Source organism: Eucalyptus grandis, chromosome 10 (assembly GCF_016545825.1).
Source record: "Eucalyptus grandis isolate ANBG69807.140 chromosome 10, ASM1654582v1, whole genome shotgun sequence".
NCBI lineage: Eukaryota > Viridiplantae > Streptophyta > Magnoliopsida > Myrtales > Myrtaceae > Eucalyptus > Eucalyptus grandis.
Window position 1 is genome coordinate 12,659,906 of NC_052621.1, and position 72,089 is coordinate 12,731,994.

The window sequence follows — 72,089 nt, forward strand, 5'->3', positions numbered from 1 at the left end:
AGCAGAGGGAAGGGGCTGATCGGGTTGCTGAAGGCTCTGGGATTGGGCCACCGCCGTCGCGCCGATGCGTTCGTGAAGGCCTCGTTAGGCTGCGTCGCGCGCGCGCGACAGGGTGGCCAGGATTGAATCTGTAGTTGGCACACGTGCGAGAGACAGAGAGATTGAGTTGGAGATATAGAGAGAGAGTAGATTACCAAAGGCGATGTATGTAATGGATGGATTTTTGCAGAAATAGTAGAGTTCATTTTACCTCAAAGCAGTTTGCATAACATCGCATGCCCGATTGACAAGATGCTGTTAGCGAGTTAACGGAAGAAATGGTCCAATGACTATACATACACTTCTGTTGAATTTATGATTTTGACATGTGTAGATGGTCATCAATTAGTACGCAATTGATGTGATTTGTCCAATTGACATTTAATTCTTGAACTTCCAACCAATCATGCTAATCTTAGGATTGTCCGCAATATTGGGCTTCACAAGAAATTTGTATTCAATATTACACTTCAGTACAATTTAGTCTTATATTGCAGCTAATGTCAATAAAGAACATTAATAGGAAGCAAGGGAAGTTTCTAATCGCGCAATAAAATTTAAATAAAAGAGGAAAAACCAAAAGAACATACCTCACCTTTTACCAAGTGCCACCAACATATCTCTATTTTTGAAAATACCAAATAAATACATGGGTTTTACCGCTGAGAGACCAAATTTGCACCTTCACATGATCACATCTATTGCCATTTAAACCCTATCCCAAAATCTAAAATCTCAAACTCACTAAAAACACCCAAATTCAAATAAAACCAATTCACCAGAAACCATAGGCAAGATGATAATAAAATGAGTTTGTAAAGAAGGACAATTTGGTCTTTTCAATATGAACTTTCGTTTGGAGGAATACCGACGATATTTGTAAAAATAAAAGTATGTAAGTGGTCATTAAGTCAAAATTGATATTTTTGCTCAAAAAATAATATAGAAATTTTATTGTTAACAGCCGATTAAGCATGATTGTGGAAGCCATTACATTATACTTTAGTTGGGATGTGGGTTTTTCCTTTTCTCCTAAGTGAAATAGAGGGAGCATTGTATCGAACAAAGAATCCACACCCTTTGAAGATGAGTATCTTTTTCCATAATGTACTTTCTTTGATTTGTAGATAAAAATTCATTTCATAAATCAATAATTAAGATTTACTGAGGTATTGAAAAAGCATTACAGAAGCGGAGAATTCTCGTCCATACCTAAACATCCAAGGAAGGAAGGAAGGAAGGAAGATATCTTCTCCTTCTATTTTCCCTCTTATTTTTGCAATCCTCCGTTGACAAACATTTCATGGACTAAATAGTCTTAACAAGACCCCAATAGGTTTTATATGCTTGGAGACCAAGGTCCGAAATTAATTGGCTATTCCAGGTACAATTGATAAATTGGAATTATCTCATAAATGAGGAATTCATAAAAATATGAAAAATGTTTCACTCTAAATTATAATATATTTAAATTATGAATTGAAATTTCTAATTATTAAGCTGTTGAAATGTTTAGTAGAATATGGCGCTGTCTACTTCATAAATAAATATATCATGCTCTTGGATATGAGAATAAACTATTTACCTCATCGCGGAGTATACGATGCTTCTAGAATATGAGCATAAACTATGAGAAAAAAAATGCTTACTTATGATCCATTTGTTCGAAGGAATACTGTTTTAGAAAAAGTTATTTTCCGATTTTCCAGTATTTTGTGACAGAAAATTAATCAATCTACATAAAATGCTTTCCATGGATTGAAATCCATAAGATTAGGTTGGAGGAAAACGACTTCCCTTTTAGCAAGAATGAATTTTCTTAACAAATTGAATAAATGAAAACTAACAATTTTTGTTTAAATTAATTTCCAAGGAATTTTTTTTTTTTATCATGAAATTTTCAGTGAAACAAACGCATTTGTCTGCATCAAAATTCCCTGACACGAATTTGAAGTGCTTAATGTTGAGAACTCCTTGACATGTGTATAAATGGCTTGCAACAGGACTGCTTGGCACAAATTTAAAAGATCTCAAATTCAAATCAAGTTTCAGTACCCCTAGGTTCGGCCAACAATCATTTATGCCAGTAGCTTGCGCTTTAGGGGACAAAAATACGGATCATCCATCTCATCCTTAACCGAGATCTAGCGAGGTTGCTATCCAATGGCCAAAATCCGTCAACTAGCTCACTTTTTTTTTTTTTTTTTATAAATATAAGGAGTATAATCTGTATGTATAAAATGTACTTGCGGAAACCTGTGGAAACAAGGAAAATGCAAACAACTTTACAGAAGGGAGAGAAAAAATTAAAATAAGGATGCTCTTTCCTGGTACCCACTCGCCTGCCCTTCTGGAAGACCAAGGAAAAAAGGACTACACTTCCTTTTCCGTCCTTAACTTGTTCAACTTCTCGTTTTTTGACTCTGTTTTATATTTTTCTTCTCGATACTTCATCTAGAAGGCCACTGACGAAGCTAAAAACGACCCGCTTCAGCAGAAAGCCCTCTCTCTCTCTCTCGCTTTTATATAAATCTATTCGGCCCTGAGCTCGTCATCTTCTCCAACAGAGCGGAACTCCTCTTACTTCTCTGCCCCCCACCAATTTCCTCTGAAAAATCCACCATGACGACTGCCGCCGATTTGGTTCAAGCACCGCCACGGAAGGAAGAGCTCGTCGACGCCGATTCAGCGCAAGTTCCCAATAACTATGACGACGGCGATGACGACGCTCTCTCGCTCTGCAACCTCTCTTTGCACTGCGACGCAGCCGATCACCCCTTCGCCGACCACGTCCCCTCCACGTCGTCCTGCTCCTCCTCCTCCTCCTCCACCACCTCCTCCTCGGATCATGATGACTTCTTCGAGTTCTCATTGAATGGGGACTCCGGTTCTTCCTCTGACCTCTGCTCCGATGATCGGAGCATCGTCTTTTGCGGGAAGTTCATCCCTCGCCGAGGATCGCCCCCTCGTCCTACTCCTCCTCCTCCTCCTACTGCTCCGGAGAAGAAGAGATCGTCGCTCCAGACCGGCGGCGGAAGCCAAAAGAGCACGAGCAGGAGGACCCGGTCGCCGACGGTCAGGAGGAGGAAGTGCCGGTGGTACCTGATGGCGTTCGGATTGGCTAGGTTCCCGACGGAGATGGCGCTGGGCGAGATGAGGACGAGGCAGAGTCGCAACGTCGAGAAGAGGAAATCGTGCAATGGCGGCAGCGAGATCGTGAGGAATGGCGATTGCGGTGACGAGACCAGAGGGAGAGGATTGTTCGGACTGTTGAAGGCTCTTGGATCGGGCCGCCGTCGTCGCGCCGATGCTTTGGTGAAGGCCTCGTTGGGCTGCGTCCCGCGCGTGTCAGGTTTTGGCCAGGATTGACGCTGTACTTTGCACACGTGTGTGTGTGAGTGAGAGATAGCGTAGATTGGCAAAGACGATGTATATATTCGAGAGTTTTGATTTTTACAAGTATTGATTTTGCATATTTCACAAAATGAAGAGTTTGTGCATCGGTTCTTACTACATTTCTTATGAGATTGCCTATACATTCCGTAATGTTCTCTCACGGATGCATAGAGGAAGACCCATTCAGTTGATCACACATTATAGATCTGATGCATGGGAAAGACTCATTAACTATCGCTATCGAATTCATTTGTGTAAATTTGACAGATAATGAATAATGTTATGAGTGATGATGTATCGATTTAACAGAATCCCATCTTTATGGATACAAACTTGTTGCGAAACATGCAATCTTCTTATTCGAGAATTTGATTGATTTCAAGCCTCCTTATTGCGGAATAATAATATAACCAATGGATAGGATAGTGTATATATTATGAAATGTTGTATGTAGACTGTGATATCATTCAAGTATTAAATTTTGTGTTCATCTAACAATTTAAATTTTTAGAATAGTCCCACAATATCTCATGAGTATTAGAATAGGAAATCCCAAGTTCTAATATTTTCAAACCCCAATTTATTTCATTTATTTACACTTCAATCCTAGATCAAAATCCGATTTCATCTATTAGTTTAAACTTGTAGATAGTTGGTAATAGTTCTATAAAATCTCACAAACAGAGCATAGTCGCACAAAGGAATTTATTTTATTTCTTGGTGTCAAGCTTCTTTGTATAATAAGTAAGCTGTAATTTTCATGCATTTCATGACATTTGAATATATGACCTTCGATTTTCAAGTTGAATTTCCTAACATTCCAATGTTCTATACCAACCCTGAGGTGCTGTCCTCCCTATTAGGCTTCACAAGAAATTTGTATTCAATTATATTCTTCAGTACAAGAATACATGCACAATTCTTCCTCCTTCCCTCAAGGTTCCCTCCTCTCTCTCTCTCTCTCTCTCTCTCTCTCTCTCTCTCTCTCTCTCTCTCTCTCTCTATGGTGTTGGGATGTCAAACCTTGTTGCATATCGTCAAAAGTAAAGCCGTAACAATAAATGAAGATCTTGGTATATGTTCATTACCGAAGATGCATTTTGTGATTGATCACCTACTTTGGTTTGAAGAAGTTGCAGATCTGTTTTTTGAGCGTATGACCCATAATCTTATTCTAATGATTTATCTCATTATCTAAAACTTGTTTTGTTTTGAAATTGTCTAGCACTGTCTTAGTTTATTGTTGGACTACGAGGTTTCTTTCTTGTATTTCTGTGAAAATGGATGAAATATTATTTTGACAATATATTTACACACTTTAGTACAAATTTCGCAATGTTGTTAGAAAACATATATAGACAAAACGTCAAAATGAGGCGAGAGGATTTTCTAATTACATAATAAAAAATTTAATAGATGGAAAACACCAAAGAACATACCTCACTTCATACTCGATGACTACTTGCATAATTTTATTTTTGAAAATATCATTGAGGTCTACCACTAGAGACTATTTTGAACATTCACATCAATTCTCCTTGTATCCCTATTTTTGATAATGTCAATTTTTTTTTCCCAAAAATAACCCCTTTGGATGTTAAAATCTTGAACTCACCCAAAATACTCAAAACCAATTGAGAACCAAACCACCCAAACCCTATGCAAGATACTAATAAAATGAGTTTGCAAGAGGGCAGTTTAATCTCTTTAATGTCGAGATTTGCTTAGAGGTACATGAATGGTATTTGCAAAATAGGGCATGTATATAGTTATTAGGTAAAAAATGAGATATGTTTTTGATATTTTCCCTTAAATAGATAACATAGAAAGTTTATGGTGTCAAACACATCAAGCTGGATAGTCGCAGCCACCTCATACTTGTTTCAAATCAATTGGGATGTGGGTTTTTCTTTTTTCTTAGAGGTGTCAAAATAGGTCAGAACCCATTTTTCGATTTATATATCTGGTGGATTGTAAATGCGTTGTTAGGCATTTGAAGATTGGGTGAAAATCGATTTAAAATATTGAAATTCTATCGGAGTGAGTTATAAATGGGTCTCTAGATCCATTTGAAAGTATTGAACTCGTCTTAACCGTCACCTTCGTCGACCGCAAGCCCCTCCTTGATTACCTCCAGGGCAAGATCTCCTCCTCCGACGCCATCCAGCTCTTCCCTCTCCTCTTCCACCATCCCCTCCAATGTCGCCATGCCCGACACCACCACTGATCTCGGAGAGTTTTCCTCCTTTTTCCTCTTCTTTCTATCTCTCTCCCTCCAAAGAGACTCCCACTTCTCACGTGCTTCCTCGTCCTTTAATCATCGAATACCCCACGAGCTTGAAGGAGCTCGACAAAGAACAGGCCAAGTTGCAGCGCGATAGCTGGAGTGTTGGAATTTTGTTTGTTAAAATAAAATGAGTGTTTTTTACTTTGTCCCACATAGAAAATGTGGGAGCAGGTAGGTCAGTTTAAAAATGTGAAATTTCCCTGGGCTAGACCCCACCATACCCGCGTGCGGGTGCGCGCCCGTGATTTAATTAGCATTAATCCCTTGCTATTTATTTATTTATTTATTATTTTATTTTATATTTTTAGTTCATAGGTTGCCTTTTAATTTGAGAATTTCGGAAATGAAATATAAATGAAAATTCGAAATTCTATTTTAAAAAAAATTATTCCGAATTTTATTTGTGTCTTTTCAAGACAACTTTTGAAAAATTACTTATTCGGTTTTAATTTTTCCGAAGGATTGCAATTGTTCGTTTTTCGACTTCTTCCGAAAAGTCGCATTTCTTTATCCGAACAATTTTCTAAAGACGTGTTTGTTCGCAATTTTCATGAAGAGTTGCAAGACTGTTTTATATATATACTTGTCATTTTTCGGAAAGAAAAGTGTGGTCATTTTTCGAGTCTTCTTTCTGAAAAACTGCAGCCAATTTTTCGATTGTTTTCCTAGAGAGACCTTGGAGAAATACTAGAATTGCTATTTAGTATTCTCATCCGAGACTTTGTTGTATCCTGGATGATTTTTGCCGGTGATCATTAGTAACATTGTGGGGCAAATAAATCCTTAAAGAAAGTGATATCACGCCTCAAAGTCCGAGTTGTTTTACTCGATCCGATTTCATTGTACTACCCAATTTCGAAGCATATTTTCACAACATGGAGATCCACCGGAATGTGCGGATCATGTGAGGGACCACTTGATGGGCAAAGCGTGCAGCTCGATCTCGTTAACGTGTCGCATGAGGCTGAATCTATGCGGGCAGCGCGGAATTGAGCGGGGACGGGAAGGATGCGTGGTTTTTCGATGTTGACTCGACTCTCCTCTCCAAGTGGGTATGACAAGGCGAAGGCACCGGTGATGCAGCCGAGTCTGAATCTCTATGAGCAAGTGTTGGGCTCGAATTTCAAGGTCTTCTTCCTAAAGCAAAGGAGTATGTCACTGTTAAAAACCAGATCGATGCTGGGTTTAAGAACTGGGACAAGCTCATGTAAAGAGGATGACTGTTTTTCTTTAGCTTAATCCTCATCTCTCATGAATACTTTTGAATGCTTTAGTTTTCTGAATGTAGTTAGCCAGTGTTGATTTACAAGAGGATGCGACGCAGGCTAATGCGATGGCCTTGATCGGGGTAGTCAAGCGGCCGCTGACTCGGAGGATCGCCACGCATGGTGAAGTTGCGAAGGGCAGAGAGAGATTGTCCACTGCCCCCATCCATAACTCGATCCTTGAGATTCCTCGCTAACTCAATAAGCTAGTCCATATGACAATATTGTTAGAAGATGCCCTAAAGCTGCTAAGGATTATGTTATTTTAATTAATAATTTATCCATTTAATTAATTAATTAAAGCTTCATGCATGTGCACGAAGCGTAATGGTCAGCGGTTGCTGACCATTATGCACGGCATGGATGGTCGCAACCGCCGACCATCATGCCAAGATCGTGCATGAGCGGTTGCTCATGCACGATGGTCGTGCATGAGCAACCGCTCATGCACGATCGTATAATATGGATGATCAGCAACGGTTGCTGATCGTCCATCGATTAGCAACCGTTGCTGGTCATTTTTAATATAAAAAGACAATTGAGGATGAGAGAAAGTGGTGCTGTTGAAAAACAGAGAAAAAGTTAGTGTGGTTTTGGTTTTGTTCGAGAGAAACACAAGCGAGATATCAATGATGCTGCTGAAAAATTGGAAAAGTGTGCGTGTGTTCTTGTGTCTTTGAGACACGAGGAAGAGAAACAATTCTCTCGTTCGGGACGTGACTATTATACATCAAGAATACGACGGATTCTTTCCATGTGATTGCTAGCACGATCGAAGTTGTGGATATCCGAAAGTCCTCTCTTCCGTTCGACGTTCGTTGTTGGTGTGTCTCGAACTAGAGGTCCAACGCTTGTGGGACTCGTCTGTAGAACATCCGAATCGACTTGTTTCAAAGCGCGCTTCGAGAGGTATTTCGTTTAACTCCCTTTTGTTTAGATATTTGATTGAAACGCACGAACAACGCCTTAGGAGAATCATGTGTAAAATATATCTTTGTTTCCGCTGCGTTTATTTCGTTAATTTTTCTTATACATGATTCATGAAACCCAACAGTGGTATTAGAGCCAACCTTAGGCGTTTTCGTGCGTTTAATTGATTTATAGTTCAAATATGTTTTTGCGTTCTAATGGGCAATTTATTTTGTTAAGAGAATTGGTTCTCTTACTCTTATGTGGCCTATAGAAGTTGATAAATTTATATGATAAATTTAATCAACTAAGCAAAAATTAGAACTAAATCAATTTTGAATCAAAAATCCGTAATTTGTTATACTTTGTGTTTACATTCTACAAGTGATATGCAGAATTTTATGCATGCCTTCCAGAGCTTTAAATTTTGAATTTATGGCTCATAAGGAAGGGTGGTGATCATGGAAAAATCCCTAAATGTTGTGATTGTTGTATGGATGAATGTATGATGATTACAGGTATTCTTTTTGGGGATGTAATTATTAAATGGAGGCTGCGTCCTTCCTTTTATATTTATTTTTATGAAATGTAATTTTAGTATAGTATTTCAATTATTGATGTAAATACTACAAGAGAGGAGGAGCCATTGGAGGAGCCATTAAACCGGTGAGCTCTTCGGGCCCGGTCTTTGAAGAGTTCAAAGATTGAAGAAAAAGTGAAGAGCAGTCCATATTATTAAATTATTAAAATGGCTAAATGGGTCTCTTTGGCTCGAGACCCATTGAACCATAATTCCATGATCACCACATAGGATAGATATTATGTGATATCTATTTATTTATTGTGTTTATGGTATCGTGCATGTTAAACCGGTTAATGTGCAAAGTGAGACCGTTAATAACGACCTAAATTCCTTACAAAGAATATTAAGTCAAAACGGGTTTTGGACTCGTGGCCTTCCATCGTCGTGGTTTGATCCAATATTATAGTGGTTAATTAACCGGTTATGGATACATAGGGGTTAATTACCATTTATAATATTGGACCACTCCATTATGCATATGATGTTGTGGGGTTGGAGCCAAATGATTTCCAATAACTGTTAGGTGAGGGAATTATTTGTGTTTTCAATACTTGCATGAGACGATGGGCTAGACTTAACTATGATCATGATGCCAATAACTCTTAGGTGAGACTTTCATGGTCTAGAGGCCGAAGTTATGATTAGGACTCGCATATGATGTGTTGAACAAGCTGGTTCACTCACTAAGTTCATAGGACACCAATAACTGTTAGGTGAGGTGGACTTTGGACTAGTGGGACTCAATCCCCACTAGTAATCTTTACCCAACAAAGATTACCGCTTCCCATCTTAAGGAGTATGGGATTCGAATATAAATTTAGTGGGAGGATCTATTTCATTTAAAGGCCAAAATGAAATAGTTACTTTGAAAGATACAACGGTTAACAATTTATTTTCTGCAACAGATATATTATTACTCTGAAAATGGTGACCACAAACCCACTCGCTTCTATACTTGACAAGAATTGTTTGACTGGACCCAATTTCACTAACTGGGTGAGGAATTTGAGAATTGTTCTCAATTCAGAAAAAATTGGGTATGTGCTTGATGAATAGATGCCAACCTCCTTTCCTGAGGGTGGGACCCAAGAGGAGCGTGTCACTTATGATAAGTGGCGTGATGATGACTTAAAAGTTAGGTCATATATGCTTGCTTCTATGAATAATGAATTACAAAAGAAGTATGAATCTATGGAAGATGCTGGGTCGATCATTTTGCACTTAAAGGAATACTTTGATGAGAATGGTCGAACCTCTAGATATGAGATATCTAAGGCATTGTACCGTATGAGGATGGCTGAAGGATCATCTGTTAATGATCATGCTTTGAAAATGATCTGGCACATTGAAGAATTGGCTAGGCTGAATCTTGTTATGAACAATGAGTTAGCTGTGGATTTGATCCTCCAATCTTTACCCGATTCCTTCTCTGGTTTTGTCCAAAACTTCCACATGCATAAGATGGAGAAAACTCTTGTTGAGTTACATAGCATGTTGGTAGTTTATGAGAAAGAAATGCATAACACGAGGCCAAATGTAGTGGCTATGGCTAAAGCTTCTTCTTCAAAGGATAAGACCGTTTTAAAGAAGAATAAATGGAAGAGGCCTCCAAACCTGTTGTGCAACCAAAACCCATGATTGATAAAGGGAAATGTCATTACCGTGGTGTCAAAGGGCACTTTGGAGGAGGAACGCAAGAGGTACCTCGCGAGCTTGAAGGTCAAGCCCAAGAACCGACCTTATGAAGGTATGGTGTCTATGCTTATTGAAACCAATCTTATGGTTAGTGCTGAATCCAGCTCATGGGTTCTAGATTCTGCTGCAACTTCACATATTTGTATGTCTTTGCAGAATCTGGAAATAAGCAGGATGCTAAGGCGAAATGAGATTGTCTTGACGTTTGCCAATGGAGCAAGAGTTGCTGCATTAGCTATAGGGACTTTTCGTTTATGTTTCCCTTCGGACATGTAATGGTTTTAAAGAACTGTTTGCATTATAAGAATGCTGTTAGGAACATCATCTCTATACCTCGTCTGGGTAAAGAGAATTATGAATTTTCTTTCGCTGATGATGTATGTTCTATTTATCATAATATAATATGTGTTGGTTCTAGCATATTAACCAACAATCTTTATACCATTACAATGTCCGGTAATGTGATTACCAATGTCAATAAGCAAAATAGAATTGATATAAATGCCATAACTAATAAACGCCAAGAGACAGTCCAAATAAAAAGTATGTTTGGCATCTCCGATTAGGTCATATTGGAGAAGATAGAATTAACAAGTTGAGTAATGATGGATACATTGATCCTTCAAATTTTGAGTCATACTCGACTTGTGAGGCATGTCTTCTAAGAAAAATGACCAAAGCGCCTTTTGTGGGACAAAGTGCGCGAGCTGCTGACATATTAGAATTAATACATACAGATGTATGTGGACCAATTAATGAAACTGCTAGAGGTGGTTATAGTTACTTCATTACCTTCACCGATGATCAGTCACGGTATGGTTATTTATACCTCATGAAGTATAAATCTGAATCCTTTGAAAAGTTCAAGGAATTCAAGGCTGAAGTTGAGAAACAAACAGGAAAATGTATTAAGGCTCTTCGATCGGATCGAGGAGGTGAATACCTTAGTATGAATTCCTGGACTTCCTTAAAGAGAATGGCATTTTATCACAATGGACACCTCCTGGAACTCCCGAGAACATAATGGTGTATCCGAACGAAGAAATCGTACTTTATTAGATATGGTACGGTCTATGATGAGTTACACCGATTTGCCAATATCCCTTTGGGGATATGCCCTTGAGACTGCTGTATATATACTGAATAGAGTGCCGTCCAAATCTGTTCCAACTACGCCCTATGAGATATGGCATAGTAGGAAACCTAGTCTTAATCATATTAAGATTTGGGGTTGTCCAGCTTTCGTGAAAAAGCTGAAAATGGAAAAATTGGAGGCAAGATCTGAACAAGGTCGCTTCATTGGATATCCAAAGGAAACTCTTGGATATTATTTCTATTTTCATTCGAACCAAAGAATTTTGGTATGCAAGCACGCTTCTTTTTTGGAGAATCAGTTCATCCAAGAAAGTGGTGCTTTGGGCGGAAAATAGTCTTACAAGAAGAAAATAATGAAGTGCCAAACAACCGAGTTCGAGATACCAATCTCGATTCGGTGGGAGCTTCGATACACAACCTCTTAGGAGAAGTGTGAGAACGTCTCGCCCACCTGCTCGTTATAGACACTCGCCTGATCATATTGAACCATTATTCATTGTGAATGACAGTGATCAACCTGGTGATCCTAAAACCTATGAGGAGGCGATGTTGGACATCGATTCTGGAAAATGGCTAGAAGCCATGAAATCCGAAATGGATTCAATGTATTCCAATGAGGTTTGGACCTTGACCGACACGCCCGATGGTATTGTACCAATTGGCTGTAAATGGATCTTCAAGAGGAAGATGAACGTTGAAGGTCAAATTGGAATTTACAAAGCACGGCTGGTGGCGAAAGGATATCGTCAAAAGAAGGAATTGATTATGACGAAACTTTCTCACTGTGGCCATGCTAAAATCCATTCGGATTATGTTGGCTATAGCTGCACACCTTGATTATGAGATATTTCAAATGGATGTCAAAACGGCTTTTCTAAATGGTTTTCTCGATGAGGACATCTATATGGAACAGCCACAGGTTTTGAATCCAATAGTGAAAAACAGAAGGTGTGTAAGCTTAAAAGATCCATTTATGGACTCAAACAAGCCTCCGAAGTTGGAACATCTGTTTTGATGAGGTAGTCAAATCGTTTGGCTTCATCAAAAATCCGGATGAACCTTGTGTATACAAGAAGATCAGTGGGAGTGCAATTGCATTTCTAGTTTTGTATGTCGATGATATACTTTTGATTGGAAATGATGTACCAATGATATCATCCATAAAACTATTCTTGTCACAGAAATTCTCCATGAAAGATTTAGGAGAGGCAACCTACATTTTAGGTATCAAGATCTATAGAGATAGATCAAGACGATTGATTGGCCTCTCACAATCTACGTACATAGACAAAGTGTTAACACGGTTTAACATGCAATGTTCCAAGAGAGGATTATTGCCTTTTAGGCAAGGGATCCGTCTTTCTAAGGAGATGTGTCCCAACACTCCCCGAAGAAAGAGAGCGGATGGCAAAGATACCATATGCATCCGCTATTGGAAGCATAATGTATGCTATGCTATGTACTAGACTGATATTGCGCATGCTGTAAGTATTCCCAGCAGATATCGATCCGATCGAGGAGAAGAGCCTTTGGATAGCAATCAATAATATTCTTAAGTACTTGCGAAGGACTAAAGATTTATTCTTGATATATGGAGAAGGAGAATTTAAAGTTGTAGCTTATACTGATTCCGATTTTCAATCGGATCCTAATGATTATAAGTCTACATCTGGTTTGTCTTTACATTCAATGGTGGTGCGGTTAGTTGGAAAAGTTCCAAACAAAGCATAACTGCCGATTCCACCACCGAGGCGAGTATGTAGCTGCTTCGAAGCAGCAAAGGAAGCCGCTTGGATGAAGAAGTTTATTTCTGAACTTGGAGTCGTTCCTTCAATTGAGCAACCGATCACATTGTTTTGTGACAACAATGGGGCGATAGCTCAAGCTAAGGAACCAAGGTCTCACCAAGTCCAAGCATATTGAGAGACGCTTCCATCTCATCGGAGAAATTGTTGGGAGAGGTGATATCGCCTTGCAGAAAATTGCCTCGGCAGAAAACGTGGCAGATCCCTTCACTAAGGCTTTACCTCGCCTTCTTTTGAAAGACATATTGACAAAATGGGTTTGAGGTACCAGACAAGTTGGCTTTAGTGTAACTGGGAAATTGTTGGATGTATGCCCTAAAGCTACTATGTAATAGTTACATATTAGGGATTTCAGTTGTACTTTCATTATTATTATTTAATTAATGGCAACGACGTATTCATTCATTTGTCCAATTATTTTATATTGATGAATGATTCCATAAGATCGCTTGCAACTAGACCTATTCTTGAGACGTCAAGAATATATGTGACGGGTTCATAGTTAGACTGAATCTTTAAATTGTTCCCGTCGATGGATTATTAAGTGGATATTAATAATCCTGTTGAGACCGGTGTGTTCTTAACTTCGCCATTAAGTATTTGATACTTAAGGGAATGATGAGTCACATGTCATTGGGTATTATGATACCTGAGTTAGAACACAGGTGTTTTGTATTAGACAAATTCACTGAACGTGACGCATATGGAACGATTAGCGACATGGAAGCTTTTAGCGTGGTCAATGTCTAATTGTTCATGCTTTGGTCGTATAAATAATCCTTAGACCTGAGGCACAGTGTTAACTTGTGTATCGAACAACTATGGTTCACGGGTGCACATAATGCCGGGTCGTCGATCCGTCTTTATACTTGATGGTCATAGTTTGTTCATATACGAAGTTACACGTGTGCGCAATATGGAATCTGTCTCCTTGTTATATGCAAGGTATGATAATGATGTCCTATGCGATCTAACTGTGACACTGCATTGAAATCCTCGGCCGGGGTTGTAATCGAGAATAAATTGTTTATGTCTCAAATAAAAAATGCATGTCAATTAGATTTGTGCATATGATCGAATTAATGACTTGACAAATATTCCATGGTCTTTGTTTGATCGGGACATAGTAAGACGGAGGGATTGAATTACACTTTGTAGCCAAAGCCGACAGGTTCATTATGTTCTTAAAGTATTCACACTATCTGGGTAGCCATGATATATTGCTAGATGTCAATCGTGGCTTGTAGGACCTAAAAGATTAATCGGGACAATTAATTCTTTTGGAAGTACTAATGTGTTAGTACAAGTCTTACTACTAGCTTAGTGATGAACCTAGGGATGTCACACACCATAAACAACTAGGATGACGTGGAACAAGAGAGAAATATTTATTGCAAATGTGTTTGCAATTACTGCAATCGAATTGAGTCGATTTGAAATTAAATTAAATGAGATTTAATTTAATTTGTATTATAGTCACGAGCCTACTTGCATATGATGCACACGCATGCCCAAAGTGGATATATGTTAACATACCAAACAAGTTAGCTTTAGTGCAAGTGGGAGATTGTTAGAAGATGCCCTAAAGCTGCTAAGGATTATGTTATTTTAATTAATAATTTATCCATTTAATTAATTAATTAAAGCTTCATGCATGTGCACGAATTCGTGCACATGCACGAAGCGTAATGGTCAGCGGTTGCTGACCATTATGCACGAAGCATGGATGGTCAGCAACCGCTGACCATCATGCCAAGATCGTGCATGAGCAACCGCTCATGCACGATCGTATAATATGGATGATCAGCAATGGTTGCTGATCGTCCATCGATTAGCAACCGTTGCTGGTCATTTTTAATATAAAAAAGACAATTGAGGATGAGAGAAAGTGGTGCTGTTGAAAAACAGAGAAAAAGTTAGTGTGGTTTTGGTTTTGTTCGAGAGAAACACAAGCGAGATATCAATGATGCTGCTGAAAAATTGGAAAAGTGTGCGTGTGTTCTTGTGTCTTTGAGACACGAGGAAGAGAAACAATTCTCTCGTTCGGGACGTGACTATTATACATCAAGAATACGACGGATTCTTTCCATGTGATTGCTAGCACGATCGAAGTTGTGGATATCCGAAAGTCCTCTCTTCCGTTCGACGTTCGTTGTTGGTGTGTCTGAACTAGAGGTCCAACGCTTGTGGGACTCGTACTGTAGAACATCCGAACTGACTTGTTTCAAAGCGCGCTTCGAGAGGTATTTCGTTTAACTCCCTTTTGTTTAGATATTTGATTGAAACGCACGAACAACGCCTTAGGAGAATCATGTGTAAAATATATCTTTGTTTCCGCTGCGTTTATTTCGTTAATTTTTCTTATACATGATTCATGAAACCCAACAAATATAGGGGGGAAAAATGCTAAAAATGAATCCCGAGAGAGGTTGTATATGGGTCGAGAAATTTACATTGTAAATAAATGGATCAAAATGAGTTCAATTTGTAAATTTAGATTGAATCATTTATGACTCAATCCACTTGTTTAACAGGCCTTAATTTCCTCTGAAGCAAAATAGAGTGAGTAACGTATGCAGCAAAGAATCCATGCCCCTTCTGGATGAGGTTCCTCCATTGGTATTAGACTTTCTTAGATAAATATGAACCATTAATAAGAAAAACTTACTTCATACGCCATAAACTTAGATTGAGAGAAACAACTTCTGCTTTTAACAAGAAAAGAAATCATTTTTCTTAAATCACTAAATAGATGAAAACTAACCATTTTTTTGTTGGAAAAATACTTTATCGTGAATTTTTAGCGAAATAAATGCATCTTTAGATGCATTTAAATATTCCATACCAAAATTCCTCCACACAAATTTGAAGTAGTTCAGGATTCCTTGGCATGAGTATAAATGGTTTGCAACAAGATTACTTAGCAAGAATTTAAAAGACCTAAAAGTTCGAATCAAATTTTAGTGCCCTCTGGGTTCGGCCAATTGTCATTTGAACCCATAGGTCGCGCGTTAAGAGACGAAATGCGGACCATCCACTCGGCACAGTGCTGCTCTTGATGTCCCAAACTAGTCCCTAACCGAGATGTAGCGAGGTTGCCATCCAATAGCCAAAATCTGTCTACTAGTACACTTTTTTTTTCTTTTAATAAGGATTATCATCTGTATAAAATATACTTACGGAATCCTGAGAAAATAAGGGAAATGTAAGCAACTTTCAAGAAGGGAGGGATGCTTGGTCATCTTTCCTGGTACCTACTGGCCAGCTCTTCTAGAAGACCAAGCCAAAAAAGGACTGGACTTTCATTTCCGTTTCTAACTTGTTCAACACCTCGTTTTTTGACTCTATCTTATATTTATCTTCTTCTCCACACAACTTCATCTAGAAGTTCCACATATCACCAAAAAAAAATTCATGTAGAAGCCCACTAACGAAGCTAACAACGACCCACCTCAGCAGGAAGCCACCTCTCTCTCTCTCTCTCTCTCTCTCTCTCTCATATAAATACATTCGTTCCTGAGCTCATCATCTTCTCCAACGAAGCCGACTTCCTCTTACTTCTATCCATCCCCCACCCTTCCAAAATTTTCTCTGAAAACCCACCATGACGACTACCACCGATTTCGTTCAAGCACCGCTGCGGAAGGAAGAGCTCGTCGACGCCGATTCGGCTCAAGTTCCCAATAACTACGACGACGGCGATGACGACGCTCTCTCGCTCTGCAACCTCTCCTCGTACTGCGACGCAGCAGATTACTCGTTCGCCGACGATGTCGCCTCCATGTCGTCGTGCTCCTCCTCCTCCTCCTCCTCCTCTTTAGATCACGACGACTTCTTCGAGTTCTCATTGACTGGGGACTCCGGTTCCTCCGATGATCGGAGCATCGTCTTCTGCGGGAAGCTCATCCCTCGCCGAGGATCACCTCCTCATCCTCCTCCTACTCCTGCTACGGAGAAGAAGAGATCGCCGCTTCAAACCGGCGGCGGAAGCCAAAAGAGCACAAGCGGGAGGACCCGGTCGCCGACGGTCCGGAGGAGTAAGTGCCGGTGGTACCTGATGGCGTTTGGATTGGCGAGGTTCCCAACGGAGATGGCGCTGAGCGAGATGAGGACGAGGCAGAGCCGCAACCTCGAGAAGAGGAAATCGTGCGACGGCGGCGATGAGATCGTGAGAAGCGGGGATTGCGGCGGCGTGAGCAAAGGGAAGGGGTTGTTCGGATTGTTGAGGGCTCTGGGATCGGGCCACCGTCGCCGCGCCGATGCCTTGGTGAAGGCCTCGTTGGGCTGCGTCCCGCGCGTGTGACAGGATTGACTCTGTACTTTGCACACGTGAGAGAGAGAGAGAGTAGATTACCAAAGACGATGTATATATTCGAAAGGTTTGATTTTTAGAAGAATCGATTTTCCATAGTTTACAAAAGGAGCGTTTGCGCATCGTTCTTGCTACATTTCTTGTGTGGTTGCTAATACGTCCCATGATGTCTTCTGACGAATGCAAGGAGAAGACTCATTTAGTTGATTACACATGATAGGTATGATGCACGAAAGAGGCTCATTAACTTTAGTGGTCAAATTCCTTAGCGTAAATTCAACCAACAACATTATCGATGACAACGTATCAAGTATGTTCTTTAACAAAATTCCGTTGTTCGGATATGCAAACTTGTCGTGAAACATGCAATCTTCTTATTTGAGATTTTGATTGATTTTAACCCTCCCTAGTTACAGAATAATTATATAACCAATGGATAAGATAATGTATATCTCACAAAATGATGTATATAAATCGTGGCAATGTTAGAGTATTCAAATATTAAATCACGCATTCATTTAATAATTGAAACTTTTAGAATTGTTCACAAAATCTCATAAATACCAAATAAGATATCTTGAGTTCAAATCTTTTCAAACCTCTATTTGTCCCATTTATTATATAATTCTATGCGGCTAAAGTCTACCTTAATCTCTATTAGCTTAAGCTTGTAGACAGTTGGTAGTATTTCTACAAAATCTCACGTATAAAGCATAGTCGTCACAATGAATTTAACTTTGTTTCTTGGTGTTAGGCGTCTTTGTGTTGCATAACCAAAGATACATGATGATTTGAAAACTTATGAAAAACCTTATAAGTGTCATAGATCAATTACGTTGATGCTTTTTGCTTGTGCAGTGGCTCTAATCCAGAAGTAATTCTCACGCATTTGGTGGCATTTGAACATGTGACCTTCAATTTTCAAGCTGAATTCCTTAACTTTCCAATATAACTATGCTAACCCAAGGGGTTGCCCTCAATATCGAGGCTTCACAAGAAATTTATTATTCAATTATATCCTTCAATATAGGCAAAATTTCTTCTCTCTCCTCCCTAGGGTTCTCTCCTCTCTCCTCTTCATCTTTTCACAGTTTTTTTTCCCCAATCTAGTCTCGATTTGGGGATTTTTGCGGTATGATTCTAGGGTTTCGCTTTTCTCGGGTTTCTTTGGTGCATAAGTCTAGTTTTGAAAGAGATCATAGGAACTTCGTAAAGTTTTCATTCTCATAGATGTCAAATTTGTGTCATGCAATCTTGTTACTCTAAATGATGATGGTTGGTGTATAAGTCCAGTTTTGAAAGAGATTGGAGGAACTTCGTCAACCTTTTGTTCCAACAGATGTCAAATTTGTGCTCATGCAACCTTATTACTCTGAGAGACAATGGTGTTTGGAACACCGGTGCACACTGCCAAAAGCCAAAGCCATCACAACAAATAGAGATCTTAGTGTGTCCTCATTATTGAAGATGGATTTGATGATTGTCCATTGATTTTGGTTTGGAGAAGTCATGGATTTGCTCTTTGAGCGTGACTCTTAACCTTATTCTATTAATTCATCTTGTTATTTAGAGTTTATATTGTTTTGAAATTATTTGGGATTTTTCTTGGTTTGAAATTGGACCACACGATTTCTTCTTGTACTTCAGTGGAAATGAATGAAATGTTGTTTTAACAATGCACACATTTCAGTACAAATCCTGTAATATTTTAAGAGAACATATAGAGAGAAAACATCAAAAAAAAAGCTAGAGGAGTTTCTAACTACATAATAAAAAAAAATTAATAGATGAAAAATATTAGAACATACCTCACTCTATGCCCAAAGATTACTTGCATATCTCTATTTTTGAAAATACCACTGAGGTTTAGCTCTAGAGACTATTTTGAACATTCACATCAATTTTCCTTGTATCCCTATTTTTTTTATTATGCCATTTTCTTTCCAAAAATACTCCTCGTGGATGTTAAAATCTCAAACTCACCCAAAATACTCAAAGCCAATTAAGAACCAAACCACCAAAACCCTATGCAAGATGCTAAACAGGAGTTTGCAAGGAGTGCAATTTGATCTTTTTAATGTGGAGTTTTGCTTAGAGTTATACAAATGATATTTGTAAAATAGGGTATGTAAGTGGTTATGACATAAAAAATGAGATTTGTTTTTTATATTTTCCGTTAAATAGATAATGTAGAAGGTTTATAGTCACCGACAGATCATCCTAGCTAGTTGCAGTGATCACATACTCGTTTCAATTCAGGATGTGGGTTTTTCTTGGAGTTGCATTTGGGGTCGAGTTGCAAATGGCTTGTTAGACATTTGAAGGGCTGGGTAAAAATTGATTTAAGATATTGAAATTCAATTAGAGTTGGTCATAAACGAGTTTCTAGATTACACCTATTTGAAAATATTGAACCCATAAATGGTTCACCACCTCCCCGCGTCACCTTCATCGACCGCAAGCCCCTCCTGGACTACCTCCAGGGCCAAGATCTCCTCCTCCTCCGTCATTCAGCTCTTCCCCCTCCTCCTCTGCCATCCCCTCCGATGTCGCCATTCCTGCAGCTGCCGCCGATCTTGGAGAGTTTTCCTCAACTTTCCTCTCCGCTCTCTCTCTCTCTCTCTCTCCCCCCCATCCTCCTCCAAAAAAAGAAAAAAAGAAAAAGGGACAGGTCAAGTTGCAGCGCGATAGCTGGAGATCCGCTGGAGTGTGCGGACTATGCGGGGGACCAATTGATGGGCAAAGCGTGCGTCTTCGATCTGGTTAACGTGTCGCATGAAGCTGGAATCTATGCGGGCAGCGCGGAATTGAGCGGGGACGGGAAGGACGTGTGGATTTTCGATTTTGACTGGACTCCTCTCTCCAAGTGGGTTTGACACGGCGGAGGCACCGGTCATGCTGCCTAGTCTGAAGATCTATGACTATGAGCAAGTGTGGCGCACACTTGGGTTTGCAGGACGAGTAAGTAAAGGAATTAGGACCTGCTTGGACCACCCAAAATCGGACCGAATCCGTATGAAATCGATGGTTCTTAAGGGAACTAATCCGGTTTTCGATTCCGATTTATGAGAACCGATGAGTACCGACGCAGTTCCTAATTCCATGGGTGGATCCGCCTACCTACCCACCTAGACCATACTAATTACATTATTTAATATATTAATTATTAATATTAAAAAAATTCAAAATGTTTCGCGATACCTACGTGAGGATCTTAGGCTAGGATTTTCTGTCAATGACTTGGATTGCAGTCCGGGCGCTACGTGTTTGTGAATAGGCAGAGCTGAATTGAAATACTAAAAGGTCCACCTATTACTTTGGCCAAGAACTTGTGGTAGAAGTTTTCTGCAAGTTTCTCTACCTCTAGCTTCGCAGTCATACCAGTGATGTATATATGCTTGGATACCAAGGTCCGAATCGACTGGCTATTCAGCGGTGGCGCGACGCTCTTTGATTTAAATTGCAGTCATCTTATAAAGAAAGGAACTTCAGAACCAAGGCAGAGAATTCAATTAGTCATTAGAAAAGAGAAAAGGCCAAATAAGTCCATGATATAAGGTATCTTCTTCCTACGTGATGCACATGATATGATCATGGTCAAGGTGAAATCGTCATGACTCTTCAACCTAATTCAACACCACTTTCAAAAGGGCCCCTTCCAATGTATGATTTTTCAATTCTTCTCTTCACCAGTGTCTATTGTAGTGCTAGTGACACCTGTCCCGATAGTGAATGAAATTCCAGAGAAATGGGCTTCTAGATGTCCCAAAAATAAAAAAGAAAACTTAAAGCACATGGAAAGTTCCACATCGTAAAAAAGTCATTCGCGTGAAATTCATACCTTTCCTCTACGATTTTCTCCTTTTGGTCTCATTTTAGATGGATTACAATTGGGTTTAAGCTTCTTTATTCTCTCTCGCTGTTTTGGCAGCTTTCGCCACTTTCTCAAGGACTTATTATTATAAAAGGTAAATATCATAAAAAATCATAAATTAATATACCTATAATAAATTTATCCAAAATTAATTTTTTTATTAAAAAAATATCAAATTAGTACATTCAATTTACCCTTCGTTAATTTCCATTAAATTAAATCAATATCACAAAAATCATAAACTAATAAACATGTTATAAATAGAGGGTAAAACCTCAAACTGATATATCCGTTAACCATCACGTGTCATCTAACTTAGCAATTAGACGGAAATTTTAACGGAAGATAAATTTGTCATAAGTATATTAATCTGTGATAAGTTTATCATAGATTTACCTGCCCTATAATAAATAAATAAAAATGGCTTTAGAAATTCTGCTCTTCAAGCTTTGCATTGCCCATTCTTTCAACAGCAAAACCATCGATTCACTCGCTTTGTTGCCTATCGAACCTCATACATTAGCATTGTTAGTGTTGCATTTGGCCGAATCATCCGTGATTTTGCAACGAGTAACATAAATGATTCTATCTCGATATGTAAATTGGTTCTTTTATGAGGAGACGTGATATGATTTAATTAACGTGGCTTGACGGTGTCGGGTAATACAGTACCTATTTCGAAACGGCACTATCAACCTTTTACCTGGAATATCGTCTTTGTCCCGGACAAGAGAACTTCTGGAACTTGAATAGGTCCTTAGGCTGAATCTTGGGGTTGTCGATTTTTCTTGGGGAGGAAGCAAAGTCCTTCACCTCCACCGCAACAATTACTGTTCATCCCATATTTATAATTCATTATTATGGTGTGAAAGCTCCACCTCTTTTGACTGGGTGGTGGTAAGAAAATCGCAGGGTCCTTTTCGGATCCTAAAGCCCGTTTGCAAGGGGCTGCTGTTTCTGTCTTCATGCGGGTGTGGTCCAACTCGTGGAATGACCCTCCGGACACGTGATACTTTCTTCGCGGTGGGATCGCATGGTTCTTTATTAGCGATCACGTCATGCTTGGACTAGTTGCGGAGCCCCGCCCCGATAAGTCCACCTTTTGAACCCTCCGCCTATTATTTTGCATCGCTTAATAATAAATCTTATATGCTCTTTATATTTATATCATCTCTTTACTTATCAATTTAAATTTTTAGATGAAATTTTCTAACACGGTATAGAGCTCCTCCTAGAGAGAAAAAAAAAACATGATATAGAGCCAATGCTATTGATCTAGTTAATCGGGACGCTTTCCTTACACATTTTAGACCTTCACAACATTGATATACTTGATATCCACGGATAAATTAGGAGAAATTTCTTAAATTTTATGTATAGAATGTGATTGAATCCTATACTTGTTAATTGGTTTGATTAAGTCTTAAACCTTTTTCTAAATGTGCAATCAAGTACTTTCAAAACAGTACTTAAAATTACATAAGTTTCACGCAACGAGTACTTATATGACATCCTTAAATGGCACTTCTTCAGCATCATTATAGGGTTTAATTCATCTTCCGATAGAGACTAAGGACTTATTGTATTCCATAAATAAGGCTTAGGACTTGCAATGCAATTTTCCCGCCTAACTTGAGACTATCTCAGGAGTCATCGAAGCTTTTGACACGGTTAAGTTCGGGAATAATCATATGAAACTAACTGTTCTTGTACATGCTTTAGCTAAATCATTTATAAGGCATGAAGCGTTCAGGATTTGCAAACACATTTATTTTAGAAACTTAGACGCTTGATGAACACCTAAAAAAACTAGAAAAACTCTCAAGACACTCCACGAGATTTGCGTGTAAGGTTTCATTTGTTTTGCGAAAAATTAATAATTTGAAAATTATTTTATTAAAAAAATATCACATGTATCGCTTATAAAATTAATCTCGCGAAAAATATTTTCATTAATCACGAAAATGTTTAGATATAATTTGTTATTGATAATACAAATATTTTCTATAATTTTTTCAATTTTTATTTTTATTTTTCGTTAAATAAAGAAATCTTAAAATTATTATAATTAAAAGGAAAAAAAAAACAAAAGAATCGAATTTATTTAGGTGGTGATAACTTGATATAAAAATAAATCAGTACATGATGCACGTTGCTTCGCGGAAAACGCCCTCAAGAAGACCCCGTCTAGAAACACTGGGGCCGCCCAAGCGAATCAGGACAATCCTGCACCATCTTATAGTTTTCTTTTCTGGGTGATAGGACTCATTGACTAGTGTCTACGACTAGGAACATGTCTACACGACTCATCCTCATCTAGAAGACCCGCCCCCACAAACCCAAATTCTAAATTAAAATTCAGTTAATAGGGTCACCCGACCCTTCTTTCTCTCTCTCTCTCTCTCTCTCTCTCTTATTATTCCTCTTTATTCCCCATCGATTAGCAATGAAAAATTCAAAATTAATACATTTACAATAAATTTATTATAAATTAATTTTTTTGACTATAGAAAATCTTAAAGTAGTACATATATAACAAATTTGACTAAAAAAAACCCTAAATTGATTTATCATACGTTAAATTTTTGTTAAATTGAATTAATAAGACGGAAAATCACAAACTAATATATATGTAACAGATGGAAGTAAATCTATTAATTGTCATGTATCGTTCAACTTAAAATTTAACGGTAAAAGAAAAAGGAAAGAAAAACAAATCGCCTCATCTAGAAGCTATCCTTCTCATCCAATTTTCCGAACTACTACCTCCCTCTCTTTCTCTCTCTATTATATCAGAGACACGCTCCTGGTCACATGCAAGCGCCTATATATGGCCAAATGGGAGCGTCATCAGAAAGTGTCCAGTAGAAACTTCCTTTGTCTAAACGCAAGAAAAGAAAAGAAAAAATAAAAGATCGCCCCTCATCTTCTCTCTCCATCTCCTTTGGTAACATTTGGCTTCTTCTTCTCCTTCTTCTTTTTCTTCTTCTAGCCGCTCTTGCCCGTGATGGTCGTTTCACGCGATGAGTCCAGGCAAGAGCCGGACCAAGAAAGCATTGTGGGTCGTTCGCAAGACCCAAATCAAGAAGCAGAAGGAAATGAAGAAGACGAAGCGGAGACGCTCTTTTCTGCGACCTCCCGCTCTACAGCGATTCGGCCGAGTGGGAGGACAGCTTCTCCAAAGTGGCGACAGAACCAGAACAAGCACGAGGCGCATCGACTGGCCCTCATCGGGATCAAGAAGACTTGTTTGAATTCTCCTCCAGTGAGGACTTGAGCATTTCCTCCGTGCACCATTCGGGGCACATAATCTTCTGTGGCAAGCTCATCCCGTATGGAGAGCCGCCGCCCGCCGCGAAGAACGCGGATGATCTCATCAGAAAGCGTCCCGCAAAGTCGAAGAAGAGGTGGTTCTTTCGCTGGAAGCTGCGCCTATTTAGGAAGTCCAGAACGTCGTATTCGTACCGCAAGTTGAGATCGGACAAGAAGAAGCGGTCGAAGCCGCGGGAAGTGACCGACTCCAAGAACCTGCCGTTGGAGAAGTTCAGGAGCGTAGATGGGTCGGCGAGGAAGGTGGGAGCAAAGGGCAAGTGGTACTTCCTCGTGTTTGGGTCGGCCAGGTTCCCGATGGAGATGGAGTTGAGCGACATGAGGATGAGGCAGAGCCGCCGGCGGAGCCAGGCCTCGATGGTCCAGTCGACGGATAATGCCGAGAAGAAGATTCCGAGGAACTGGGGGCTGTGGCGGCTTTTGAGGACCTTGAGCTGCAGTAGCAGCAACAACGGGGATAACCATACGAGCAGTGCTATGGTAGAGGCTTCACCAAATGAGTTGCATTCCAACTCAAGTGGCTAGACTCTGCTTCTTTTCCAGAAATCTAGATCAATTACTCAGGACAGGTTCTAATTCTATGGTGCTTTTTGCTTGTCATGTAAATATCGGGAGTCCTGTATAGCAAATAAGCATTCTAGGATGAAAGGAGTGCTTTTTTTGAAGCTTATAGATCCTGCTGACATTGTGCTTCCTCTGCTTTCCATGGAAGTTCTTAATCGGGTAATGTTATTAGCGTAAAATCCAGATGCGGAAAGGGATTACTGTTTCAAACTCTCAGTTGAGGTTTTTCAAATCAAGGGGTCATTTTTAAGCACCCAGAAAATCTTCCCACGTTTTCTGTAATTCTCGTTCAAAAGGAAAAGATCCCGCGATTTCCTCCAACAGGCAAAGGAAAACAGCATAAGTCAGAGAATAGATTCACTATTTTCTTCGTGATGGTTGTCCAAAACAGAAACACGCCCGTTACATCCCTTCTAGTTGTTGTTGGTCTAACCAAGAGGGGACCAAACGCTCCCTCTCCACCGCAAGCCTTTTCCGCGTTCGAACCTCGCCGTCTGTTTGAATGGTCATTAGATGAAACCCGTTTGAACAACCGTGTTTTTGTTCCGGTCTAGAGTTACAAGACTCCAAAACTTCAGCTTCAAAAAAAGGTCAAATTAAGGAATCGCAAGTCAAAGGAAGGTTATGACATTGTAGCTCCTGGATCGTTGGCCTTCTGTTGTAAAGCTTGATAAGATCCAATTTTCAAAGGGCTGAAATTCCACGAGGTTAAGTAATCTCTAGCTCCTGGACCCACCAAAAAGGCAAAAATAGCTGTCTAAAAAAACGAGACTCATGCTGTAGCATGTTGAAAGAGACATGGCAATTAAATTAGGACACCTACCCGCCTGCAAAAGATGTGGTTTTACTATCATTTGGCTGTGCCAGGATGCATAAAAAACGTATGAAAAGGTCAAAGGAAAAAGTATGATGATTTGAAGGCACTGATGATGCAGATTTTACGCCTTAACTATATGAATCAGGCAGACAAGCATGTTTCCCTTCTTTTCGGGAGGAAATGAAGACATGGTCAAGCCGATGGATTTTCTCGATCTTTTTCAATATTGTTTATTAGATGTTAGAGCAGGCCAATGTTTTTATTTTCTTCATTAATTGGGTGGAGAGAAAATCTCTCCACAAAAGCCGCAACCCTACCCTATTTGTAGTAGGATAGAAGAATTCTCTCTATTCAGAGATTTGCTTATGACATGATTTAAGTTGAGGACCTCATGAAAGACAACGTGACTTATTTATTGCTTGCCTACTACTCTTGATGATAATTAATACATGTTATTGTCAGAGTAACTTTTTTAATCTACCAGTGATAAAACTGTGCACGTTGCAAGAAAATAATTCATTTCATGAGCTTTCTGGGTGAAGAGGAAATGAAGACATGGTCAAGATGATGAAATTCTGAAAAAAAGGAAAAAAGTTGATGAATTTGCTCCATTATTTTCATTATTATATATTATATTTTAGAGTGGGCCCATGTTTATTTATTTATTTATTAATTGGGTGGAGAGAAAATTTCTCCACAAGATCCGCAACTTTACGTGTATTATAATTTAGATAATCTCTCCGCAAGAGGTAGTAAATGCCCAAGACACAAGTTGATCAAAGATTTGCTCATCACACGGTTTGAGCTTGTGACCTCATAAAAGACAATGACTCATTTATTACTTGGCTACTACGCTCGATGATAATTAACAAATGTTATTGTTGAAGGAACGTTTTCTTCTATTGGTGATAAAACTGTGTGCATTGCAAGAAAATAATTCATTTCATGAGATTTTTGGGTGGACAGGAAATGAAGAAATGGTCAAGTTGATGAATTTCCTTGATCTTTTTCATTACTATATATTAGATATTAGAGTGGAACAGTGTTTATTTATTTATTTATTGGGTGTAGAGGAAGTCTCTCCACAAGAGCCTCAACCCTACGTGTCTTATAATTTAGAAAAACTCTCCACAAGATATAATTAATGCCCAACACACAAGTTGATTAGAAATTTACTCTTGACATGGTTTGAGCTTGTGACCTCATGCAAAACAATGTGGCTTATTTATCACTTGGCTACCACACTTCAATTAAATGTTATTCTTAGATTAACTTTTTCTTCTATCAATGATTTAACTGCATGCATTGCAAGATTATAATTCATTTCATGAGAATTTGGGTGGAGGGGAAATGAAGACATAATCAATCTAATGAATTTCCTTGATCTTTTTTATTATTATATATTAGATCTTAGAGTGGGCCAATTTTATTATTTTTTTAATTAATTGGGTCAAGAGGAAATCTCTCCACAAGAGTTCTAAATGCCCAAGACACAAGTTGATGAGAGATTTGCTCATGACATGTTATTGTTAGATTAACTTTTTTCTTCTAATAGTGATAAAACTGCATGCATTGCAGGACATGGTCAAGTTGATGGGTTTCCTCAATCTTTTTCATTATTAATTATTAGATTTCATGGTCAAGTGAGCCAATGTTTTCTTTAAAAAATTAATTGGGTGGAGAGGAAATTGTCTCCACAAGAGCCACAAGGTGTATTATAATTTAGAATATCTCTCCACAAGAGGTTATAAGTGCCCAAGATACAAGTTGATTAAAGATTTGCTCATGACATGATTTGAGCTTATGACCTCATGAAAGACAAAGTGACTCATTTGTCACTTGACTACCATGCTCGATGATATTTGAGAAATGTTATCGTTAGAGTAACATTTTCTTCTACTAGTGATAAAACTGCATGCATTGCAAGAAAATAATTCATTACATGAGATTTTTGGGTGGAGAGGAAATGAAGACACGGTCAAGCTAATGAATTTCCTCAATCTTTTTCATTATTATTTAATAGATTTTAGAGTGGATCAATGTTTTTTTTTTTTTTTTGTTCTATTGGGTGGAGGGGAAATCTTTCCAAGAGCGGTAGCCCTATGTGTATTATGATTTAGAAAATCTTTCCACAAGAGGTAGTAAATGCCCAAGACACAAGTTGGTAAGAGATTTGCTCATGATATGTGTTGATACCTAAATTTTGGCGACCCGTTTAGTCATTTATTACATTAAAAAATTAGGGGTTAATTTTATTCCTGAAAAAATAGTTAATTGCATAGCATATAGTTTTAGGTGTATTTATTTCTTAATTTGCATTTACATTGGGTCGGTGACAAATGGGTTTGATTTAGTAGTTCTAAGCTTTAATTTGGTAGGTTGGACTAAGCCCATGAAGCAAGTAAATTGGCCCGAGCCCGTTTTCTTTTAATGACAAAAATTACCTAAATGGAGATTTGAAATAATATTACGGTGGATTTTTGGAATTTAAGAAAATTGGGTTGCAATCTTATCTTTAGGTGATAAAATCAGAAGATGTGGAAAAAAAGTGATATTGCGTGCGAAAAAGAAATCTTCACGGATGCTGATTTGAAAAGGAAAATAAAACCCTAATCTTCAGCTTATAAAAAGGTTTTTTTGCGTAGGGTTTCGAGGAGGCCACACAATTGAGAATATACGGCCACAAATCCGGAGAGAGCCCCGTTCATTCACGAAAGCGGAGAGAGAGGAGGCTTGAGATTGGAGAGCTCGGCCAAGGTTGCCCCGGCCCCTGCGCCATCTCGCTCCTCGATTGGCGATGTGCCTGTGTTGCTGCCGAACGCTTGTTCCAAGGTTGCTTCTTCCCACGTAGTGGAACACTGCCACTCGACGCTCCTTATCGCCCATCCAGTTTCCAGTCCTCCAACGAGCTCCCACGACATCAACAACGCGACAAGCAGGACGACCCTCTTGGAGCCCCCTCGGCGAAGTCCAATCTGATCCAAAGCCCTGACGATGAAGCCTGTTGTCCCTTGAGACGAAGCCCAGTCCATTGACGCCAGCAGCCTTCTTCCGAGACGACTGTTGCTTCCTGACGACAAGGAGTTGCTGCAGTTCCTCAACGTCACCTGCCCGAAGCTGCTGTCATCCTCCTCCTATCGGTGGGCTGAGTAGTTGTCCAAGGAACATCACACCAAGAGCAAGTGAAGAAGGAAAAACTAAAAACAAGTGGGGTTGTCTTCTTCCAGTGGGGCTCTTCAAGCGTGAAGTTCGGCGCCTACAACTTTGACGCCCGCGGCTGCCGATCCATCGTTGACCGCCAACTGCCGCTACCCCAACTGTCGCCAAGCACCGCCTGATCGAGAGACGGCCACGATATGCACAGAAAGAGAGACCAAAAGTTTTTATCTTTTCCTGCAGGTTACGAGGAGGGACGTCTCCACTAGTGTAACGCATCCAGGAAGAGATACGGAAGAAAAGGAAGCATGCAATAAAAGACTCACAAAAAGAAAGCCAAGACAGTCCCTTGCTTGTCATCCATAGGCTCGCATCCACACAAATTGCCACCTCGCTGTTCTGAAACTCATTTGCGATAGCCCATGGTCGATCTAAGTCATCGCTGAATCCGTGCTATCTATGAACGATTGCTGACCTCCATCAGATTGTGTGCTCCTTTCAACTGGTAAGTTTGAGATTGGTTTTGACCTGTTTACAGGTTGAAGATGATCTAACCATCATTAATTTACTGAGTCCAATCGGAGTAAAAAAAATGGTGAACTTAACTTATGAGCTTGGGAAGTGTAATATCATAATTTGTTCATGTCGATAGGATTGGGATAACGAGGGTCAATTTCGAGTCAACTGTTGGTGTTTCATCTTGGATCCAATATGAATCGTGCAAATCGGTGTTTTCGTGATTAGAGCATGTTGACCTGACTTTCTTTGTTGTTTAAGTGCATATGAGTGTTGATCAATATTACTGCACGTCAGTAATTCTTGATGGTCCCTGAGCTTTCCACCATGATAACTCTTTACCCTTCACTGGAGCATCCCGCAGAGCATCCGCGAGACAACACCACCTCTTCATCGTGTCGAGTTTGTCCAATTTTGACAAGCAAGTGTTTGAACAAGGTAATAATTTTATCTTAGTCAAGATTCATATATTTCATTGCCTTGCTCGAATTATTGCATTCTTGATTGAACTCTCGAATGATGTTATCATAATCTCGAATAGCCGTCACAACGTGCATATGATTGACAGTCCGATTTCATGCTCGAAATACGACTCGCACCGCACGGAAAATCGACAATCCAATCTCACGCTCGAGATTCGATTCACGGTTTTATTTAAAATTGACCAACCCGATCTCATGCGCGAGATATGGTTCGTCATTTTAGATATCAATTTTATCTTGCTCGATCTCCACGCCATGTCGCTTGAATCAATTTTGTTTTCGTAAAAAATCATCAAAAAAAAAAATCTGAGATAGATTAGGTTTGTTTTAGAATATTCCTCGTTTTAGGGTTATCTTGCACGTTTAGAATAGGAAATTTATTTATTTCGAGTTTCTTAAATAAATAAAAAAAAAAAAAAACGCATTCATTTAGGATGTTAGGTTTTCATTAAATCTAAATTGCATGTTTAATTATACGGCAATTTTAAATTTCGAATTTTATAAATAAAAAAACAAACACAAAAATCATCATGCATATGTCATGTAGAATTAGGGCATTCTTTGTACGGCATTGCATATTAGGATAAAATTGCATATTTCATTTTAAATTTAGATCATCTTTTTAGATAAATTGCATTTTAGATTTAGATAATGTCTTAGTTTAAATTAGGATTTAATATGACTTAATCCTAGTTTAAATTAGATAGAATCTTAATCTAGCTAGATCATTTTTGTATTTTTTCTTAAATTTCGAATTTCATAAAATTTGTCTTAGGATAAATTAGTTGCAATTTCTAGGATAGATTGCATTTTTTAGAATAGAAAAATCATGTGCACGTCATTTTAGTGATTGTTATTAGGTTCATTTCTAATTAAATTGCTCGTCATTAGAATTAGGTCATTTTGGCTAATTTAGATTGCATATCTAATTGTTGCATGTTCATTAAGCAATCATTAGTTTTTTTACTCATTCATATAGTTTATGACCTATTGCCATGCCATATCATTTTATATTAAATTAGAAGCATTGCATTGCATATGGATTATATTCTCGTTAAATAAGTGAAAACGAAAAATTTGAGTGATTGCGTGTTAATTAGAAATCATATCTAGGATTGCTGATGTGAATTCTGATCTAACATTGCAGATGCTTTCGTTGCTATGAGGTAAGTCTTGCATTTTATTTATTTGCTTTCTTGGGTGTTAAATTGGTGATTTGCGCACCCGCATGATCGCCTCACATGTTAGGGAAATAGATTTAAAATCAATTCAAGCTGCACCGCCAAACATTTTTTTCAAAATAAAAGAGAAAGGTACCGAAAGGGCGTTAGAGAAATTTAGCGTAACCAAGTCCCCGAACTCATAAATCTCGGTTCGTAGGAGTAAAGTAAATCTCCCGTTACTTTGCTTGGGTTTCTAATCGACCCACCAAAAATAGATTAGTGGCGACTCCTAACTGAATATCATTTGCATGTTAAGAACTCAAACCTAAGTCGCGAATTGGTATGGGCTTGGGAGAACCCGAGTTAAATCTAGGCTTAACAATCCATTAGCCAAACCCTAAGTGGTTCACACCCGAAAATTTGGTCGCGACAACATGGTTTGAGCTTGTGACCTCATGAAAGACAATATAACTCCTTTATCATCTAGTTACCATGCACAATGATAATTAACAAATGTTATTGTTAGAATAACTTTTTCATCTAATAGTGATAAAATTGCATGCATTGCCAGAAAATAATTCATTTCATGAGATTTTTGGGCAGGGAGGAAATGAACACATGGTCAACTTGATGAATTTCCTTGATCTTTTTTATTTATTTATTGGGTGGAGAGAAAATCTCTCCAAAAGAGCCAACCATATGTGTATTATAATTTAGAAAATCTCTCTACAAGAAATAGTAAATGCCCAAGACACAAGTTGATAAAGGATTTGCTCATGACATGATTTGAACTTGACTCATTAATTATCAATTGGCTACAATGCTTGATGATAATTGACAAATGTTATTGTGAGGGTAACTTTTTCTTCTGCCGGTTATAAAACTACATGCATTGCAAGAAAATAAGTCATTTCACGAGATTTTTGGGTGAAGTGGAAATGAAGACATGGTCAAGCTAATGAATTTTCTAGATCTTTTTCATTATTATTTATTAGATTTTAGAAAGGGCCAATGTTTTATTTTTTTACTAATTGGGTGGAGAGGAAATCTCTCCACAAAAGCCACAACCCTACATGTATTATAATTTAGAAAATTTCTCTACAAGAGAGTAAATGCCTAAAACACAAGTTGATTAGAGATTTGCTCTGACATGGTTTGAGCTTGTGACCTCATGAGAGATAATGTGACTCATTTATCACTTGGTTTCCATGCTTGATGATAATTGACAAATGTCATTGTTAGAGTAACTTTTTCTCCTACTAGTTATAAAAACTACGTGCATTGCAATAAAATAATTCATTTCATGAGATTTTTGGGTGAAGAGGAAATGAAGACATGGTCAAGCCGATGAATTTCCTTGGTCTTTTTCATTACTATTTATTAGATTTTAGAGAGGTACAATGTTTTCATTATTAATTGAGTGGGGAGGAAATCTCTCCACAAGAATCGCAACCCTATGTGTACAATTTAGAAAATCTCTCCACAAGAGGTAGTACATACCAAATGCACAAGTTGATCGGAGATTTGCTCATGACATGGTTTGAGCTTCTAACCTCATAAAAGGCAATGGGTCTTATTTATCATTTGGCTACCACACTCAATGATAATTGACGAATGTTATTGTTAGAGTAACTTAATCTTCGGTCGGTGATAAAGCTGCATGCATTGCAAGAAAAAAATTCATTTCATGAGATCTTTGGTTAAAAAAAAGTTCCACAACGCACCCCACCGGTGGAAATTTGTCTTTCTATAAGCAGGGTTGAGATCAGGATAGACATATACATTTTCATAGGCCGCAATTTTAAAGCTAAAGAGGAAAATTTCAAATAAACACATGAAAAATGAAACAATTTTCTCAAAAAAAAAAAAAAATGGTCTACAATGAAATTTTATTTCAGATAAAGGTGTGAAAAATGATCAAATTAGTCTTAAATAAATGCCCGCACTTGCTAGCCAGCCAAATCTTCTTCGGTCAGCTTTTTCAGGTGGCTAGAGGGGAACCGAAACTTGCAGCTAGGTAAGAAATAGGTAAAATCCTAAAAATCGAAAACCTCAATCTGAAAGAGTAAAATCCACAGAGATGCTCAGCCTCTTCGTGTTGCTCAGGTTCCGACTTTGAAATTGTTCTCTCCTTCCTTCTCTGTCTGCGAGATTGCTTTTTTCCGCAAGCGTGGTGCGACCCGAACTCATCTTCAGCCGTTTCTTCCGCAGAACTTCATCCTCTTTCGTCCCCGTTATCTGTATAGTCTTAAAACATGCTATTGCTCTGTAGTCTTCACTGCCGTGGGCCCCCTCTTGCACTTTATTTTATGTTGGGCACTATCTATCCCTTTCGAAGTTGGGTTCTCACTTATGGGGTTTCTGTTTCATCATGTTTTTATATGGGCCTGAAAGTTAAAGAAGGGTTCTTGCTCGTACAGAGAATCGATGTTCCTGGTCTTTGCTATTCCGCATTAGCTCATACTCTATGAAAGCTCTCTTTAAGTATTTTTGCTGTTCTTTAACCAAGGTTGAAACTGAAGGCTCTCTTGATGGGCAAAATCCTAAAGAAACACAATAATTTGGAGAAAATCCACCAAGAACCCTTAGATTAGAATTTAATTTGGGTTTTATGTATTTAGGGTTTGCTCCATATTTGTTAGGATGCAGTTTGTACTCTCAATCAACAAAAAAGCATGGGGTCTTGCTCCCCGGTGAGCAGGCCAGGGCCACCCTAATGGGGTTTAGGAGGCAACACTGCTAGTTGTCGGAGGGTTTTTATAGTTTGGGCCCGTATTTTGATGGTAGTTTGAGTTTGGGCTTATAAATAGCTTCCATTGTCTATATATAATCTCTTTATATTATAATTGAGAGTTGTAATAGAGAGTTGGGAGGTACTAATTATAGTGGAATTTTCTGATGGATATAGCTCTAATTTAGGCGAACCGGGATAAATTTTATGTCTTGATTTTCTCTTTTTCACATTTACTCTATATTTCATTGTGTTTGTACGTTGAATCCTAATAATTTTTTAGGCAATTGCATATTTTGGACAAAATGCCCTTGCTCTATTAATCTAACTATTGGAGAGAGCTGATTGGCGAAGATTTGATGGGTTTGCGAGTTCAGGCCTTTATTTGAGACTAACTTGACTAACTCGAGCCCTTACTTGGATAATATCCACTCCATGCTCTCTCTCTTTTTTCCCCTTTTTTTGGGGGGGGGGGTGGGGGTGGGGTGGGGGAGGGCTCAAGTTCAGATCCTATCTAAAATTATTCCTTAAAGGATTTATTACCGAAAGTATTACTTATAAATCCTAGATATGGAACAAAAATTTCATTTTACTGAGATGTAACTATGTTGGAAATATTGCTGTATTCAAAGAATTAAGATATTGTCATTATAAAAAGGGAACTCGGAGGTTATTCAACCAAGGTATTCCATGTTAACAACGATTTTCAAAAGGCAACTATCATTCAACAAGTTTAAACTGAGATGTAACTATTAAGTTTAGAAGTTAAAGTGTTATATTACTGGTCCTAAGTAAGTCCTTAAACTGCGTTGTCTGAGGTCGTATGCACCTTGATGATCTTTGGACGTTAAACACCTGGAGGGTATTCCCTCCTCTCATGGAAGAAAAATATACAGAGGGGAATTAGGTGATTGAGCATGCGGATATTGATATGTTAAAATATTCCATATTATCATCAATTTTCTAAATGCAACTATCGTTCAATAGGTTTGAATTGAGATGCAACTATTAAGTTTAGAAGTTAAGTGTTACATTATCAGATGAAAAACGAAAATAAAAGGCCAAAAAGAGAACGAGTACAGGGAAAAAAAGGAATTGTGTGGGCATGTATCAAAGAATTCCTTGCCATGAATAAATAAAAAGATTGATGAGTCTGATTTCGACTTTATGAATCAGATCAAGTCACCACAACTGTGTCACGCAAAAAATAATGTAATTATTCAATAGGAAACATGGTCATAGGAAGCATAGTGATAATATATTTCCTCTATTAATGTGCTTATATTTTGTCTCTTGAAAGCTCAGATGTTCTGCTATTTTTATTTTTATTTTTAAATCTCATCCCTCGTTTAAATTATTTATCTTCTTGATATTTCTTTTTTTTTTTTTGGTTATCTCACATTGTTATTAGAAAAAAGAATTAACACCCTCAAAAATCTCAAACTAGTACATGTGTAACAAATTTATTCCAAATTAATTTTTTGATCATGAAAGTCACCAAACTGGTATATATATAACAAACGTACCCTAAATGACTACAAAAAACTCCGAACTAGTACACTTATAATAAATTCACTCCAAACTAATTTGTTCAACCACCAAAAATCTCGAAATTGTACATTTATGACAAATATACTATCCGTTAAATAGGATTAATACAATAAAAAATTTTAACTGTGACATACGAAGAGTAAAATCTCAAACCGGTACACTAGTCAACTGTCACGTGTCTTTAATAGTAAAATTTAATAGAAACTAACAGAGAGCGAATTTGAATTTGGTGTAAATTTATCACATGTATATCAGTTTGGAGTTTTTGATGGTTCGGACTAAAAAAAAAAAGAGTTGGACATGCAACATGTGAAAATATAAATGCGAGAATGTTCAGAGTTAATGAAGCGCAGAACAATACGACAAAAAAGAAAAAAAAAACCATTGATCTATTTTAAGCAACTTGAATTCAACGCCATAAGAACATAGCGTGGAAGTGAGGTTGAGTACGTATGACGGTAAGATCCACCTTCCCCTTCCTCGAAGTCCACAGATCCCACCAAAACCCTCTCCCTCTATCTCTCTCTCTCTGCGTGAAGCGGGCGCTGTTGAAACAGATCGTCAAGCATGAGGAAGAGAGCGAAGCGAAGCGCGAGCCAGCGGGACAGCGCTCCATCGTCTTCTCAGCAGCGGCACAAGCGCGTCAAGCTCTCGAGGCCCGAGGCCGAGCCGGAGCACGTGGAGGAGGACACCGGCTTGGTGAACTTTGGCCACCCTCGGCGTTCCAGGATTCTTGTCTGTGCGGCGATGATGTGTCTCGCAAGCGGGGAGTTCGGTTCGATCGCTCCGGTGGAGGTTCCTGTGAGCGTTGTGATTTTGCTTCTCCTCGAAATTCTCTAGGGTCAGTTCTCCGGTCCCGGGACAACGTACATGGCGATTTCGCCTGGTCTCTTGTCTGTCGATCCTCAGAAGGGTCTGAAGTTTGTATCGAAACAGTAAACAGAATTGGACGTTCGTCCGAACTTGATCTGTAGATGTGTTTTTCATCTAATTTTCAGATGATTCAGTAAACACTAAGCAAATATGCGTTCTTTCTTTCTATGCCTAAAAATTCCTTTCGTTCTATACCACTCTTTCTGGTTATTTGGCTTCCAGCACAGATTATTTTCTTTTAATTTTTCACACGGTAAGATTTATTTCCTTTTATGCTATTTATACGTTATGGAAAATAGATTGATACGGTATTTCATTTAAATATAGTCTATCGTCGCACACGACCATGACAATTATTGAAACGGGATCAACTAATTTTGCGTTGGGTTAATGTTTCAATATATTAGTTGGAGGATGCCGCGGTACAAATTAATTTGTATTAGGAAAAGTGATGTGTATGCAAAGTATTAATATTTAAAAAGGTTTGCAAGTTAGATATTTACGAAATATTGGAATTATTGATTAAAAGAAAGAAATTATTGACACTATATGGAGAAGCTGTAAACTTATATGTACAGACCGAAAATTATTTTAGGATTTCATCCTTTTTTAAGGTTGTTCAAAATTGAAATACGTGAGAGATAAAATAAAATGATTCGATTATGTATTTGTATATTTACATGATATTTGTATAATAACTAAAAGAGTGTATTTTGAGTAAGAATAAAAATGAATGGATCCCTCAAAGACGGTACTCTTTACTTTATAGAATAATATAAATTTGCAGTATAACGATGAATTGCTTCGGCGCTCCCACGTTTTGGTAAAATTGTATTAGTATGAATTTGGAAAAAGCCATTATGGTTTCGACCAAAAAAAGATCAATTATGGTAACCTATAAGAATTTATTTAACCCATTAATTATTGATAAATGTGTTACTATTGTCTAATTCTGGGTTGATTCATGAAAAAACACATTGAAATCAAATCAGATTTTCTTTCCAACAAAAAACCAAATTAGGCTCTATTAATTTGAAGGATTCAAAATATTTTGGGGGTTGCATAAAGGGGCAATATCGTGATTGATGAGTAGTATAATTTTTGTTCCATATTCAATGTAGTCTGCGATTTCTTTTTAATTTAGGGTCATTTGCTTCATTAAAAAAATTATATTTAAAAAATATATTTCTTAAAATAATCTCTTGTGTTGCTAAAAAAAAATCTATGAACGAGGCATTTTATGAAAAAAAATTAAGTATACATTTTTATCAACAATGAAAATATTTTTATTGCCTCATTTTAAAAAAAAAAAAAAAATATTTTCAAATCGTTCGAATTTTTCTCAAAACAAATGAATTCATGAATGAATTTTTTCGAATTGGGCCTAATGTTATCATGTTATTAAAGTGAACTAATGAAAACTTATCGATGCACTTTTAATTTGAATCACAACCAATTTATGTGGCTTAGGGAGTGAATCAAAACGAAAACGTTTTCATCATCAGCATATAATGATTTTTTTTTTTCAACTTAGACTTATATTCTTAGGAGATATAAATGGTTAAAGTAAAGAAAATCTTTTTTTCGATCGTTGCATAAACGGAACTGCATTATTGTTTATGTGATAGAATAATCAACCCACTAAAATCCTCGGATCTAGAAATATAAAGCGTACGCTGAAAAGTGGCGAGGAAAAAGGAAAAAAAATTAAAATGAGGATTTTCACGATCCGATTTTAATCTCCTCCTGGCACCTGCTGCGTCCTTTCTCTCCTCTACTCAAAAATCTCTCTCACACATCTCCCTTCTCTTTCTCGAGAACGACCACTGTCCCCGCCGCGATCCTCCGCCGGTCGCAGCTACTGGAAAACGATGCAGAGGGTTGGTGGAGTCGGGGTTGGATGGCTCGACGGCACGAGCTTCCCTCTAAAGAAGAGGCCGCCGGCGAGTTAGAGACAGACACACGAAATATTCGCATGGCTCTAGCCGGACGACCCAGAAGGGAGGGAGAAACCGAACTCCCTGTCGACGGGGACTTCGTTGTCGCCTTCCCCGTCGCAAACTGAGTGCAGAGTTTGAGGAGCGAACAAGTTTAAACGCCGGCGAAACCTCTCGCGTCCGGGTCGTCCAGCAGATTAGGGCCTACATAGAGAAGGAATGCCTCCCAGGTATGAGCTCACGCTGTTTTTCGTTTCAGCTTATCAGGGTTCTTCAGTGATGCGTGGATGGGGAATGTTGTTGGGTTTGAATGTAGTTGGTACTCTGCTTTGAGAAGCAAGGGAAAACATTCGTTTTTACGTCGTTTTTAACTAATGAACCGACTGAGCATTGAGCATTAGGACGATATACTTGGTCTTGGAAGAGGCTGTGATTTGACTATGGGAAGGAAAACTCAGAATAAATTGGTGAAGCATTCGTCGTGTGGATTTAGTGTAGGGGCTTTGGTGATAGAATGGTGAAAAATGAGTTAAATTCGTTCATGATATGGGCTGGGCTGGGCTTAGGGCTTGATATGACTCTAATAAGATTGGGGCTGGATAGTGTCAGATTGAAATTAGGCTTTGAAAATTTTCCAATTTGAAATGGGCTCGATGTAGAACTCGGTGGTGTCTTTAAGCCCAGATCCAATGCCCATAGACCAGAGTGCAGTCCATATTCGGACCAAGTCCCATGGCCCCGCCCGAGCCCCTTAAAAATATTTATTGAAAAAAAATGAAGATTTAGCTTAGCGTCATTTTAGTTAGTATATATGGTTTTAACAATTTTAGAAAATGCCTTTAATATAGTTCAATTTTCGATATGTGGATCTTTTTAGTAAAAGATTGGACTCAATTTTAACATGGGGTTGCTACTTAATATTGAGTTTACTTCCATATACTTTACTTTTATCTTTACTTTTATCGTATTGATTGTGATCGTTTACTTTCCCTTGATTGCGCAGTGATGTAGGACAGCATTTAGTGCCATGGTTTAATAAAAATGGTTAAATTGCAAGGACCTTCAGGTGGCAAATTAATCAAGTTTAGGTATCGAAATAGAACTAATTATATAATTAGTGAAATCAAGTCCATAATTTTATATTTTTGGTTACGTAGGAAGTGAGATGTATCTCACTTGACTCCTAGGTTCCTTCACATAAAAAATTTCATTGGGTTAACTGGATTTAGATTTGAGACTCTAGTGTTGCACGAGATGAGGGTACGAAAGAACCCATGCCATTTGGGGACCATCAGTCCACCTTTGGCATTACCTTTAAACTTGTTCCCCAGTCGTATCGGGAGGGAAGCGATAATTATCTTCTCATAATTTTCTAAATACGAAAGAAATAACTTGAGTTATAATTTAGAAAGCAAACCAAAAAGAAAATACATTTTTACTTCCAAGGGGTAAACAAACTCGCTCATAGGAAAAGTTATGTTAAGAACTACCCCTTCTTTTGCATCCGTGTTTCATCAAATCTTTGAGCAGATGCAATGGTTACACTTGACCTTTAGTGCGGAAGCCTAACATTAATCTATAATTTTTGCAGTAATGACAATAATGGAGCTTACTGAAATGTATCAACCTTTATTTGATGCGGTACGGAAAGGTGATTTGAAAATGTTGTGTAGAGATTAATTAATGAAGATGCCAAAGCACCAACTACTATGACCATGAGGGGCGGACACTTAGGCTGCGTTTGTTTTCATTCTTTTTTTCTGTTTTGAACAACTTTTCTGTTTTTTGTTCCTGGGAACAAAAAAGCAGCAGCGTTTGGGTGTGTTTTTGTTCCAAATTGTTTTTGTTCAGAAACACATCTGAACGAAACAAAAACAAAAAAAGTTGTTTCTTATTTAAAACAAAATTCAGAAACACTTCTCTCTTTTTTCTTCTTCTTTTTTTTCTTTCTTTTTTCTTTGGCCGGTCGCCGACCTCGGCCATGGCCGGCGACCGGCCGTCGAGGGTCGGCGACGCCGTCGAGGGCCGGCGACCTCGCCGGAGTGTCGCCGACCCCCAGCGAGGCTAAGCGTCGCCGGCCTGGCGAGGCGAGGCCGCCGATCCTTGTCGGCCGGTCGCCGGCCATGGCCGAGGCCGGCGATCGGCCAAAGAAGAAAAAAAGAAAAAAGAAAAAAAGGAAAAATAAATAAGAAAATAAGAAAAATAAGAAAGAAAATAGAAAAAATAAAATAACATATTAAAAAATTAAAATAAAAAAATTTATACAAATTTACTAAACGTGTTTGTGTTCATTTTTTATTCCCAAAACAAGTTTACCAAGCGCGTTTTTTGTTCAAAAATTGTTCCTCGGAATGCAAACACTTTTTTTTTTCTATTTCTGTTTCATGGAATAATTTTTAAACAATGTTACCAAACGCGCTCTTAGATGCACATGACAAAATTTTATTTCTTTATTTTTTTATTATTATGTTCCTTGGAACTAGGGTAAGTAGTTTCGGGTTCCTTATAGATTTCGGCTAGAACCTCAAACCCACCACGAAAAAGATTCTTCATTTTTAGAACCCGAAATCTACTCGTCAAAACCAAGAACCTCAAACCTATTTCCGTCATGAGTTCTAGGGTCGATTCAAGGTTCCAATAAATTCTTTTGGGGGGGAATGAATGCAACAATAGTTAACAAGTTTGTCATTCATAAAAAAGAATACAAAACAAACAAAATTATCAATATAGGAAAATGAATTCTTGGCAAGAAATTCAACTAGATAAAAGAGAGGAAATTGAACAAAAGTTTGTATCGAAAAGGAACAAAATTCACTAGACCATAAATTTTATTTCGGAACTTTGTATCTAGGAGTTTATAACACCATAGAACAAATTAGACTATAAAAACAAGAGCATTAAAATTGTAGATATGAGCATTAAAAGAAAGATGAGTTTTTGTCTTTAAACATCCATGAAAATTTGTTCCAAAGTTTGATTACCTGAACTCAAAAGAAACAACAATCATAGTTGACAACTTAATAATAGCTTTAAGTTTAAAATTGAAGTGTTGAATATCAGTTTTTGCAATTGCAACTACAACGTTTTCTTCGCAATTGAAAGTTCACCATATGCAAGGTAGCCCAGCATTGCAATTCAAGTAAGTGCTCCTTGGACATGATGAGAATTAACATCTTATGTAGCAAAAGATAACATAGCACAATACTCAACTTGACTATATAATCCTTCCATATATGAGAACTAAACCCATTGGATGGAAGTATAATGGGAGATGCTGGTAAACTAATATAAGTATTAGATATCTTACCACATATATTCATTCCGTTTTAACTGGTAAACTCTATTTACCTACGATAATCTCCTTATTAAGACAATCCATATCTTAAAAAAGATTAAATAAAATATTTTCTTATTAGATATACATAAATAATTATAATATTTAAAGATATAAATATTACTTATCCAACTCATATTTTTCTGCATTTTTATGCATTCTTCAACATCAATTGATATACGAAAAGCTCTCAATTAATATTGAGTGCAAATCCAAGCTTCCACTACTTATGGAGTTAAAGAAATTCTAAAGTCATCAAGTACACGATTTGATGTACAAAAAACTGACTCTAAAGTAACAAAAAGTAGTCACGAGAATAGATAAAATATCTTGAGCCATCAAAAAAATGATCTTATATTTTGAGCCAACAGTCTTCCACCACATCAAAAGATCAAGATTAAGAGTATTTTCATTTTTTTTCTCTTAAAGATACTCATTAAGCTCGGATTTGTTGTTATCACACCATTGTTCATTCGAGTGCAAAAATATTTTATTCCAAACTTGGGCGTCATATTTCTTTATACATTCATTATCACCCATATCAGTATTGGAATCATTACTACTTACACTTAAACTATGGCTACCAAAATTTCGATAACTTGAAATAAGAGAAGTTTACTCATAAAATTCATACAAATACTCAAATGCGTCCTTTATCTTGTAATGCATCTCTTTAATTTTCAATTAATCATCATAAATTTGTCAATACAAGAAACTCACATAATTCAACTTGGCTCTAGAATCTAATACAACCGTAATCAACACCATCATATTCACTTTATCTATGTTTTCATAATATTTGTCAAATTTTTCTTTCATTTTCATACTCATAACTTGAAGTTTAGTATCTGAAGCATCCGCCGCATCTTTCAAATATTTATACAAAATAGCTATGTCTTCAAAATAATCATCTGAAGTAACATATGAACTCCCTAACAAGAATCACCATCTTTAGGAATTTCATGGTTAAGCTCACTTGCAAAAGATAAATTATTTTCTTCCATTATTTCAAAAGTTTTTTCTGAATTTTATAGCAAGTATCTAACATGAGATAAGTGAAGTTCTATCAAGTAGAAACGTCAAGCATAATTGAACCCTTATAAATTATTCGTTCACTCTCAATGCAAAATTGAAATATTTTGGCTCTCGTGAGAGAACTTCTCACATACCTAATCACATTTCGAATACGTGTAATAAAGTCACGCACCATAGTTAAACCATCTCTTACAACACATTATATACTAAACATTACCATTTACTATCAACAACTTTTCTCTTGAAAGTTTTCCCCTTAAGTACCAAATTACAACATCGTTCGAACTAGCATTATTCAAGGTGATTATGGACATCATTTTTTTTTTATTCCCCACTCTTGAATGTATTTCTCCATAATTTTCCTAATATCTTTACTCTTATGATTATACATTACCACAAAATTGATCTAAAAATGTGTAGTGAGATATAAATAATTTAAGTTTTCAATGGCTCTATGTATCAGTCGTAAATGTGCTCCTAGAATTAATCTTTCCAAAATATGTCTCCAAACAAGTTCTTTCATAAAAATATAGCTTAATGCAATTTTTTGCCACCGTAAAATATGATAAATGTTTAAAAAGATATTATAACTCATTAATAAACTCATGAAAACCAACACACTCAACCAAGGAAAAAATGTTATTTGAATCAAGCAAACATTTGTCTACAATGTTCTAGATTAAATGACCATGTCAATAAGACGCTATCAATACTAAAATATCTCCCTGCCTCACCGGCCATGTCTATATTTTGTGGTACAAAGAATCTCTACCTCTTGTTTACACTGTGAGGAAATTTCTTGCATGCGGTAAAATACTTCCTCATTGCAAAGGTATTGTTAATAACACGGTACTGTTAATACATAAATTTTGGTGATCCGGTTATTTATTTATTGCATAGAAAATTATGGGTTAATTTTATCCCTAAATATATATATATAGATGTAGGTGCATTTATGTTTAACTTACATGTTTTGCATTTATTTATTGGACCGCTGACGGATGGGTTCGAATTAGTACTTCTGAGCTTTAACTTGGCAGGCCGAACTAAGCCCACGCCGAGAGCAAATCGGCCCAAGCCCGTATCCTCGGGCAGATTTTACTGATTTATCCTAAATCAAATTAGAAACAAATATTGCATTTGGAGAAAAAAACAAATATTGGGTTTGAAAAAATCTTCGTGGATATGGATTTGGAAAAATTAAAACCCTAATCCATGGCCTATAAAAAGATAAAACGCGTAGGGTTTTGGGAGGCGACACATTGAATATACGGCCGTACATCGGGACTTCTACTCTAAAAGGCACATCGAGAGATATACACGTGAGAGAGAAAAAAAGAGAAGGAACTCTCTCTGCAGAACCGAGGAGCCCCCACGTTGTGCGAGGCCCTTTGCCACAGCATCACACCTGAGCCGCCTGAGTTACCATCGCTACACCATCTTTGCTGTGGCGGCCCTTGCAACGATGATGGTCTTGCTGCTGTGACCTCTTTGCCTTTTTGACGAGCTGCTAATCTAGTGCCAACCTCTTACCGTCGTGACCAAGCCTCAACGAGCCCACCTCAACTGAGACGTTGACAGAGCTACCGCCTTCCTCGCGCTCAATTGTTGCTTGATTCGCTGTTGCGCCGGCAGGACCGCAATTTCTCCTTGCAGCAATCACTCGAGTAGCCCTCGCATCCCCGAAGATTGCTTTACCCCACAAGTAACATCACCCCAGGCGACCATAATTGGAGAAATAGCAAACAGTGATTGTTGGATTTGGCATGACCTGGTCCAAGTAAAAGGCAAGTTTCAAGCAGAGCTTTTTGGTCTTGATCTTCGCAGCTTGGGCAGTAAATTCGTTAAGTAAAAATCTGGTAAGGAAAAGGGAATATTCAAGCGGTAAGATTTGTTCTTTTCATCATTTTGACCGGTTAGGAGCTTGAATAAAAATATACATGCAAAGAGACCTACACGGGAATAAGTTTTCTCGTTGCCATTGTTTTTTTCCATAATTACTTGCCGCCGCACCTCGAAGTTTTGTTTTGCAAATTTCTCAAGCCATGAGCAGCACTGTCCTTTGGCCAGCTGGTCCGATGAATCATCACAAAGCAGCCTACTCGAGACATACGTCGTCCAGCATTGACACGTCTTCAGTCCATCAATACCAAGAGGACAAGTTCTGGCAGCTTATCCATCCTCACGGTCAAAGACAACTTTAATTTTGCAGGTCATCCAAGTGTGCTCGTTAACCACCGAACCAAGGATTTGCTGGTGATCTCCGCTCCATCATTGCAAGTTGTCCTCTGAGTGCCATCTTATCGGCTCGAGACCAAGCATTCTTTCTCCGCATTGCCAGCCCTGGCTGAAACGATAACCTCCATGATCCATCCTTGCTAGCCAAACGCCGGTCATCCGCGAAGCCCCATCCACAAGCTGTGATCCAGTCTGATTCCGATCCAGATTAGGTGTGTTTGGATTAGGTAACAATCTTTATCCAATTCAAATGGAATATTTCATTCCTTAATTCGAATTGATTGTTATATGTACGTGATATTAAGCATATCTAATTAGAGCTTATTGATAAAGTTGATTCGATTATTAATTTGATCCGTAAAGATATCGGATCATTTTTTTTAATTATCTCAACTTATTATTGGATAACTATGCTATCTGAGATTGCGTTAATCTTTAATTTGACCCGTGAGACAACGGATCATTTTTTTGATTATGTTTGATTCTAAGCAAGTGCCTTATCAAGATTACAATATCCATTAATCTAAGATGTGAGACGACGGATAATTTTTTTCGGATATCGTAATCTTTTGTTTGAATCTCGATGGATAACATTTTGAATGATCATGGATGGTTTGAATGTTTATCTCTTAATTGTTCTATTTATCCCGAAAACACAAAAAATTGCATTTTGTATTCCATGTAGATTAGGATTGATTGCGTGATAGGTTAGTTTTTTTTTTTTTTTAAATGCATGTTTAGAAGGCATTTAGATAAGATAACATTTCACTTTAGTTAAATTTTTATTTTTAGTGATTTTAATTACGAATTTTCATAAAAATCAAAAATCAAAAAAATCAAAATCTTGCATCAAAGCATTTAGGTTTAATAAATCAAACATGTAGGATTATGTTTATGAAATTTTCTTCATCTAGTGATTGTTGCTAGGTTCATTTAGTTAGAAATTACTCGTCATTAGAATTAGGTCATTTGGTTAATTTAGATTGCACATTTAATTGTTGCATTTCTTTAATTTTGAATTTCATGGGAAATACAAAAAGAGTTGCTTAGAATAAATCAATTTCATCCTTTAGAGTAGGCCGCATGTTTATTTATGTCATATAGTTTAGGTCATGTTAAATTAGTGACATGCATTGCATAAATCATGATTTTCATTAATAAGTGAAAACAAAAAAATTGAGTGATTGCGTGTTAATTATAAATCATATCTAGGACTGTTGATGTGAATTCTGATTTAACATCGCATATGCTTTCGTTGCTATAAGGTAAGTCCTACATTTTATTTATTTGTTTTCTTGGGTGTTAAATTTGTGGTTTGCGCACCAGTGTGATCACATCACATGTTAGGATAGTAGATTAAAATCAATTCAAGTTACTTGCCAAACATTTTTTTCAAAATAAAAGAGAAAGGTGCCGAAAGAGCATTAGAGAAATTTAACGTAATCAAGTCCTTGTGTCCAAAATCTCTGGTTCGTAAAAGTAAAGTAATTCCCCCATTATTTTATTTAGGTGTTTAATCAACCTACCATAAATTGATTAGTAGCGACTCCTAGATAAAATTCATTTGTATGTTAAAAATTTGAACCTAAGTCGTGAATTGGTATGGGCTTGGGAGAGCCCGAGTTAAGTCTAGGCTTAATAATCCATTAGCCAAACCCTAGGTGGTTCACCGAAAATTCGGTCGCGACAGCTTCTTAAATATGAACTCACAATGAATGCACTTCACTTGATATGGTTTTCCATCCTTATAATTAATTCTTGCATAATGCTTCCAACATTCAGATGTATATTTCTTATCACGATGAAAAAGATGAGAACCAAGTACCTTATTTGTGACACTCATGATCTATGTAGCATCAACACGACACACGATATGTGACACGACACGCCAACACGTTATTTTTCAAAAATAGAGAATTCAAACATGTTTCAATTTGTTATATATTAAATAAATATTTTTATATATAAATACATAAGTAAGTAAATAATAATAATAATAATAATAATAATAATAATAATAATAATAGTTTATAATTAATCTATACTAAAAACATTAATCCTACATTTGTTAAAAAACAAGTAATCCACATTCCACTATTAAATTTAAAATTTAACAATAAGAAAGAAAAAAAAAAAATGAAACTTCATCTCCGATTCATCAAGTGAAAGACTTGCAACTTCAAGCACCTCAATATCTTTAAAGGTGTCAAATGTATTTTTGCTAATATCTCACATCTTGATCTCTCCTTTTGCGTATTGTGGGTTTTTTCTTGATAGAAGATGAAGATTGTTATGAATAAAAATAAAATCTTTTGCACATATTGGGATCATCTTATTTATTCTCACTGAGTGCACAAATAAGTAAGTATTTCAATTTCTCTCAGCACATAATGAAGAAGAAGGTTGAGCAAGAAGTTTTAAGGCTATACTTTGAAGCATCGATGCACATGCACTATGATTAACCCATCAAGCCTTAGAATCCATACAATACCGATTTTAAATGAAATCAAAATCTCTAAAATCTCAATTTTTGCTCGTAAAATCTACATACCCCAAATTTACATTGTTACGCCCATCCAAGTTAGAAAAGTATTTCTTAAAGCATTTTAGTCTTTCTTGGTTGATCTCCATATTATTGTATGGAGAAATTCGAGTAGGATCTTCATTAAGCCATTGATCACTATAATACATTTATTTAATAAAATAAAATAAAATAAAATAAAATTAGAAAACAATAATAAATAAGATGAGTATTATATTATCATTTTAAATAAATAATAACTACTAAAGTAATAATTTCATATAATTTTAGAACCTACTTGGGATTTAAGGCATGTGCCAAACAATGAAATGGAGTGTTATTCCTTGTCCAACGATCTACAAGAATTATATGAACCACCTCATAAAATGTGGATTCCTCATCTAGCCTTTTCACTTCATGTACATATATAGCTTTTTTTCACTTTTTTAATCATCAAACTTCACATATTATAAACTAAGTGAAGACAAGACTTATCAGTGTCACAAATTCTAAGTATGTCATAAATAGGAGCCGTGAAAGTATAAAATTAATCAAATCCCACCAAAAATCATCCAACACATTCTTCTTGACAACCTTAGATTTCCCTTGATTATCATCTCGATAGATATTTCATTTGTCACAAATCACCATGTTCTAAAAATCACTTTTTATTAACTTGAATATCTTAAACATCACAATCATCGAAGCAAAACATGTATCCGCTACAGAAAGCAACTTCAATCTAATAAACTCATTGTATATTGCTAATCTCATGGAATAGTTCATAATGAAATACTTGATTTGTATAACTGCCTTAATAATATCTGAAATCCAACTATATTCCTCATAAACTATTTAATTGGTCTTTGTGTTTTTTGCAGCACAAATATTCTTCAAAGTTAGATTAAGGGTGCGCACTACATAAGGCATCCACATAATGGATGGAAATTGTTGTTCAATGAGTCGTCCTGCGCCCTTCCAATTTGAAGCATTATCCGTAATTACTTGAACCACATTCTCATGCCCAATTTCGTTAATAACTTCTTTCAATAAGTTAAAAATGAAATGCATATTTTTTTATTTCTCCCGAACAATCAACCGATTTTATAAACATTGATTCTCTATCTGATACCGTTATAAAATTAATAAGCGGTCTTTTTTGTGAGTCACTCCATCCATCATTCATAATACTTACACCATTCTCCTTCCATATACTTTTAATAAGTACACACATCCTATCAATATTTACATTCTCTTTTTTGCAACAAAGTAATCATCAACAAATTATATTTCGGTGGTATATAATCCGCAATATTATTGTTAACGGCATAAATGAAAGCGGATTAAAGTAAGGGTAAATTCTAATTTGGAATTATATGTATCTGTATTTATTCATCATAATTTAGATGGTTGTTGTTTTTACCTCATCTAAAAGGTAAAAGCAATATTTTCATGGACTTTTCTGATTTACTCTTTTTACAGGAACCAAATGGACAGCAAGGGACATATCCTAAGGGAAATAAGCTCTATCGGTGAAGTAACTTAGTTTTATACATAAATATTATTGTACTTGATTTCCTCATATAAAGAGTACAAAAAAGATTCCAACAAATGAAAAATGGGAAAATGACTTCACAAAAATTCCTAAGATGACTTATGAGGGCATTTTGACCAATTCTTCTAGTCCAATTCCCAATTATTGGGTAAGATTGAATTAGACTATAAACCAATCATTCCAAATTATGACAATGACACAAGATGACAAGAACGTAACATAGAATCGTCTAATGAACTAGATGATTGCGTGAGGGAAATCATCTCGAGCTTAACTCATAAAAAGGACGAAGCTGTATGATTTCTATTGTGTTAGATTTTCGAAGACAAACCACAATCAACATTTGCACCATAATCCCTCCAAGTACATAGAATGAAATCAATAGATATCTCTAAAGTCCCAATCATAGCACAAATACATGCAGATATTGATATTATTATAAGTGAATGAACAATAGTACAGACATTTAAATCTACATATACATAAATTTTGTTTCAGCTTTGAGTGCTATTTGATCACCTTCCTACATTCGATATTTCGATTCAATGCCAAAGCATAGTAGACAGAGACAAGAGGAACTAGAGGTAGTTGTAAAATGCAGTAGAAGAAATCCAAAGAGATAATGCAATATCATAAACTAGTGAGTAATAATCAATCTTCAAATAATCTATCATGGTAATCTTAATATAACTAGCATTTTTCAAAAACTAGGATGGTGGCAATTTCTTGTCCGTCAAGAGTAGATTGAGTTCTTTAATCTAGCATTCTGCTTTTAAGATGTCACGTACAAAATTCAAAGAACTCCATCGTTTTACTCTAACATATGCCTCATAAAGAGATTAAGACTATGCACTCCACGAATTTAACTTTCTTATGTATTCGTGACAAGAATTGATCAACCCCCTCAGAAGCCTACATATCAGTCTCTGTTTCAAAACAAATTCAAAAAGAAAACTGACGGACCCATTTTATAATTGACACAACTCATGTCGGAAATAACTCAAGAATACAAGTATTTCATCCATCTGAACCAAGTCAATCGGAAATTGAAGAAACTTGAATCCTAAATGAACCTAAACACAACGTGGCACGCACCATGCAATTATAAGTAAGATATAGCATCAATATACACAAAATTATTTCAAAACTATTGACTGTCAATTCAAATTCAATGCATCAATTTCGAAACCACTGAAAGTAACCTAAAACTAAAATGAAAACCGAAATAGACCTATTCCGAACCGAACCATACAAACATTCTAGAGAACTTGAAATGAGTAAAAGCTTGAATTCATCCCAAGTGGCGTTTAAAAAATGAAAAACTTGACATGAATAATTGTTGAGGTGATCTAATTTATCTAGAACTAGTTTGAAGCAGAAATCCGTTTAGTAATGCAAATTTCATTTTTCTATTTGAAATAGATTTATTATTCTAGAAATAGACTTGAAGCAAAAATCAGAAGTTAAAATTTTTAGTTTTTCTATTTTTATAACAAAAGTAAGAAATGAAAACTCTTTTATTGTTCACTTTCTTCACCGTTTGCCACCCAACCGCCGCCGGTAGAACGCCGAACTCGCCACCAACCACTAGGCGTCAGTCGCTCAATGCTCGCTACCGCCTACCTGTCACTGGACTCTAGCTGTCGGTTGCTGGCCCTCCTAATAATAGAAATTTTATTTTGCTATCAAATGAATATATATTCCATAAACACAAATTTTGAATCATTATGAAACGTGTTTCTTTGCTTAAAAACTAGTTCATGGAATAGAAATCGATTTCTATTCTAAAAATTTTGTCATTCGCGCCCTTAAATGTGCTCAATGTTGGGATCATAGTTGCTCAATATGAATTGGTAAGAATCTAACACGCGCATGTTTAATAGACATTTCATTTTCATTAACACTCTATTTGCTCCTGCCAATGGAGGAATGATAAGGATCAAGAATACATTATTTTAAAATTGCCATTTATTGAATCTTTATATAAGATATGCCATGTTGACTGCTATTTTTTATGCTGCTACGCAAAAGGAGGTTATTTGGTAACTGGCTAAGCATTTATTAGAGAATCTTGATGGAAACATGATCTCTCTTATTTTGCCTGACCATTCGAGTAGGATGTCACTCATCTTATCATTTTTCCTTCGCTATCATTGCAACCTAACCCTCTCGCAGCTAGGGAGTTATTAGGTTTAGGGTATTGTCAATTTCGAGCCAACGTCCATCTATTAATTCAAATTCTCCCAAGCTCATACCTCGCATGATATCATGCATTTAAAATTTTAAATCAATTAAGCTTACGAATATTTTAATAAAGGAGTCACCATTAGCTTTTTTTGGGTAGGCTAGAAGCCTAGTAAGATACGAGAGAATATCTTGGTATACGTAACTAGAGATTCAAAACTTGTGGACTTGATTACATTAGCCCTAAGACTAACATCCTCTTGGTACCTAACTCGATCATGTTCTAATTAACACTATAGCAGCCTATCCAAAAAAAAAAAAAAATCTAAGGTTTGTCCTAATTATTTTAAAGTAGGAAAATAGCGCCCAAAATATTGAAATGCACAATCATTTCCAATTGGAAAAGAAAGCATGTAGGCATCCTAATATTGTCCCTAAAATGAGAACAAAACAACGCAAAAAAAAAAAAAAAAAAAACCCTATTGTAAAGTCTTAAAGGCTTATCCAATTTTTGGGTTTCAATTTCTAAGGGTTTCTATTTCTTTTTTTTTTCTGAACGTTTCTAATTTTTTAGAACTTTATGAATTTTTAATTATTTTCTTAAAATTCTAATTTTTTAATGTTTTTTAATTTTCTAAATTTTTTATTATTTTCTAAAAATTTGAAAATTTTATATCATGTTCTGAATTTTTAATTTTCTAATTTTTTAATTTTTAATATTTATTTTATTATTATCAATATTTTTCAATATTAACATATAGAAATTCAGGCTGAGTCAAGAGACCCGACCCAACTAAACCAACCCGAATCCTATCGGATCGGGTTGAACTACAAATATTAATCCTAAAAGCCCACTAAGAAATAAATAAATAAATTAACCCAAGAATGCTTCCCTCATTTTTTAATATTTCGACCCAAACTCTGAAAAAACTTAATCGACAACAAACAATCCCTAAGCCCCTCTCTTCCTCAGCCCACCATGCAAGCCAGCCCACAGTCATTCCTTATTCTTTTCTTTTCTTTTTGATTTTTCTTTTTTTCCTCTCTTTTTCATTTCTTTTCTTTTTCTTTTTTAAATCTTTTCTACACCTCGGACTCTTATAATTGGGAACAAAGAAGGGATGACTGGTCACGCGATGGTGAATAGTTTTGGCCAGCGATCAACGACGCCTGTCATTGGCAGACACCAGAGGCATTGCGTGGCGTGCCTCACTGGCTTTTTTTCTCCGTTTAGATCATCCTCCTTTACCCAGGTCGTGATCGGTGTGTTCCTCTTCCTTTTTCCTTGGAACCTCTCTTCAGCCCAGCTCTTCCATGCCTAAAGTTCACTTAGCCAACCTACCTCTCTTCTTTCTTTGATTCTCCTTCTGCAAACCCTCTGGCCGAGGCCCCTTGCTCTCTTTCGAGCAGCTCATTTGTCTATTGTTCCGCCTCAAGTTGAGTCTACTTCGACTCTTCTCTCTTTGGTTCTCTTCCTAGTTGAAAATTCTGCAACTTCGAGATTTCTTCTTATGGCTTCATTTCTTTTGCCCGATTTTCTTTAGCAAAGCTTTTTCTTCAGCTCCCACTCTCTAGCTCCCGCCCATCTCCTTTGTCTAGAGAACTCTCCTACAATAGTCGAATGATCGCCTTTTTCCTCAACGAGCGTCCATGGTTGAACGTCTCTCCCCCTGAGTAGTGATCGCCCTTCTCTCTTTCCCCCATTTGAGCTTCCCCTCACTCTCACTTCCTCCTCACCTACCTTTTTTGAATCTTTTTTGTTATGCTCTCTTTCCCCTCGCGCTAGCTTGCACACCTTCTAGAACACCTAGGTTTTCACACGTCACATGCTGTTTCTTTCCTTTGCGTCACAGGCGCTGCTTTGACGTGTCCTCCCTTTGGTTCGATCACCGTCATCATGCTTGATGGAGAGAACAGCAGCACATGAAGGAAAGGGGGAAAAAGCTAGTGCCGGGCCTTTTTTTTCTTGGGCTCAAATTGTGAAGTCCAAAGAAGAGATGGAAAATTGGGCTTAAGAAGAACATGGACAGTTGGGTTAAGGGAAAGGTGAGCCGAAAAGTTAGCCAAGTTAGCTAGACACGATGACTCACTCGTTTTCATTATTTTCATCTTTTCATTTTTTTTTATTTCATTTTCGTAATCATTTTTAAAATTTTTCATTATTTATTTCTAATTAATTATTTAATTTTTATCTTTTTTTATAATTTTTTTTTATATTTTTGCAAAATAAATGGATATTTAAAACGTTGAAAAAAATTCAGCTATTAATAGTTGCCTCTCTTTGAAAGAAAGCTTGAAGTAGTTTCTTTCAAAAGATTAGATGACACCAATTTTGCTAACGGGTAATGAAAATGTGACTTATTCACCTTTTTTTTTTTTTTTTAAGTCGCCCCATTGTGGTAATGGTTTTGACCATAAAGGAAAGTCTCATCGTGTAAAAATAGGTTCACCACGTAAAAATGGATTTCAACTAAAAAAGAGGTTTCACCATGTAAAAAGAGGTTTCGACTAAATGGAAGTCTCACTCTGTAAAAATAGGTAAAGTCTTATCGTGTAGTAATGGGTCTAAACTGGAAAGGGGATCTCATGGTGTAACAATGGATATGGATCGGAAATGATAAAGTCTTACCGTGTCATAACAAGTCGAGATTGAAAAGGGCATCTCAGTGTGTGACAATAGATATTGAATGGAAAGAAAAAAAAAAGTCTTAACGTATACTAACGGGTCTAGACTGAAAAGGGAGTCTCACGGTGAGACTCTCCTTTCCGATCAAAAACCATAGTCATAATGGTGCGACCCAAAAAAGGGGGAAAAAGTGAATAAGTGAATGAGTAATTTAGCTCCAACAAGCAGCCGCTATTCACCTAAAATTTATTCAAGGGTGCAAAATAACTTGTGGTAGCCATCGACCTATTGAGCGGAAAAAGCAATAGTTCCAATCCCTTTGAAGAGTTTTAATCTTTACAAATTATTGTTGCTAGAGTACATTATTCCCTCCAGCATTGTCAATAACACGGCAATCTCTTCGGCAAGAGCAAGTTAATATGTATCGAGGTTTCTCTACACGGGATTTTAACAACCTTAATAAGATGGGAATTTCCCACTTTTATGTTGTTGTTTATTTTTGGGTTAATACTAAAAAAAAAAAAAAAAACCTCAAACTATGCCCACTATAATACAAATACTCTTAATTTTTTGCATTACTAAAAATCCAAAACTTACCAATTGCAACATGAATACCCAAAACTTTTTTTTGTGTCATAAAAAACTTAAAACTTAAATCAATGTGACAAATATACCCCGAATGGATCTATAAATAAAGGGTATATGTGACATCGCAAATTTAGAGTAGTTGTGTCATAGTTGGTAAATTTAGGGTTTTTGGTGATACAAATTTTTTGGGGGCACTTGTGTAGTAGTGAACATAATTTAGGATTTTATATGGTATTCACCTTTATTTTATTTTATTTTATTTTAGTTTTTGGTCTTTTGGGACATTGTGACAGTTCATGTTGTTGCCGGTACATACCTTATCTAACTTTTTGAGCAAAAATAATTAAATGACCGGATAAAAAAAGATTTGAAGGGATTGATGCTTTTCTTAAACAAAATTTTCCTAACTTGTACCCTTCTACATTCAATTTTAAATACATAAACGAATATTAAAATCATGGCGCTTTATCTTTCATTCTTCTCTCTCGCTTTTGTCAAAACAATATCATAGTTTACTCCAATCCATATGCTTCTTCTTCTTCTTCTTTTCGATTGTAATTATTTTGCATCCTTCCTTTTTCTTTGTAATAAACCTTTATCGAAATTACTGGTCAAGAAAGGATTTCTAAATACGTTATTATTGCTGATATGACATCGAAGTTACATGCAATTCCATGTGAGAGGGAAACATTAGTAAGAAAAAACTATTCAGGATTAAAGAGAGAGACATTGATATTTTAGGCTTTATTTATTTCAAGAATTATGAATTATTTGAAAAATGTTTTCTTAAAAATGATCGCTTGTATTACTTTTAAGATGAATAAAATATTTTAATTATCCACAATTAAGATACAAATTATTTTGATAATAATTTTTTTTTCATTAACTAATTATTTCGAGTGATGCAAAACATCATTTTTAGGAATGTATTTTGAAAATTATTTATTTTTGCGAAACAAACAAAATCTTAATATAAAATATATAACAGGATGAAAAATAAAGAGTAGTTGATTTAAAACATTGGACATGCTTTCTTAACCTATTGAGCATTTTTCCATGTCGAAAAAATAACAAAAGTCATCCTTAATTTTCCTTCAATCATACTTGGCATCTTTCACTTCAACATGCATGCCCTTCTAACTTTCATATATTTCCAAATCAAATACTTTATATTATGATGATTCCAACAAAAATTCTACAATTCACACATTCTATATTATATGTATAAATTCCAAATCTTTTGTGTTAGCAGGAAAAAATTGTGGTCAACTCATAGCTCAAAATACGAGCTCTATTGAAGCCTTGTTTGTCTTTTTGGTTGGACTACCAACATCTTATTAACAGGTATGCACAAGACACGATTTTGGACTCAAAGAAGAAAAGACATTATTTGGGTAATAATAATTTTCAGGAAAATAGAAGAATCGTACCATTTTAAAAAGTCATTTACTAGAAATAATGAATTTAAATTATAAAAATAAGTGCGGTAAGGTGCAAAATATTATTTTAAGATTTTCCAAGTCGAAATGGGAGAGCGGGGGGGCAATTTGCCAAAAACAAGCATTTATTCCCAACGGGTAATTCCTGTCCGCAGCCGCCAGAGGCCCAGAGCTGGCAGCGCGAAGTCAACGCACGCGAAGACCAGCGAAGTGACGGTCTTGCTCCCTCCTGCGACCCTCGGATCAACCATCCAACGGCTCCGATCGATCCTCGGCCCCCACGGACTGAAAAACCCTAAGGGCCGAAGGACAGAGCTGTACGCACACGTGTCGACATCCCGGCCGCTGGGGGTGAACCGTACGTCCTGAGATCCGACGGCGGAGGAGTAAACCCTAACGAGCGAGGGGCATATATAAACAGCCCCATTTCCGCCTGACACCGATTCGTCTGCTTCGTGTCGCTGAGAGATCGTCAAACCCTTCGGAATCGAGGTAAGAGCCGATCTCCTTCGCTCTCTCTCTCTCGCCGCCGTTCGAATCTCCGTCGCATCGCCGTCGTTCTGCGACTCCGATTGTGGTTAGCTGCCGCATTTCGAATCCGGTTACGTTCCTGCTCCCCGAGGAGGGAACCGTGCATTTCTATCGAATCGAGTGGCGCCGACAGTCTTGGTAGCTTCGGTGTCGCTGCGGTGTCGCTCGATCCGGTTGGCTTGAGTCGTGCTGGTTTTGATCATTTGCGTTTCCCTTTGGGGCGCGTGAATGCGTGAAGGATGTGTGGATTTTTGGTCGGACCGATTGATTTGATCCGACTAGTGTGGGAATCTTCGGCGTCTGCTTCGCCGATTCGTGTTTTGGCAATAGAAAGTGCCTTTCCTTAGATCTAGCTGATTCCTCTGTTATTCGTTTTTTTTTTTGGCGAAATTCCAGTTGGAGTTGCTATCTGCTGAAATCGGTTGGAACATGAGATGAGATGGTAGAAGCGATCTGACGATAGTGTTTGGAACGTAGTCTGCACCGGATTTGATTGATGAAATATGAAATGTGTTTTCCAGTGCAAATCATAAACCTGTTCTTTCGCATTTTTCATTTCGCCAGGAGTAGTTATATGGGAGATTAGAACTCGACGCCTGGATTTGTTTGAGAATATTAAAAAATTATCGTAATGCCTGATTCTGTTAATTCAATAGAGTAAGTATTTCCACTGGTGATGGGAGATATAGTTGGCACGATGTTCTCGTTCTTCTCATGTCAGTTGATGGTTGCCATGTGGTCAATTCGATTCACTTTTGCATAATGGTTGTGTTTAAACTACTTACAAAAAGACAATGTGAGGCTGTGAAATCAAATCTGCCTGCAATCCGTGTATCCAATTGTTACAATGACTTAAGAGGCCTTTGGGTATGTTACCTTGAGCAAACTATGTATTGGTCAGATTCTGAGTCATTGTAAGCTTGTATTTCTGGTCATGCTGATTGCTACTCTGGAGTTTCCAGTGTTTTTTAACTTTGGAATTTGTAATTCCTTCTTTATTGATGCTTTTGTCTCCTTCTTTTGCGCAGCAATACTAAAAGGCTATCATGGGTAAAGAGAAGGTTCACATCAACATCGTGGTCATTGGCCATGTCGACTCTGGGAAGTCAACTACAACTGGACACTTGATCTACAAGCTTGGAGGAATTGACAAGCGTGTGATTGAGAGGTTTGAGAAGGAAGCTGCTGAGATGAACAAGAGATCATTCAAATACGCTTGGGTGCTTGACAAGCTCAAGGCCGAGCGTGAGCGTGGTATCACCATCGATATTGCCTTGTGGAAGTTCGAGACCACCAAGTACTACTGTACTGTCATTGATGCTCCTGGACATCGTGACTTTATTAAGAACATGATTACGGGAACCTCCCAGGCTGACTGTGCTATCCTCATCATTGATTCCACCACCGGTGGTTTTGAGGCTGGTATTTCCAAGGATGGCCAGACCCGTGAGCATGCTCTTCTCGCCTTCACTCTTGGTGTGAAGCAGATGATTTGCTGTTGCAACAAGGTACATTTTTTTTTATATGTTCTATATCTTATTTCACTAGCCTTCGGCATTTGTGTAGATGTACTTATTTGATAACAATTCCCTTTGACCAGATGGATGCCACCACACCCAAGTATTCCAAGTCCCGTTTTGATGAAATCGTGAAGGAAGTCTCTTCATACTTGAAGAAGGTCGGGTACAACCCTGACAAGATTCCCTTCGTCCCCATCTCTGGTTTTGAGGGTGACAACATGATTGAGAGGTCCACCAATCTTGACTGGTACAAGGGCCCCACCCTCCTTGAGGCTCTTGACCAGATCCTGGAGCCAAAGAGGCCTACAGACAAGCCTCTCCGTCTCCCACTTCAGGATGTGTACAAGATTGGTGGTATTGGAACTGTCCCCGTTGGTCGTGTTGAGACCGGTGTCCTCAAGCCTGGTATGGTTGTCACTTTTGGTCCCTCTGGGTTGACTACTGAAGTTAAGTCCGTGGAGATGCACCATGAGGCTCTCCAGGAGGCCCTTCCTGGTGACAATGTTGGGTTTAACGTGAAGAATGTTGCTGTCAAGGATCTCAAGCGTGGCTTCGTTGCATCCAACTCAAAGGATGATCCCGCCAAGGAAGCAGCCAACTTCACCTCCCAAGTTATCATCATGAACCACCCTGGGCAAATTGGAAATGGTTATGCCCCTGTTCTTGATTGCCACACCTCCCACATTGCTGTCAAGTTTGCCGAGCTGTTGACCAAGATCGACAGGCGATCAGGTAAGGAGCTTGAGAAGGAGCCCAAGTTCTTGAAGAATGGTGATGCTGGGATGGTGAAGATGATTCCCAGCAAGCCCATGGTTGTCGAGACTTTCTCCGAGTATCCTCCTCTCGGTCGTTTTGCTGTGAGGGACATGCGCCAGACGGTTGCCGTCGGTGTCATCAAGAGTGTCGAGAAGAAGGATCCTTCTGGTGCCAAGGTCACCAAATCAGCCGCCAAGAAGAAATGAGAGAAGCTTATATAGCATGAAGTTTTTTAGTGTCTGTGGAGAAACCTGGGTGAACCGTTTTTATCTGAACTCCTTTTCCTTTTAGTAGATGTTGTCTTTCTTGCTTTTGTTTTTGTTTTTGCGGCTGCGGACATCTAGTGTTTGCTACTATCTACAACTAATTCCCCTTGGAGGAGGTGGTTGAGAATGTAGCAAGAGCTTTGCTCGTTTTTGTTCTGTGTAGTTTGTTAAGTCGATACTGTTTGGTGATGCAGTAAAAACTTTGTTTCCTATTGCCATGGCTGCTTTCTTTTGTCTTTTTCTTTTTTAATCTCCGCCTCATTGATATGTCATCTGCATTTTTGCAAGGAAAGGTAGCGTGCGCAATCGTCATTGGTGTGCTCTGTACTCCGGTCGTTTCTTTTTAAGCAAATTTTAAGTGGAAGCATTTTAGCACTGTTGGGCGGAAGAAAAAAGTTGTGGGACAGAACCCTTGGGATCTTAAGGCATCGCCAAAGTAGAGGTGATCGGTTTGTAGCCTAAAATGAGATTTAAAAATGTGATTCCGGTTTCAAAATATTTGAATCGAGAGCAGAACTCGAAAATGTGACTCCCGTTTCAAAAGACTGGAATCGAGAGCAGAACTGGTGGCTATTTTCCTGAATTGCTTGAGAAACCTGTTTCTTATTAATAACGCATGCTTGCTGCACCATGTCTCGACAAAAAACCTGTTATTTGGTCCAGTGATTATATTGTTTGATCTTGTTGCAAATCATGGTAGTTCATGATGGGTATAAAAGCATTTTAAAAGAGGTTTTGAAATCAGTTTAGAAACTAATTCATCGAGAACCAGACTGGTTGAATAGGTTCTAGATAGAATCGGTTTTCAGTCTTAGAACCGAGAACTGAACTAGCCCTGGAATCATTTAGTCCTCCGTGCTGATTCGATCCAGATTCAGGATGGAAACAGACCCAGTTTTCCGCTAGTACCAAAGAGGGGTTCGGAAGATCCATCCCAAGTTTCGAGTCCGACCGGCCTGAGCCTGTGGTTTGGGCCAAGTTCGATTTTCCGCGGCCTCGCTTTGACTTCTAATTCATCCCTCGAGCCCTTGGTACACTGCACTTCGAGTGCCAGAAACTTCCCCGTAAACTATAATTTTATTTCTCCCTCAATAAAGTCACACTGCCGCCATCCCGAATAATCTAAGACGGGGTCACTGGCACAGCTCGTTCTCTTCTTTACATTTTAAAAAAAGAGTTTGACCTTTAAATGCCTTTTCTGATTATTCATTAGGCATCACATCCCGAATTTGGAGTGCCCGGCACGTATGCTTGAAGTCTTTTTCCCTCGAAAGCACTTGGGGAATTATTCAGCGTATATATATATATATAAGGCCATTTCTTCGTTCAGAAGCAAGGCATAAAAAAGCTGAGAGTATAACACTTCTCACTTCTCTCTTTTTGATTGCTTAGCTTGTGATTAATTTTCTCATCCCCCCCGCCCATGCTCGTTCCATTGATGATTCAAATAAAGGAGAAGACTAGGTTAAGCTTACTTGACAAGATGCCCATATAGGATATCGAAGTTTCATTTTTGACTTAGAACCAGCCCATTGTGTCCTTATGTTTTAAATGTATATCTTGGCTGTTTTCTTTTGGTGGAAGGATTCTCTAAAATGAAAAGGAACACATGGTCGACTCATATGATTTCGTCGACGTGGATATTCAATTTTATAAATTTGTGCAGGTAAACCCTTAAGGTTGATGGCTTTTTCTAGTCCCTTCCTTGCCAGAAAAGAAAAGATTTTTCTAATGAAGTCTATAGAAGTCCCGATGTCAGCCAAAAAAAAGCCGACTTGTCTATTGATACCGGCCTAAAATGTGATGTGGAAAAATCCAATGCTGCCACGGATCATTAGCTTTTGTCGATTAATTCCGGGAACGATAGTTCAAAATATAATGAAGCGAGTTTTGAATTCTTCTCATTTCATTGCGACCCTATATCCTTGTCAGACTTCTGGCCGGCATCTATCGACATGCCAACTTCAATTTTCTATAACTGGAAAGGAGGGACTCATCGAAATCTACTCTGCACTCAAATCTAACTTATTAGTAATTATTATCGTCAGCTTATTATTATTGTTATTATTATTATTGTCGTTATTTGATTTCAGTTTGGACTGGAAGTGATTTTTATTTTATTTAGGCCCGAGCTGGAAATTATTTATTTAGCGCATATGAAGAATTACATATTTTCTGCTTTTTGTTTCAGCTGCTCATAGTTATGGTTTTTGCTGAAAGAGTTTTAACTAATATTATAAGGTAGTCACATAGTATTCTTCAGTGCAAAACCAGGATAGTTACTCAAAATTTTCCTTGAATTTGGCCTTGTTATACAACAATCTTCAAACTTTTAAAATTTATGGATTATCCCCTGTAAACTGCCACCATTACACAACAGCCCGTAAACTTTAAAAATTTATAGACTCATCCAAGCATCAGTATATATAACTACAAATTTTTAGGTCTGTATAATCGTTTAAAGTTACTTGAGAATGGACGAACTCATTTTTCTAGACTAAACTAAACTGCTACCAAATTTTCTTAACTCCATTAACCATGCATCAATCTCTATACTCTTACTTGATTAACCATATACTAGAGATAATTTTGGCTAAGAAAAATTAAGTATCCATTTCAAGCAAGACCCAACGGTTATGCAACGAAAATCAATGTTCGAAAAGAGGGTGTTCCATAACTTTCGGATGTTAGGGAGCTGTTGCGCAGCGGTTCCAAGGTTCAAGCAAGTAATCTGCAATTTTAGCAATCTAGGGTTACTGTGCAACAGTACCAAAGTTCATGTGGGCTTTGGAGCACTTCTCCCTCACTGTAAGGTTCTTAAGAATAGAGCAATTTTTTATATTTTCAATCCTAGATTTGATAAAGTGACCGCTGGAATATTCTATTTTCTCGATGGTCATCTCATGATATAATATGCTACCCAATATCATAATTTAAAATCAAGTCCTACTCAATAGTTCTATGTGGGAATTCATTTTCTTGCTAGCGAGATCGTGTCCTGGGATTTTTTTTTTTTTGGGTACTATTTTGACTAATCCCATTTTTTATATGACTATTCCAAGTCTAGCAAGGCCCACTCTTGAAACCACCCCCCCCCAAAAAAAAGGTCCACTCCAATCAAACCAATTTTATATCGTCTCAATCGTATCCATCTCCTCTTCCTTTTTCTAGTTAACTTCTAAATTGATCGCTTTAGCAATATTCATATAGGTTGTATGATTTATTTTCACTTCTTTTTATAACATCCTGACATTTTTGTAAGCGTCTTTATGTTAAATACACATATTATATAATAGTTTGCTCAAATAAGCAATCCAAGTGTTGACCATAGTCATATTCATCGCATTTTCATCGGATGATCTATTGAATGAAAATTTCTAAGAATGAGAAGAAAATGGATAAATGATATTATATTTACCTATACACTTCATTTGCCCACTCTTTCTTTTTCAAAAGAAACGAACCTAGTCTTAGGAATTTGCAAGATATTTCATTATTTCAGGATTTACCCACTTAAGATCTTATTTTTTGGGAACATCTTTTCTACAAAAAGAGCGCGATCCGTGTTATATGTCTATTGTTTTGCGAGGCAGACGTGTGTACTTTTATTTTTTGGGTCATAGAAGATGCGTGTACTTTAGATGATCATAAGGGCATGTGATGGAGACGACAGAAATGAATAAGTAAGTTGCAAAACGTACGAAAGTGATGAAGATGAGGAGGCTCTTGGCAAAGCACGTGAGGAGGCGTCGCGCAGCTTAACCTTTCTGTTTTCCCTTCCTCTTGTACTGTGCAAGAAGGGAATCCTTGCTCCTGTCCTGTCCTGTCCTGTCCTCTCGGGTGGGCCAAAAGTTAAAAATTGTAATTAATTGAAGGACTCGAGAGGGGAAGAGGTGGAAAAATAAATAAAGGGTCAGGGACAACATGTGATGTAATCAATGCGACCACCCAGGACATGCCTTTTCCTTGAGCTCTCATCTTTTTTCTGGCCAGACCATAATGAAAATGTTCAGTTCGTCCAAAGGGGCAAACTGCTTTTTTGTCAACGCACTTTCTTGGTTTGCGGACGTAGTCAAATGAAAGAAATCTCGTCACCTTTCTTTGATTTGTTCGATGGGCAAGGGCTTTAAAATTTACTTTACTTCAAGTTAACGTCGTATATAATCTAGGCGGATGACTTGTCCTATTTTGAAAAGGGGATTTCGTTGACGGGTATTCGATGAACTTAAGTTAAGCAATTAAATGAGCAATGTTTATGATTTTTTTTTATGTGATGCTTTGATCATGCTGCGTGTGTAGTCGGTTACTCATTTAATAAGAACCCTCTTGAATATATCTAAAAGGAAAGTTGTGCAAAGGGGTCGGTATCCCTTGCAGTTAGGGTCTTTTATTGTGGAGGGTTGAATTCACGTGACTGGTGGTGACTAGTCTTTTGTTTTTTGTTTTTTTAATTTATAGGCGGTGAGCATGGTGGTCGGATCAAGAGTTGTACTTTCAATGTTCAACTACTCTCTTTGGGTATCATTTATTTATACTTTTCGTTTTATGTTATCAAAAGTCTCAACCCTTTTAACGCTACTTAGTGCTTTGAACTATAGTAAACAATAAGAGATAAAGGGGAGTTTGGGAATATAAATAGGGAATAATCACTTTTAGTCCCCTAAATTTTTTGGTTTGTTGCAATTTGCCCCCCTATAGTATAAGTTTGGCATAAACCCAGCTAGTGTTTTCCAATTGTCGATTTCAGTGTCCTCCTCGGTGTTGGCTTCGGCGACAATATCACCTAAAAATCAATGAATTAATGCATGTGACTCGTCACTAGTGAAAACTTGAGGTCAAGATCGTCATTCCATGGCGAGAACTACAATTTGTCTTCTAGACTTGTTTCATAGTTACAAATAGTCCCGATGTTTAAAAATTTTCTTTTCAATATTCTCCCTTGGTCATTTGAAATTTGTTGGAAATTTTCGCTTTCAGTCATTGCAAAATCAAAAGAATTTAATTATAACTAAAAACCAAGAGAAAACTTGAAAAGTAAATGATTGTGCATTTGGACTTTCCTAGTTAGTGCCCAACGAAAAATGATTGACCCTCCCTCACTGCAAGGATACCTGAATCTTCGATGATTGATACTACCGGGGAGTCATCGACTACCTTGACTAAGGTAGCAGTATTGTCGGGATAGTTACGAAAAAGTCTCAAATATATTATATCTGTATTAATTATTCTTAAAAAAGTGAATTAATTGAGTCATAAATCTTTTTATATTTTGCCAATCGAGTCAATCCAACTAATTTTAGCCAGAAACCACTTATGTAAATGCCATGTATTTTATGTGGTATGACTGACATTGACATGGATATTTTAAATAATTTTTGAATTTTTTTTATGTTGTATTTTTTTTTTTTTTTTTTTTTCATTATTTATTAGTTTTGGACTAAGGGTTGGTAAAGATTGCTGGCCGACCCTTGTTGGCCACTGGCAAGGATCAGTAAGGGTGTGGTGGCCCTCGCCCAATGCCCTTGCTGACCAAAGAGAGGGCGCATGATCCCTCGCCCAAATCTAACATGGACCGTGACGCTTCTCAAGATTTGGGCCAAGCAAGGGTCTTTGTGGCATTGTTGGCCTCAGGCAAGGTTGCGATGCCCAAATCGGGTGAGGACGTGGCGCCTCGCTCGATACAAAGCACAAGCATCTCGGCCTTTGCCCATGGCTGGAGGACGGTTAGTTGGCAACTCTAGTTAGTTCTCAGTAAAATAAAAAAGATAAAAAAAAAAAAAAATTAAAAAAAAAAAAAAACTTTAAAAAAACTATTAAAAAATATCAATTTCAATGCCAGTCATGCTATATAGAATAATTAGTATTTATGTCAGTAGGTTTTGGTCAAAACTAAACACGTATGGATTTGATTAGTAAATTTTATATATATATAAAAGTTTATGACTCAATGGGTACTATTTAACTTGGGATTTAATTGGAATAAATACAATAAGAATTTTTTTAGTAGTTTCTCACAATTTTGTTGGTTTCCACCGGCCTTCACCCCCACGCCTTTTCCCCTCTCTCATTTAGACATTATATGATGCTTTTGAATTGATTAAAATAACCTTAACGTCATTTCCTTTTAAATCCAATAAAAATATTATATATATAATTAAAATAGATACAGTATCCGGGAGATGAGTTGGGCTTCGAATATGATAGAATAAGGGTCTATTCGAAAATAATCTGCATAATGTATGATATCTGGAAATATATATTTCATTTTTCCTTAAAATTTATTGAATACTTTGTCCCTATCAGGTGAGCACCACCTGGTCATGTGAGAGCACGTGACCGATAATCCGGCAACAATTTGGCCGGAGTCAACCACAAAGGTACATTGAAATCGAGTTGAAAACATCAGGGGATGAATGCCACAATTACCATGTCCTTTCCGATTTAAGAATAGAGTTGGTCATACAATGTTTCTTTTATTTTCTCCCGTAACTTTTATTAAAAATTATTTATCAAAATATCATTAAACACATGTTCCAAAATATGTTATGCCTGATGCTGAAAGATTCTACAAGTGACATGAATTAAATTTGAATTTATAACCTCCGGGCTCTAGTCTAGATTCAACGCCGATTTTTTTTTCTATTCTTTTCGGAATGTTAGGTCTTCAATGCTATAAATGCATTGCCACATGAGGCATGACAATCGCAGCACCATTACCTTAGGAGAAACCCCTTGTTCGAGACTTGAAACCCCCTTGCCAAATGGCAGAAGCTCAAGGAATGGTGTGCGGCCCTCAACGCGGAATTTTTTGTGCATATATATGTGTGTCTAAAAATTTCTAAATGATCTCGATCTTGCTCTCCGCCGCTTGGCTTGACCTCAGCTTCTTTTCTATTCATTATTCAGATTACGGGCCGAGGCTGTGTTGGGCACACCTTTGTCAAACGTCTTTAGCAAAATGCTGAGGTGCTTGGCGATGAAAATGCAAAGACTTTTGAGGTAAAATTAGCGTTTTTAAAGACCTTCGGTCAACGTAAATCCTATATAGCATTGGTATTTGGCATCTTTGGAATGCTACTTTTAGGACCAATGATTTTTTTCTTCCAAATTTGCCCTTAATAAATTATCTAAATTATAGTTTTATCCTTATCTTCATTTTCCAATGTCGATCTAATTGTTATCGCTGGTGAGCTTTGATTTGCCATCGACAACCATCGCTTGAGGTTTATGACCCTTAGTGTCGCCTCGCTTTTGCGAATCAAGGTCCCACAACCCTCACCAAGGCTGTTGGAATCTCCCGAGGTCACTATCACCGATTGCTTCACAATCGAGTTTCTTCGATCTCTATCTCTCTCGCAATGAAAAAATTGATTTACAAAACCGTAGTCCAAAGCAAATAGTGTTTACCTACATGCTATTTGCATTTTATTAAAGTCCTTTAGTTTAAAAGTCTTTGTATATCTCTCTCAAACTCTCTCAAACACGCCTTAGTCTATTCATCCACTTATGGGGACAAAAACAAATTAGCCCTGTGAGAAAAATTAAAAGCTTAAATTACATTTGGTGAACCTTAGTAATGACCCAGATGCTTTTCTTTAAAATTCTCCCTAATAAGAAAGCATCTCTAGACTCTAGTCGTAACTTAAAGTTGGTCATCGATATATAACTTCTTTTTTCTCCTTTTACTTTCGGTTATCATTATCACTTTAACGAACATTTAAATTCAATAGTAAAAAGAAATCGATAGCGATTCTAGCTACTATGCAACGAATTCTTTCTCCTGATTCAGTCTAAAAACCCCCACCAGCACGCATTCAACGCCAATTATTCCTCCACCAGAAGACATAACCGCCGATAACTGTTATTTCTATTTTAGATAAGAAGAAGAGAGAAAGAGAGAGAGAGAGGAGAAAAACACAGACACAGACAGCGCGATCTCCACCGTCATTCGTTGCTGTGGATCGTTGCTGCCGGGGGTTTCTGTTGGCTGACCGGGTGGGGCCCCCACTTGCGGGCTAATCCACTCTCTCTCTCTCTCTCTCTCTCTAGAAGGAAAAAGTGGACCCCACATAGAGGGAGAGAGAGGGAGAGAGAATAGTAACAGCTGTAGTTGCTGTTCCATTTCAGTTTTTTCTCCGTCGTTTCGCTTGAAGGTTTCTTTCTTCCGGGCAAGATCTGGTCTCTCTCTCTCTCTCCCTCCCTCCCTCTCCCTCTCCGCTATTCGAAGGAATCCGCTCGTTGCACTCTTCTTCTCGTTCGCGCGGTTTTCTTGAGGCAGACGTCTCCTCTCTTTTGCTGAGATCTGAAGAATTCTTCCCATGCATTGAGGTGAAAAGAAGTCATTCTCATTCTCTCTCGCGTTTTGGCACTTGTGCAGGGTCAATCGTTATCCCCCCGACTCTTCCGTTTGTTAGTTTCTTGGATTTTGGCTTTTGTGTTTGTTAAGTTTTTTTTTGTCCCTTGTGGAGTTATGAATCTCTCGAAGGCGTACTTATAATTGGCGGCTCTGAAAGTTCTTCTGGGGCCGGGTTCGTTCCTCTGGATTTTGTCCTCTCTTTGAAAATTTCCCAATTTCGACATCTGGGTCTCGAGCGTTGTCTTGAAATGGTGAATAATTTCGGGAAAGTTATTGCCTTTACTTATAATCTTGATATGTATTATCTACATAATGACGAGTTGAAAGTTTTTGTAGTGTTATCAGAGATCTGCCTCTTAAATTCTTTGCCATAGATAGAAATGCTGTGTCTGTTAGTTGTCTTAATGTATTCATGATTATATGGTTACTTATTGAGGGTTTTAGAAATTTTTTTCCTTGTATAGGTGAATGAATAGGAGGAAATGGGGAGGAAAGGGAATTGGTTCTCTGCAGTGAAGAAAGCGTTGAGTCCTGATTCCAGAGAGAAGAAAAATCAGGTGCATAATTTGTGTTTGAACTTAAATTTGTTAACCTTTGCATTATGTTTTGGTCACATGAATTGGTTCTCTCCCTGTTTTTCAGAAATCTCAAAAATCAAAGAAAAAATGGTTTGGCAAAAGCAGCAATCTGGATCCGGTTTCTGCAGCCGAGGAAACTGTATTGGTTGTCCCTGCGCCGCCGCCGCCTCCTCCTCCGGTGGAGGATGTGAAGCTGAAGCCAGTTGAGGATGAGCAGAGCAAGCATGCCTACTCAGTGGCCCTTGCGACTGCCGTTGCGGCAGAGGCAGCGGTTGCGGCTGCTCAGGCTGCTGCTGAGGTGGTTCGGCTCACAACCACTTCGCGCTACTTGGGCAAATCAAAAGAGGAAATTGCAGCTATCAAGATTCAAACTGCATTCCGAGGATACTTGGTAAGTAATCATATAGGAACAATATCCTGTGTAACAGGCTAAGGGGATGAACTTCTTGCCCTTTTATGACCACAGGATGAGCTTGTTGCTGAATTGTCCTCTTGTATGTTTTAAAAAAAAGAAGAAGATCCTTTTATAAGTTATCTGCATTGGTTATTCAGCTTCTTCACGGAGTATAAACATGCGAAATCCATTTCCAAAATGACCTTGACGGGTCTCCACATACAACAGTTTATCTAGGATGAGCTTGTTGCTGTCTTTACAGTTTCTACGGATTAGCATCTAGCGGATTGTGTGAAAAATTTTTCCTTGTACTTTCAGGCGAGGAGGGCATTGCGAGCTTTACGGGGACTTGTTAGGTTGAAGACACTAATTCAAGGGCAATCTGTCAAGAGACAAGCAAACACAACATTGCGGTGCATGCAGACTCTTGCCCGGGTGCAGTCTCAGATTCGTGCAAGAAGGATCAGAATGTCAGAAGAGAATCAGGCCTTACAGCGGCAACTTCAACAGAAATGTGAGAAAGAGCTTGAGAAATTGGGAGTAAGTGCCTTTAACAATTTGGTAATGCTTTATAGTTTCGATCTAACGCCAGTGCTTGCAGGACCGTGCTGATTTATGCTTGCATAATTTTTTCTCCCGTTTTCCAATTCATTCCAGCTTCTAGTGTATGAGAAGTTTTAGCTTGGCATTCCTTTTTCAAAATTTTATTGGGCCAACCCATTCCTTTCCTAATTAAGTAATCCTTTTCATTGCTGATTGGCATTCAGCCAAACGATTTAGTGCCAATAGCAAATGGAAATGCATTTTGTATCTCTGGAGCCATTTTGCATCTATTCCCGTGTTCAGCTCTTTATTTTTTTCCCCTTGCCCTGTTTTGACTTAAACATCAAACTCCTTGTAACAGTTGGGAGATGAATGGAATGCTAGCGTGCAATCGAAGGAGCAAATTGAAGCAAACTTACTGAGCAAGCAGGAAGCTGCCATGAGAAGGGAGAGAGCATTGGCTTATGCGTTCTCCCATCAGGTACTTCCATTACCTTATTACATGTATCGTGGATGATTGAGTGCAAGAATTTAGACATCTCATTAGAGAGTGCTGGAGTTTTACCCCGAGATGATGATGTGTCCATCTGTCGCTTCACCTCATTAATAATATCCTATAAATAGCATGACAATTTGGTTTAAAAAGTTACACTTGATTAAGGTGATGCTTTCTTCTTGCACTTATGGCTTTTTTTTTAAACCATTGACTTGTCTGTTTCAGCACACAAATATGGTGGGTTGCTCCATTGGCCATCCCTGCTGATAATATAATATGTTTGGTTGTCTGTCTGGAAGTCTCGTCTGTATTTAGATCAGAAGTTGTTGCCAGGCTTTTAAACTGGTATCATATGGTCTGGCTTGTGGAGAGACAAACATGAGCATTTCTATGTCGTCTTGTTTTGGCCAGTAGGCACATCATTGGTTGTCCACTATAGAAAGGTATAAAAGTTGCCTCCAATCCTTGGATGATGTAGCTAATTCATTTTAGAATATCCCCCAAGATTACCAATAAAAAAGTTCTTATGTCGAGTCATTTTTTCCATCTTTAAAATTGTACTTGCTTGATGATTATGAGGAATTCATTGTTGACCAGAAACTTGTGGTGATGTTAGTTCTATCGGTGTCATGTTTAAGGATTTTCTCTTCCGATTATTCCTTTTGCATGAAACCTGGAAACATGTTGTGTTGCTTGTCATGGAGTACTAACATTTTCCGGTGCAAAGATCATGCCCTTATTATTTTTTTTGGAGAGTCTGCTCTGTATCTCATTCTATGCTTGTTCTCCAAAGTAACAGCAATGTCAGTATGAAACAAATTATTCTTCTATGTTGGTCAATTGCTTCAAGTATTGCAACATTTTGAACAGATGATCTATTTTTAGTTTTACCACATTTCAAGATTAATGTTGATTACAGCCTTAAAACGTACAAAGCTCATACTTTGATGTTGTTTTTTCTCACAGCAAACATGGAGGAGCAATTCCAAGTCCACTAACCCGACCTTCATGGACCCACACAACCCTCACTGGGGTTGGAGTTGGTTAGAGCGGTGGATGGCAGCCAGGCCATGGGAGACTCGAAGCACTGTGGAGTACAGTGATCAAGGTTCTGTGAGAAGCACAACAAACTACGCCCTGTCCCTAGGAGAAATCAGCCGAGCTTATTCGCGACGCAACCTTGACAACGACAACAAGCCTTCCCCCGCGGCCCATCGGCCAGGCCGAGCCCCATCTCGTCATTCTCCGTCTACTCCTCCTTCAAAAGCCCCATCAGTATCATCAGTCACCAGCAAAACGAAACCTGCCAGCCCAAAGGGCAGTGGTTGGGGCGGTCCTGCTGGGGATAACGACTCGAGAAGCATGTTCAGTGCGCAGTCCGAGCAGTACAGGAGGCACAGCATTGCTGGCTCGTCGGTGAGAGATGACGAAAGCCTTGCCAGCACTACATCAGTCCCGAGTTACATGGCCCCTACGCAGTCTGCAAAGGCTAAATCCCGGATGCCAAGCCCGTTGGGGCTAGACAAGAGCGGGACTCCAGAGAAGGGATCGGTGGGGTCCGCAAAGAAGCGTCTATCGTTCCCTTCTTCCCCTGCAGGTCCTAGGAGGCATTCAGGACCTCCTAGAGTAGAGAGCAGTGCCATTAAAGAGCTTGGGGCTTAATCGGACGAAAAAGTTAAAATTTGAGGGAGCAGGTAGGCGGGAGGCGCCATTAGGAAGCGGTGTGATCTTGTGGAAGTGCAAATGGTGAAGGCTGAAGACAAGATGGACAGGAGTTTCAACGCCCACCACCTTTTCTTCAGCAACAATTCCACTGAAGTTTGTAGAGGGAAAGAGTGAATAAAACTGGGTCATTGTTTCAAGTGTTTGTCTCTTTGCAAATTTGTGCAACCGGGGCTTCTCATTAATTGCTTCTGTTGAATAACTAGTTCACTTTGTCCTGAGATTGGTCGGTGTGATATTTGTAGGCAGTAAAAAATGATGTGTGTGCTTGTAGTTTGCTGTGGATGGCTTTTTCTAATCCAATGTTTCTTTTGATTTTTTTTTTTTTAATGGATTCTCATTCAGTTTGGAAAATCAGCAAGCTTTGGTACTGGCTGTGTGTCATTGTCTCCGTCTCCGTCTCTCCCTCCTTTTGTGCACTTTGACAGGTCCATGTCATAGTTCAATACCAACTGTCAGTGACCTATAGAAATAAGAGAAGTCCCCCTTAAGCAAGCCTGTTCTCTGTTGCCATTGAAAGTGGCAGTGATGTAACTCCTGTCAAACTGGGTCATTGCTGGATGATGGAGAGTTCTCCACCTGAATGGTTCACTTCATAGAAAAATGCGTGTTGGATGAGGGGAATATCAAAGGCGTAGGCATCACGGAATGATTGTCTGCATTACACGAAGCGTCCCTCTTTTGGCTGTCATTCGCATTTTCGATGCTGTTAAATCTCATGGGGCACTTAACTGGAGTTTGAATCATGTCTGAATGATTCCCATTTAGAATCGATTCATTCTGACCACCAAGCAAGGTAAGCTCAGCTATCAGTGTGATTGCTCGTCGCTGAAAAAAGGCAAATGTTCAGTCCTCAAGAGCGGGACGAATTTCGCGGGAACGACTTAGATTCGAACTTCAAGTAATGCATTCCTATACTAATTTTCAGGAAGACGTTTGTCACTCCTCACCAATAAGAAAAGAACGGTCTCTCCCGCTCTCTAAACTCATGTCTGTCCCTTTGCGGTGGGAAACGATTTGGTTTTCT

The 72,089-nt window shown here is 37.8% G+C and overlaps 3 protein-coding genes across 5 annotated transcripts; all 3 read left to right on the forward strand.

Moving 5' to 3' along the window:
* The first annotated feature begins 24,283 nt into the window (after positions 1-24,283).
* Positions 24,284-25,115, forward strand: LOC120288708. The gene is made up of 2 exons (XM_039302817.1): positions 24,284-24,318; positions 24,410-25,115. Exons 1-2 carry the CDS (start codon positions 24,284-24,286, stop codon positions 25,113-25,115), a joined length of 741 nt encoding a protein of 246 aa, XP_039158751.1.
* A 31,132-nt stretch (positions 25,116-56,247) lies between these two features.
* LOC104421815 (elongation factor 1-alpha) lies at positions 56,248-59,191 on the forward strand. Its single transcript, XM_010033925.3, has 3 exons — positions 56,248-56,392; positions 57,460-57,939; positions 58,032-59,191. Exons 2-3 carry the CDS (start codon positions 57,478-57,480, stop codon positions 58,911-58,913), a joined length of 1,344 nt encoding a protein of 447 aa, XP_010032227.1. The 5' UTR covers positions 56,248-56,392; positions 57,460-57,477; the 3' UTR covers positions 58,914-59,191.
* Positions 59,192-66,881: 7,690 nt separating this feature from the next.
* On the forward strand, positions 66,882-71,432 carry LOC104421816 (protein IQ-DOMAIN 1). 3 transcript variants are annotated; one of them, XM_010033926.3, is made up of 6 exons: positions 66,882-67,301; positions 67,794-67,886; positions 67,972-68,298; positions 68,620-68,841; positions 69,206-69,325; positions 70,307-71,432. In XM_010033926.3, exons 2-6 carry the CDS (start codon positions 67,812-67,814, stop codon positions 71,000-71,002), a joined length of 1,440 nt encoding a protein of 479 aa, XP_010032228.1. In that variant the 5' UTR covers positions 66,882-67,301; positions 67,794-67,811; the 3' UTR covers positions 71,003-71,432. The 3 variants fall into 3 exon arrangements, with proteins under 3 accessions (XP_010032228.1, XP_010032231.1, XP_010032230.1); XM_010033929.3 differs by lacking the exon at positions 66,882-67,301 and adding an exon at positions 67,364-67,501; XM_010033928.2 differs by lacking the exon at positions 66,882-67,301 and adding an exon at positions 67,559-67,580.
* Positions 71,433-72,089: the final 657 nt, after the last annotated feature.

Coding starts and splice junctions, on each gene's coding strand:
- LOC120288708 (XM_039302817.1), top strand. CDS start 24,284: ATGAGTCCAGGCAAGAGCCGGACCAAGAAAGCATT. Junction 24,319..24,409: donor AGCCGGACCAAGAAAGCATT/GTGGGTCGTTCG, acceptor CCCGCTCTACAG/CGATTCGGCCGAGTGGGAGG.
- LOC104421815 (XM_010033925.3), top strand. CDS start 57,478: ATGGGTAAAGAGAAGGTTCACATCAACATCGTGGTCATTGGCCATGTC. Junction 57,940..58,031: donor TGATTTGCTGTTGCAACAAG/GTACATTTTTTT, acceptor CCCTTTGACCAG/ATGGATGCCACCACACCCAA.
- LOC104421816 (XM_010033926.3), top strand. CDS start 67,812: ATGGGGAGGAAAGGGAATTGGTTCTCTGCAGTGAAGAAAGCGTTGAGT. Junction 67,887..67,971: donor CCAGAGAGAAGAAAAATCAG/GTGCATAATTTG, acceptor CCTGTTTTTCAG/AAATCTCAAAAATCAAAGAA. Junction 68,842..69,205: donor AAGAGCTTGAGAAATTGGGA/GTAAGTGCCTTT, acceptor TCCTTGTAACAG/TTGGGAGATGAATGGAATGC.